The sequence below is a fragment of the Acanthochromis polyacanthus genome, chromosome 4, assembly GCF_021347895.1.
Source record: "Acanthochromis polyacanthus isolate Apoly-LR-REF ecotype Palm Island chromosome 4, KAUST_Apoly_ChrSc, whole genome shotgun sequence".
NCBI classification, from domain to species: domain Eukaryota; kingdom Metazoa; phylum Chordata; class Actinopteri; family Pomacentridae; genus Acanthochromis; species Acanthochromis polyacanthus.
In genome coordinates this window covers 14,654,948-14,727,036 of record NC_067116.1, presented here as the reverse complement: position 1 = coordinate 14,727,036, position 72,089 = coordinate 14,654,948, and the positions used below count along the sequence as shown (strand labels likewise).

General features: G+C 39.6%; 1 protein-coding gene across 1 annotated transcript; it reads left to right on the top strand.

Annotated features, from left to right (window-relative positions):
• The first annotated feature begins 36,946 nt into the window (after positions 1-36,946).
• Positions 36,947-49,288, top strand: LOC110969748 (beta-1,3-galactosyltransferase 2-like). Its single transcript, XM_051947325.1, has 3 exons — positions 36,947-37,137; positions 37,286-37,817; positions 46,894-49,288. The coding sequence occupies exon 3, from the start codon at positions 47,242-47,244 to the stop codon at positions 48,571-48,573; it is 1,332 nt and encodes a 443-aa protein (XP_051803285.1). The 5' UTR covers positions 36,947-37,137; positions 37,286-37,817; positions 46,894-47,241; the 3' UTR covers positions 48,574-49,288.
• Positions 49,289-72,089: the final 22,801 nt, after the last annotated feature.

The following is a 72,089-nucleotide window of genomic DNA, read 5'->3' as shown; positions in this document are numbered from 1 at the left end:
TTCTCTGACTACTGAGCAAATTTAACCATCACATGCTCATTTGGGGGCTGCACAGTGGGTAGTGGTTAGCACTGTCACCTTGCAGCTAGAAGATCCCTGGTTTGTGTCCTGACCTGGGATCTTTCTGTATGGAGTTTGCATGTTCTCCCCGTGCATGCGATGGTGATTCTAAATTGTCTATAGATGTGAATGTGAGTGTGATTGTTTGTCTCTATATGTAGATCTGTAATAGACTGGTGACCTGTCCAGGTTGTCCCCTGCCTTCAACCTAAGTCAGCTGGGATGGACTCCAGCCTCCCGTGACCCTAGAGAGGAAGTGGTGTATTGATAATGGATGGATGCTCATTTGGATTCTTTTGAGCAGATAGAACGTTGTTTTGCAATGCACTGATAATCTCTGCTACTGTTCAGAAGTTTGCGGTCACTTAGAAAGGTCGTTATTTTCGAAAGAAAAGCATTTTTTTCAATCAATTCAATTGAAATTAATCAAAAATACAGTCTAGACATTGTTAATGTGGTAAATGACTCTAATGATTCCAGCTGGAAACAACTGATGTTTAATGGAATATCTACATAGGTGTACAGAGGAACATTTCCAGCAACCATCACTCCTGTGTTCTAATGCTACACTGTGTTAGCTAATGGTGTTGAAAAGCTCATTGATGATTAGAAAACCCGTGTGCAGTTATGTTAGCACATGCATAAAAGTGTGAGTTTTCATGGAAAACATGACATTGCCTGGGTGACCCCAAACTTTTTCAACAGTAGCGTATTTTATCATTTAGTTAGGAATTGAAACTAAAATCAAAGTCACCAAAAGTGGAGTCATAAGGTTTTTATATAATAGGCTACAAAATGTAAAAATTAGTTTAAATAATAACGCCGTTTGCATAGTGTGTTTTGTGTGATATATCGCCGTGATTACAGCAGTACAAGTGGTTGACTTTAGTCGAACACTTGCTGTGTGCAGCGTGCTCAGCAGCCACATGTCTGTCAGCAGTGAATCATGTACAATACGTGATCCAGGCAACTTCCATTCACATTCACTGTGTGAGAGCCTTGTCTAAAAAACTGTACATCAAACACCTATGACCTACTGTCTGGCACTAAATGCGGCTCCCTGAGGCAGCTATTGTCCATGGTTCACTGTCAGCACAGCTCACATGGAGATAAAGTACTAAATTGTCCTATTGTCCTAGCGTCGCGGGATGTCATTTTAATGGATGTTCTTCAATAAATCTCTCTTGATATCCTTTGAAGGAAATAGAGTGCCACACTTCGCCTGCATGGGTGACATTGTCCTTTTGACGCCTCGGCAGGTGGAATCTGTAAAGAAATAAAGTAAATATGTAGATTCTGAGTCGGCACAGAGCCTCGGCTCCTGCTTGATCTTGCCTGTCACCGGCCTCTGTCGCCTATTTCATTCAGTTGAAGTGGACGCATGTGGTCTTTATTCTTGAGAGGAAAACTGACAACTTCAGCGTAGACCTGAGTGCGACTACTCAACAAGATTGTCAATCTTCAGCTCTCCGTGAGACAAAATCCTCTAAAAAAGTACCACCTGTCAAACCAGTCAATCTGCCTCTTAGGAGTGTGAGGGCGGACAGTGAGAGGAAATCCCTGAGAATATCACTTTAGGTCATGTCAGTGACAGGGAGTTACACTGTCTGATTGCACGGCTCTCCTCTATGCTCTTCACATACTAAAGAGACTCCTGAACTGTGCACCAGCCCAATGAAGGACACATCTCTGTACTCTCATTTCGTGAAAACGATGTCAAGCTTAACGACTAAAACTAAAACACATGCATGAATACAGAAAATGAACGTACAGTGCTCGTATGTATAAAGCAGAAAATCTGTGTGATTCTGCTTTTTAATCTAAATGTGGGAACACATTCACAAGCCTGCTTTCCGCTCTTACAGCTGGCCATAATTGGACAAAGACATACTGGTGATTACCTTCTGTTGTGCGTCACTTTCATATCCTTCTGCTCCACCAGGCTGTAGAGCTGTGAACAACCAGAATGGAGACAAAGAAGAGCAATTTGAGCAACTGTGCGTCTGACATTACATATCAGCAGAGGAGTAAATAGCATTTTAATTATTAGTAATTTTCAGAAAACAGCAACCGTAGTGGTATCTCAAGCAAAATCACAAGTCAGAAAGGTAAAATGTTCAGTTTACAGTGATCACATTGGAAGAAATAGTAAATTTGCTACATCAAATCACTTGGTAGAGGACAAAAATGAAAGAAAACAGAAAAAAAAAGCTGCTGATGAAACACATATGCAAGGTGTAGGCAACATTCTTGGCAGATATATTGTTTATACATCTTGCCCCAGGTGTTCTGATATGTGGTTCACATCACTCTGCATATATTTACACTATCAACTTTGTTTTTATACACAACTACCGCTACTTAAAGACAGGTGTTAGGGCTTATGTTTTACCTGGAGTCATCTCCTGAGTGTCAGAGTGAAAAGTCGTGTTATTCAATCCAGGGAGGACCTGATTACAAAAGTGTTGAAATTCAACAAGCAGGGGGTTTGCAAGGCAATACAATGCAAAGAGATTATTCAAATATGTATGTATGTACATATACAGAGTGTCCTTAAAGTCAAGAAGAAAGAGTTGAACTGATACTTCTCAGTGGATGTGAAGGATGGACATCTGGAAAGATAGCAGATGATTTTAATGCACATCATCCAAGGAGGATTCCACCTGGGTTTTCCACGGTGGCGAAGGTGGTTAAAAAGTTTAAAGAAACGGGCAGTATCATAGACATGACCAAATGTATCAGCCGAAACAAAAGAATTGGTCATGGCTAAAGCTAATGCTAGCCCCCAAAAATCAGTTCCCTAACCCTGACTTTCGACATGTCCATCTTTCATGTCCACTGAGAAGTACCAGTTTAAGTCTTTCTTCTTTCAACAAAGCCATATACAGGCAATGTATGTATATATATATATATATATATATATATATATATATATATGTATAGAGAGAGAGAGAGAGAGAGAGAGAGAGAGAGAGAGAGAGAGAGAGAGTGAATGAGACTGTAAGGACAACTTGTATATATGCATACATACACATTTGAATAATGACATTGCATTGTATTGCATTGCAAATACCCTGTTTATTGAATTTCAACACTTTTGTATCCAGATTCTCCCTGAATATATATATGTTACAGATGAAATTAGAATCCAGGCAAATTTTAAATCCGCCTTGGCAGAATTAGAATTTTGATTTTGCCTAGGCGAGATTGAAATTTGAAGGGTTTTGAATATGATATGCTCTGTTAATGTAATTATTTGTTTTCCCTAACATTATGTACCTTGAAATTTGGTTTTAGATACAAGGTAAATAATAACTTTAGAATTAATGTCAACTTTTGTCCTCAACACTTGGCAAAATAAGCAGGGAAAAAATTATGTTGTCAAAGTAGTTTCTGGGTTGTTTTTTTCATATACTGTATACCAAAATCCTGTTAGAGGGTTAGGGTTTGGTGTAGGGTTATATACAGGCTATTGATATATCAAGATTGAAATCTGTACAACAACCATGGTAGGATTTTTGATTTTGCCTAGGTGAAATCAAAATTCTAATTCTGATTAGCGGATTCTAATCTGGCCTGTGACTTATATATATATATATATATATATATATTTAATTTATTGAATTTGTCGTGATCCTAAAGCCGCTCTAAAACATTTGCACCCATATTCTAATAATATGAGGTCAAATAAGCAAATAGTTGTGACAGTTTTCAAACCGTCCACTTGACAAGTCATACAGTGAGTTTGTGTTCGTAGTTGTAAGTAGCCAGCTGGGCAGGGAGACAGAGAGCCGAGGCTTTACCAGCTTATAAGGCAGTGGAGAGGGTCTGAGCGTGAACATCACAGCTCATTATCCAGCTGAGCACATCCATCCATTCTCTATACACCGCTTTATCCTCACTAGGGTCGCGGGGGGTGCTGGAGTCTATCCCAGCTGACTCGGGCGAAGGCAGGGGACACCCTGGACAGGTCGCCAGTCTGTCACAGGGCTACATATACAGACACACAATCACTCTCACATTCACACCTATGGGCAATTTAGAGTGATCAATTAACCTCAGCATATTTTTGGACTACGGGAGGAACCCGGAGAAAACCCACGCATGCACAGGGAGAACATGTAAACTCCATGCAGAAAGATCCCAGGTCCACCCTGGGATTTGAACCGGGGATCTTCTTGCTTCAAGGCAAAAGTGCTAACCACTACTACACTGTGAAGCCCTAGCTGAGCACATGATGATAGCAAACAAGGTGAGATGAGGCATTCAAGCAAGAAGGCAGAAAGAGAAAATGAACAGCTCAGAGCCTTCGTAGACCACAAGAACAAGCAATGCCAAGGCTCACGGCTTAATCATCTATTTCTGAAACTGCTCCGCCAGTCCTCGCGGTGATAGCACTTATCAGTTTCAGCTAATCGCTTTAGCGTCATCACACCGCAAAAACTGCTGCCTCTGAATCACAGCTGTGAATTTTGTGGCAATCTATTGCAATAACCCCGCACATGTGATCACATATTAATTTTAACACTCTCACTTAATTTTACACACACACAAAAGGCAATAATCACTGAAAAGGAGTTACACTCTATAAAAAATCTGCTACGTATAAATCACCTCAACTTTCATGACTTCTAATCCCCTTTAAAATCCCATTCAAGGGCCTACACTTTTTTCACTCCGGGGAGCTACAATAGCCAAGCCTGTCAAATGAGTGTCAAAACTGAAAGTAACTACGCAGCCTCCTGGCAGGAGCCTTAGTCTCATGCTGACTAATAGAGTTGTAAAGAATTAATTTATACTTAGCACAGCATGGAGCTATAGCATAATTGTTCCGTAAAAAAAAAAAATCACACCTTCATTATAACAGTCAGGTTTTATGTCATTATCTTGCAGGAGGACAGGAACACATGGAGCTTTACACTCATTTATGATAAAACATTAGTTACTGGCAGCTTTTCTAAATAAAAGACAGGGTGTTAATAGTGACAGGTAGGCTGTTCTTTTTTTGAGTAGGCTGTTTCAAAGATTTTTTTTTTCACCTCATAACATAATTCTGTTTACAAAATAATTCACATTTTTACACACTGCTGTTAATTCTGTTGTTATAATCAGAACAGAAAACAGAGGGCATGTAATAAAATCTACTCGACCTGGTGTTCATTCTTTTTTTTTTACAAGCTTAATACATCGTTTCAACATCTGTTGCTCGTGGTTGCTCTTTTTAAATTTGCAGTTCTTTGGATTTTAGAGTTTTCAAGACAGCATATATCTATATGAGTGAACAGAGCTGTGTCAGTGTTACAGGAATATATGAACCATGATGATGTGATATTCAGAGCCCTATTTCAAGACATGTACACAGCCAGAATACCACAAAAGTACACTACGGTTGAAATGTTTGGAGTCACCCAGACAATTTCATGTTTTCCATGAAAACTCAGACTTTATTTCAATGATATTTCAAACTGGAAAATGATAATGTAATTCCACAAGACCATAATTTTTTAAACATCCACTTAGGCTAACTTAGCACAGTATAAAGTCTGGACACAATGTAAAACAGCTAGCCAAGCTTTGATTAACAGTACTAAATTTGGCCGATCAACACCTTGACATATGGAAGTCTCCAGCAGACTTTATTGAAATTATAATTTGTTTGAAGAATTAAAAAAATGAAAATTGTAATTTAATTGCATAATTACATAATTTTCTAAATACACTGGCGTTCAAAAATAAGGAGTCATCCAGACAATTTCATGTTTTCCATGAAAAGTCACACTTTTATTCATGTGTTAACATAACTGCACAAGGGTTTTCTAATCATCAGTTAGTCTTTCAATACCATTAGCTAACACAATGTAGCATTAGAACACAGGAGTGATGGTTGCTAGAAATGTTCCTCTGTACCCCTATGGAGATATTCCATTAAAAATTCAGCTGTTTCCAGCTAGAATAATCATTTACCACATTAACAATGTCTAGACTGGATTTCTGATAAATTTCACATTATCTTCACTGAAAAAAAGTGCTTTCTTTCAAAAATAAGGACATTTCTAAGTGAACCCAAACTTTTGAATGGTAGTGTGTGTTTTACAGTCACAGCTATAAATTTGTTGATGAAGTCGATACTGACCAACAACATATAGGGATTTACAGTGCCTTGTGAAAGTATTCGGCCCCCTTGAACTTTTCAACCTTTCGCCACATTTCAAGCTTCAAACATAAAGATATAAAATTTTAATTTTTTGTCAAGAATCAGCAACAAGTGGGACACAATCGTGAAGTGGAACGAAATTTATTGGATATTTTAAACTTTTTTAACAAATAAAAACCTGAAAAGTGGGGCGTGCAATATTATTCTGCCCCCTTGCATTAATACTTTGTAGCGCCACCTTTTGCTGCAATTACAGCTGCAAGTTGCTTGGGGTATGTCTCTATCAGTTTTGCACATCGAGAGACTGAAATTCTTGCCCATTCTTCCTTGCAAAACAGCTCGAGCTCAGTGAGGTTGGATGGAGAGCGTTTGTGAACAGCAGTCTTCAGCTCTGCCCACAGATTCTCGATTGGATTCAGGTCTGGACTTTGACTTGGCCATTCTAACACCTGGATACGTTTATTTGTGAACCATTCCATTGTAGATTTGGCTTTATGTTTTGGGTCATTGTCCTGTTGGAAGATAAATCTCCGTCCCAGTCTCAGGTCTTTTGCAGACTCCAACAGGTTTTCTTCCAGAATGCTCCTGTATTTGGCTCCATTCATCTTCACATCAATTTTAACCATCTTCCCTGTCCCTGCTGAAGAAAAGCAGGCCCAAACCATGAGGCTGCCACCACCATGTTTGACAGTGGGGATGGTGTGTTCAGGGTGATGAGCTGTGTTGCTTTTCAGCCAAACATATCGTTTTGCATTGTGGCCAAAAAGTTCGATTTTGGTTTCATCTGACCAGAGCACCTTCTTCCACATGTTTGGTGTGTCTCCCAGGTGGCTTGTGGCAAACTTTAAACAAGACTTTTTATGGATATCTTTGAGAAATGGCTTTCTTCTTGCCACTCTTCCATAAAGGCCAGATTTGTGCAGTGTACGACTGATTGTTGTCCTATGGACAGACTCTCCCACCTCAGCTGTAGATCTCTGCAGTTCATCCAGAGTGATCATGGGCCTCTTGGCTGCATCTCTGATCAGTCTTCTCCTTGTTGGAGGTGAAAGTTTAGAGGGACGGCCGGGTCTTGGTAGATTTGCAGTGGTCTGATACTCCTTCCATTTCAATATGATTGCTTGCACAGTGCTCCTTGAGATGTTTAAAGCTTGGGAAATCTTTTTGTATCCAAATCCGGCTTTAAACTTCTCCACAACAGTATCTGGGACCTGCCTGGTGTGTTCCTTGGTCTTCATGATGCTCTCTGCACTTTAAACAGAACCCTGAGACTATCACAGAGCAGGTGCATTTATACGGAGACTTGATTACACACAGGTGGATTCTATTTATCATCATCAGTCATTTACACACGTGGACAAAATTGTTGGTACCCCTCAGTTAAAGAAGGAAAAACCCACAATTCTCACTGAAATCACTTGAAACTCACAAAAGTAACAATAAATAAAAATTTATTGAAAATTAAATAATCAAAAACAGCCATTACTTTTGAATTGTTGATTAACATAATTATTTAAAAAAACAAACTAATGAAACAGGCCTGGACAAAAATGATGGTACCTCTATAAAAGATTGAAAACTATTTGACCAGAGTGACATGATTAACTCAGGTGTGTCATTTAATTGACATCACAGGTGTTTCCAAACTCATAATCAGTCAGTCTGCCTATTTAAAGGGAGACAAGTAGTCACCCTGCTGTTTGGTGAAAAGGTGTGTACCACACTGAACATGGACAACAGAAAGCGAAGGAGAGAATTGTCCCAGGACATCCGAAAAAAAATGATAGACAAACATCTTAAAGGTAAAGGCTATAAGACCATCTCTAAACAGCTTGAAGTTCCTGTGACAACAGTGGCTCATATTATTCAGAAGTTCAAGACCCACGGGACAGTAGCCAACCTCCCTGGACGTGGCCGCAAGAGGAAAATTGATGACAAATTGAAGAGACGGATCGTTGGAATTGTATCCAAAGAGCCCAGAGCAACCTCCAAAGAAATTAAAGGTGAACTCCAAGGCCAAGGTACATCAGTGTCAGATCGCACCATTCGTCGTTGTTTGAGCCAAAGTGGACTTCATGGGAGACGACCAAGGAGGACACCACTGCTGAAAAAAACTCATAAAAAAGCCAGACTGGAATTTGCAAAAATGCATGTTGACAAGCCACAAAGCTTCTGGGAGAATGTCCTTTGGACAGATGAGACCAAACTGGAGCTTTTTGGTAAGGCACATCAACTCTATGTTCATAGACTCAAAAACCAAGCATACGAAGAAAAGAACACTGTCCCTACGGTGAAACATGGAGGAGGCTCAGTAATGTTTTGGGGCTGCTTTGCTGCATCTGGCACAGGGTGTCTTGAAAGTGTGCAAGGTACGATGAAATCTGAAGACTATCAAGGCATTCTGGAGAGAAATGTGCTGCCTAGTGTCAGAAAGCTTGGTCTCAGTCGCAGGTCATGGGTCTTCCAACAGGACAACCATCCAAAACACACAGCCAAAAACACCCAAGAATGGCTGAGAGAAAAGCGTTGGACTATTCTAAAGTGGCCTTCTATGAGCCCAGATCTGAATCCCATTGAACATATGTGGAAGGAGCTGAAACATGCCATTTGGAGAAGACACCCATCAAACCTGAGACAACTGGAGCTGTTTGCTCATGAGGAGTGGGCCAAAATACCTGTTGACAGCTGCAGAACGCTCATTGACAAATACAGAAATCGTTTAATTGCAGTGATTGCCTCAAAAGGTTGTGCAACAAAATATTAAGTTATGGGTACCATCATTTTTGTCCAGCCCTATTTCATTAGTTTGTTTTTTAAAATAATTATGTTAATCAACAATTCAAAAATGATGGCTGATTTTGATTATTTAATTTTCAATCAATTTTTATTTATTGTTACTTTTGTGAGTTTCAAGTGATTTCAGTGAGAATTGTGGGTTTTTCCTTCTTTAACTGAGGGGTACCAACAATTTTGTCCACGTGTGTAGGACAACATTGGATCATTCAGAGATCCTCACTGAACTTCTGGAGTGAGTTTGCTGCACTGAAAGTAAAGGGGCCGAATAATATTGCACACCCCACTTTTCAGTTTTTTATTTGTTAAAAAAGTATAAAATATCCAATAAATTTCATTCCACTTCACGATTGTGTCCCAATTGTTGTTGATTCTTGACAAAAAATAAAAATTTTATATCTTTATGTTTGAAGCCTGAAATGTGGCGAAAGGTTGAAAAGTTCAAGGGGGCCGAATACTTTCGCAAGGCACTGTAACTTTCGTGCTACAAAGGCCTATAATGGTGGTTTCGGGTTCTGCAGTGTAGCAATCGTTCAGCAACATGTCCTGGCAGGTGCTTTCAACGTGTTGTTAAAATAATTGAATTAATTAAAAATAATTGCATGTGAAAACTTTACAGCCCTGCAGTGGATCTGTGGTTAGCACTGTTGCCTCACAGCAAAAAAAAAAACTTCTGGGTTTGAACTTGTTTGTTGGCTGCAGTCTTCTGTGTGGAATCTACCACAACAACAGTTATTACTTGACACAGTTTAAATGGGTGAGTTACATAATGCAGAGATGCACAAATGCAGAGGTATAGCAACCAAACATTGTAAACATGTTTATTTCCACTGTGAAGTTGGACATTTAAACATGGGAGTCTATGCTGATATGCTGGCCTTTCATACAGATGATCACTGTTCTCTTCATGTTTTCAGTAAACATTTATTCAACTATGATCATAATTATGTCGTCACCTCAACCAATAGTGAGGCATTAACAATATAATTAATTTTCTGGTTTAAGCTATGACACTGACAAGACAGTGTGCTATTTTAGATGCAAAATGCTACACACACTAAATCCTTTTGTCTTTGGAAAACTGTGGACCTAAAAATAATGCCATGATGTACAGCGCTGAACTCAGACAATCACAAAAAACATTTTGGATTAAAGAAGATTAAAGATTGACGAGCAGTTTAGGATTTTAATATAAAAAAAAATCAAATGGAATTTGCCTCAGCACTAGCCTGCATCCAGCAGCATGGGCATAATATGGCACAATGTCCATCTCAAGCTATGTCAAGTATACACAAATAATCATATAGCAGATAGCCTATGGGTGATGGGGGTTCGATGTGGACTCATCCCTCATGATATCTATCTATGGATGTTAGGGCAGAGTCACTGTAAGCTGTTCAGCGAAGCTAGTCGTAGTCAGAGATGAGTCACACAGCTTCAGTTCACTGATCAACACCTCCGCCTCAGCCCCCCTGGCACAGCTTGACACTTATATACACCCTTGTGTCAATCTGTCAGAAACAAATGGGGTGAGGATGGGGAGGATGAGCAGCGTGTATCCACTGACTAGAAGTGTCATCATTTTGACTGCACAGTAGAAGTGAAGGTCCTAACACGTTTATTTATCTATGTGCCTATCAGCCTACATGTGACTGTAAACATGTTGAATGTCTTCACTGGACACTGAAGACGTTATTGAAATAATAATGTCCTGTGTCATATTGACTTACTGTTGTAAACAGTAAGTGAGACAAGTTCCATAATTTTTCTTTTCTTTTCTTCTTTTTTGTAGACTTATTTTAAAGAAATGATTCCACATGTTGATTCTATTCAGCTTTTTCAGCCTAGTGCAGAAGAGGAAGCATAAACACTGTGAAACAACTAGCCTGTCTCATTCTTAAATTCAGAAATACACCTACACTACCGTTCAGAAGTTTGGTATCACTTAAAAAGTCTTTATTTTTGAAAAGCATTTTTTTCAATGAAAATAACATTAAATGAATCAGAAATACAGTCTAGACATTGTTAATGTGGTAAATGACTATTCTAACTGGAAATGACTGATTTTTAATGGAATATCTCCACAGGGGTTCAGAGGAACATTTTCAGCAACCATCACTCCTGTGTTCTAATGATACATTGTGTTAGCTAATGGTGATGAAAGGATAAATGATGATTAGAAAACCCTTGTGCACATGAATAAAAGTGTGAGTTTTCATGGAAAATATGAAATTGCCTGGGTGACCCCAAACTTTTGAGTGGTAGTGTGTATCTCCTCTCTTTTGTTTTTCAAAAAATACAGCAAATCTATTTTTTTTCTGTATGTGTATATGTATACATAATATATGTGAAAATTACATGATTGTTTTGTGCTTTGTGAACCTTTTGACCACTACTGCTGAAACAGAGCATAAATGTATAAACAGAAGGTGCCTACACTATGTAGGGTCATGTAAGTGCAGAAATGTATAAGCACAGATGTGACATGATGCATATTTCTCCAGAGAAGAAATTCCTAAAAATCTTCTAATGCATGTGAAGACAGCTGACAAGATAAAAAAAAAAATGCAACTCATAAGACAGAGCCATTTTTGGGGCACAATAAGCACCGCAGGGATTTTTGTAAAAATCTAACAAATAATACCTTCTTATAAATAAAAAATAGTAATAATGTGAATGTGTTCAGTGCTATAGGGCAGATTTTTGTTACTGTATACCTTATCAAGGAACAGTTTCACCTCAGAACCCCTCATAAAGCCACAACTTGTTACTTTTTTGCAACAAATTGAAATAAACAAGATACATCATTCTTTTGGGTATATCTAATAAAGGCCTTCTGTGAATTACAGTGTTTTGGACAGAGATACAGTGCCTTACAAAAGTTTGATGTCAGCCAGACAAGTTCATGTTTTCCATGAAACCTTTCAACACCATCACCTAACACAGTGTAGCATTAGAACACAGGAGTGATGGTTGCTGGAAATGTTCCTCTGTACCCCTATGGAGATATTCCATTAAAAATCTGCCGTTCCCAGCTAAAATAGTCATTTACCACATTAACAATGCCTAGACTGGATTTCTGATTCATTTAATGTTATCTTCATTGAAAAAAAAAAACTGCTATTCTTTCAAATATAACGACATTTCTCAGTGACCCCAAACTTTTGGATGGTAACGATTATCTTGAAAAAAAGAGTATATTTGCTGTTGCATCCTGAATAGCAAATATACTGTACTGTCATGTTATGCAATCTTTATTGTTGGCTACAGAAATATCAGAGAGCATGCTTATTTAAACAAACCCACAGCTGCAGCTACAGCTATTATTGGTATGAATTTCCCCGCCAACAAAACAAGTGATCAAGCATCGTATCCAATCCTGTCTGTGTAACTATGACTGTTTCATTCTCTTACGCAACAGCAGAAAGTTCCTCCACATTTTCGAGCTGGGTAAGACAGAAACAGTTCTTTTTTTTGATATGAGAAAGTCCTTCAGTGAAATGAGATTTTTCACCAACAGAGGAATTCAAAAGGAAAACAAAGTTGTGGGTTTTTTTGTTTTTTTACTGGCCTCTAAAATGCTGAAAACTGCTCAATTTTGCTGCACAGTTAAAACCTCTCCCACTCGAACAAGCTGCGGTAATTGCAAACTAATGCCTCTTGGTAGAATTAGAGCACATTTTACAGCAACACAGATTAATGTTTAAAGACGATTTTAGCATGACCAATTCCATTTATTTTGAACTGTGACATTACAGGAATCACACTTCACAAGCAAGCGCTGAATGTTTTCCTCAAGCTCTTTTAGAAAAAGCCTGCACTTACTCTGATGAAAATGAATCATTTTCTGCTATTACTGCTGCTCCACTGTGCACCTTTATCAGCTGTGGTATTTCAATGAATGGAGAAATGGCAGTAGCTGCATTGAAAGGCTGCTTAAGAAGACAGTAATTGAAGCCAAACGACATGTATTCACCCAGCAGTTTTTGACAGATATTGAATCGAAGCTTAACAGTTTTTTTTTTCAAAGCACGTTTCACTACATTTCATTCATTACAACTGGCTGCAAAGGATGAAAAATGTAAGAACTTCAACTGTTTGTACATGACTGAAAATAATCAATTTTTATTTGGAGTATCTTATGGATTTATCATCAGATCACTGTCACAACACACCTCGTGGAATATCGCACCCTAATGAGTGACGATGAATAAAAGGAGATGAAAGCTTCTCCTGCAAGCTCCAATTAAAATATGTATGTGTTTGAAAATATGCGCTTCCCTTTCATCACATCTGATTCATTAAAAAACGTATGTCCTCGCTTCTGGACCGGTTTCCTTTCAACCTCGGACCACTTATGCAGGATTTCTCTCACTCACTCAATTTCACTTTACTTTCCTTTCCCCCTCATTCTTTAAACCAATATTCACACAAAAGCGACAATGCTCTCCCCGCTGAATTACACTACACGTTAAAATGTTAGTTCTATTTTGCCAGGAAGATCATTTCAGGCAATGAACAGTGACTGTATGAAATGTATTTTAAAGTCGTGCTCTCGGTGAAGCTCTGTGATCCGCTTTGATGCTTTGATTTCGGTTCAAGGCCGTTTTCTCTCATTGCCGCGGAAATGCTTCGGTGACCTGATAAAACCGGATTCATTTCAGGCCGGATATTTGAAACATTTGAAGCATGCCCCTCCCCCACACCCCCACCCTAATTTTCAGAGCAGCTTTCATCAGCTGTATCAAATTTCAAAACCCCGCAGTCCAGGTCTTTGGCAAGATTCAATAATGTTTAATATCGGCTGCTAAGTCAGCCAGACACACGGGAATTTGAGCTGAAGAGCTCCACTGCTGCTCAGAGTGAAACAGTTTAGGATTTGTTCATTGACTGCCCATTGTCGCCTGTTGATAAGAAATAAGGGAAATACTCCTCCCTGTACTTTTACCCCTCAGTCGGCTTCATTTCCCTGCTGATGTGTTTTTCTGTAAGGATAAGAGGCCATGAATACACCAAGTATCCTTGAGGAAATGTGAGCAGAAAGCATCGAGTCCATCCAGTTAAGCATGAGGGCTTGCTTTCACTACACCGCTGTGTGTGAGGAGTGTTGTGAAAATGAGGCACTAAACAATGATACTGTAGGTTTCATCACCCAACTGAGAACGGAAAAGAAAATAAACCTCACTAAAGGTCAGTTATCACCAGCACTTAAGACAAGGGAGCGCGTAGTGTCAGACATTTCTCAGGATGTAATAAATGACAAAAACAAAATTGCACTGCGGCCTTGAGACGGTGCCATTAACGCTCGCAAAAGGCAGGCGTTCTAGACCGTGAGGGCATAAAAGACATGAATACATTAGGAGGTAATGCTATCAGAGCCGATGTGAGCAGCTTCCAAATCTGAGCAGTAATATCTGTGCAGATTTAAAGCTTCACTGCTGTTGCGCAGGTGTTATTTTTACCTCATGATCTTCGAGCCTGTCACTTTGCATGAATGGACAGTAGATGAGCTAAAGTCAAGAAGCATGCAAAAAAAGCTACAAGAGACAGAAACTTTTCCAAGTAAAATCGTGCAATTTAATGCAGTGCCCTTCTAAATTGTTTTAAACTATTACAAACTCTGGCTTATATTAATATCGCCACTACTCTTTTCCACAGTTTTTTTCCCCCCAGCTCTAGCAAATAAAAGTTTGTACAATGCATAGTCTAAATAAAACTCATGGCTTGTTGTTTTAGTAAAGTGAGTGTATGCAAAAATATAGAAACACCAAGAATGGCCTAGTTTCTGAAAGCTTATAACTGAAAAACTGAAAAACATCCTCTTGCTTTCGGGCTCCCTTCACAGCCACTCCTGGTGAACAAATGGACAGTCTACAGCTGCAGGACTAATCCAAGAGGAAGGGCATTGGTAGGAAGCTGAGTGCATTCCAACTACATCATGTTTTATCCTCTGTAATCCATAGCTCCACCCCACAAGCCAAGAAGGAGGAGGAACTATGTCATCAGTTTAACTCTTGGTGGATCCACAATTCTTTTAAGGACGTAGCCTTTTCTGCTGTTGTCCTTCTTTCCTTGCTTGCGATACAACTAAAATGGAATTCATTTAACAGATACAAAAAATAAATTAAAAATGGTCCTCAAATATTTTGCCTACTTTGGCTTTAAATTATAGCAATAAATAAATATTATTTTGTATATTTTGTGAAGAAAAATATTCAAGGTACAGCACCAAGGCAGCTCAGTCAGATGATTTCCTAAAGACGAAATCTTTAAAAAAAATTGTGGTCGTTTTAAGCGGCTGATTTGTCGTAGAATCACAATCATGTGATCGTCAGCTGGCAGCTGATGTAGTGTTCACTTGTTATTATAGTTACAGTGACACCGTGCTGCTATCTTGCAGTGATACAGAAATATTTAACAAATCCATGGATCCAGATTATAAACTGTGGTACTGCCAAAATCTAATCACTTGGTCGTTGTGTCATTCTGACATTCCCTGGAAATTTCATCGAAATCCGTTATTCCGTTTTTGAGTAATGTTGCTAACAGACAAACAGACAGACAAACCGACACTGATCGTCATAACTCTGCTGCATTCTTTGGCGGAGTAAAAAATCTGAATACAAATGAAGTTTTGGTTAATACAGACAGAAAGAGAGACTTGACACTACATTGATACTAAAACAGATATTTGATAGAATTCAGTGCTCTTAGTGTCACGGGGGTGGAGAGGCCATATTTTTTAAGTTTTTTTTTACTTCTGATGAAGATAATGGATGATGAAGGATGACGCCACAGAAGGCTTAAGTCCATTCACATCTATCTCCTGCATTTATCAGCTAAGCTCTGGCAACACACAAAACAATTGTGTTTTCAAATCTGTGTTTTTCTAAGCTGCGTAGGTGGCTCCGCCTGACCTCACCGAGCATTTTCTGGCCTTGATGTAAAATACTCCCTATTGGCAGGGAACATGTTATCAAACATGGTTCTGGGGGGAATTTCCATGCATCTTTTCCTGCCATTAAAACTGTTCCAAATCATGAAGGCCTTGTAGGAGGATGTAGAAAATGGAAACTCGCAAATAAAAAATAGATCACAGACACATGGCTAAAATTGCGTTCCTTTAACACAAGCGTTTAGCATGTTGAACTTGACTTTAATCCTTCATGGGGAATACAGGAAAAAGCTCTCCATTTGCCAGCAGAACACTTAGTAAGATTAAAAAGCCTCCCCTAACAGCCTTGTTGTGAGCCAGCTCTGCCTGCATTAATGTCTTTGTAGATTAGGCACAGCAAGAGGGCACGCTAGGGGTCAGTGCTAGAAGCAGGTAGTACAAGCAGATTTTACCCCCACCCGCAACTGGCCAACAGCTGGCTTTACAACACGCCGCTGGCCCTGCTGATTAGATGAAGTACCTCAGTTTATCCCATTTACTCCCTCAACCCTGACCGGGAAGCTCAGGGAGCATGCTTATGCTCCTGCCAAAACACATACTGCAGTGAATGAAGCTTCCATAAAGACATGACTGCAGACACCCCTCACCCCTGCTCTGGGCGACAACTCAGTTCATCTCAGGATACACAAGACGAAGAGAAAAGCGAGAAGAAGTAAGAATGAAAGGAAGGAGCGAGACAGAGGCCAGGATAGAGAATAAACAACAACGAGGTACAATGTATGGGGTCGCTGCTGCCATTCTCCCAGTGTTGCCCCCAGGCTTGATGTTTCAGAAATGTTGCATTGAAACCAAACAGGGATAACTAATTGTACATTTCAAATGCAAAGCCTGCCTACAGGGTAGTTTGGCAGGATCGCGTGTAAAGGGATTTCTACGTGTCTGCTCCACAGAGAGAAGCCAACGCATGTTCATGCCAAACCGCATGCCTCTTCTGAGTGAAAACAAAACAAACGAGAAGCATTATATTCTATTCTCAAAGGGAGTGCTGGGTTTGATAAGGGCTAAGTGGTGCTGCTGTGAGCATCAGCGTCACGTTAAGGAATCTCCACATCTCTTTTTTGGAGACGTCACAGCCAAGGAGCAAATCTGAGCATCATGCTGTGAGCAGGCTTCAGCTGTCCATCCATCCAAAACGCAGCTCCTCAGATGTGCTACCAGAACACAAAGGGACAAGATGCACAGATGTGTGGTGGTGTGTACGACCGTTCACTGCGCTCACTATACTTCATTTTATTCATAAAACAGCAACGTTGGATTGTAATTACCCTCTGTTCTCAGCAAACACAAAATCGGTAATCAGGCAATCAGAGCAGAGATCCAAACCAAATAAAATACTGGACATAATGACCGCCAATTTATTTGATTTTGGGGTTGTTAAGGGACATTCAAGTCTTTGTGATTAACACAGTTTTTGTACATCTGTTGTCCATTGCTGAGCATTTGAAAATACAGCCTTTGGCAACAGTAAATTGTATTTAAAAATGTAACTTCATTTCCCAAAGAATTTGTATTGGCTTCTAAAACATCTTGGGTCAGTTGCCTTCAAAGCAGACTTATGGATTGAAGATGCTGAATACATCTTTCTTGGATTTGTATCTTGTCTCCACAAAATTAGTTTCCCTTATAACTCAATTACATATTAAATTTTGAAAGAGGTGCATCACCAAAAGGGAAGAGTGCAATGTAGTAGGAATATCTTTCAGTCTGAAAGAGCCACGTGAGAGGAGGTAGGAGGGGAGGATGGAAGTAAAGTCAGCAACTGCAATTTCACCCAGGAGACGAGTGTTCATGTTCCATGCGGCAACAAAATTCTTATGTTACTTTCACTTGCTGTTTGCTTTTGGTTCTTACTTACTGTTTGAGTGGGGTTAGACACTTTCACAACTCGGCGCTAGAAGCTGAGTTTTGCTCAGCTCTTTCAAACCATGTTCATATATATATACACAATAATTAGCCATAATTATTGGCACCCCTAGTTAAGATGTGTTCTTTAGCTTCTAATAAATTCAGTTTATTTTCTAAATAATATAGGACCACAATGAAAAAAAGAAGAAAATCCAGCCTTTAATTGAAATGCATTTATTCAGTGGAGAAAAAAAAATCACACATTAAGAAATAATTCTTTTACCTCAAATCATGTGTGCCACAATTATTAGCATCCCTGATGTTATTACTTTGTACAACCCCCTTTTTGCCAACAAAACGGCACCTAATCTTCTCCTATAATACATTTTTTGTACAATTTTCAGTGTGAGAGTATGCTTCTACAATAAAAACTGAATTTATTTTAAGGCTTTCAACACATCTTAACCAGGGGTGCCAATAGCTATGGAGGATGCTGTATTTGCAGTCTTTGTGCTAAGCTAAGCCAAGCTAAAATTGTAGCAAGTGTTAATTTATGCAATTGTTTTTAGTCTTTTCACTTAAGACCTGTCTTTTGTAAAGTCTCAAATTACCTCATGAAGGAAAATGTCATTCAGCAACTTGATTAAAAGTGAGCGAAATTTGATCGTAGTCAGAAGAAAAAATGTTTAATGTTTAGCAACTAAACCCCCAATTTTTAACAAGCCTGTGTTGCTATTTTTAAAGTTATGATAAAAAACTGTAAATAGAACATGGACCTACTATCATCATAACGTTAATATGTCAAAAATGTCAGCATAATACCTATGTATTATACACAACAGATACAGAGTAAAACTATCCTACATTTAGAAAAGTTTTGTATTCACTGATGAATCCATAAACTCTATATTCTATCTTTATTTAACCCTGCATTGATCTACCATCCCCTACAGCTGCTTAATATTCCACTATGTTCACCAACTAGCCAGTAAAGTGAAGCAATGTAAAGGCAAAGTTTTGTATTAATCAGATTGCATGAAATGAATTTCTACTGTGGCTGAGAATCTATCTGCCATCTCCAGCTGGGATCACATATATAGGATAAACCCCATAAAATAAGCTACACTACATTTGAAGAGGATAGATTTTGTTCACGTATTATGAGCTTACTTCATGCTCTGCATCGTGCAAGGAGGAGAAACGCTGACTGTTATTCAACCGCAGTAAAATAAAAGAAAGTGAAAGAAAAAAGTGAGGATTATATTATATGCGCTCTTTGAGGACAACCATTTTCTTTTGATATTCAAAAAAAAAAAAGAAAGAATTTCAGTTTATGAGCACCCGCAGATTTCAAACACAGAACCTGCATTTCAAAGCCAATGGAAATTGATTAATGTATTCCCTTTGAAGAGCTGGTAACATGGCCAATTTGTGCTGAGGTTTACTCTCAGATGCAGGCCTGTATCATGAAAGCATCTTCATGTAGACTGAATGAGCAAGGACTTGCTCAGCATGCGATGACCCCACATATGACCAGAGGGCAAGAATAAAACATATGTCCACGTGCCGTATACGAGCTACAAAAATCCCACTGAGAAGCACCGGAGTGCAAGTAAAGCAATGGAACGAAATGCACGATACGTAAAAAGCAGATGGTGTAGTTCTCTTATTTTATCTGATTAGTTACAGTGAATCCCCTCAGGCTAGTGTCCAAGATAAGTGTGCTCAGATGTTAAATCCATATGGGGAGGCAATCCTGAAAGAATAAATAACATATATTACAGGAGACTTACGCTAACATCGGACCTGCTTTGTGTCTTCTAGACAAAGTCTAGTTGATTTCACTGTACAGTCTCCATGAAATGCACGTAAACAGGTGGGTGTTAGCGCAGTCATCATTAATGACCTGTTACCATGGCAACAGGTCATGATCACATATTATGGTAATGGCAGCAACCATTCATTACACAGACAATTTAACACGTGACAGATACGTAGAGGAGGCTTAGGGTTCAAGGTTCATTCGGGGTCCTGATGAGTGTTGAGCTTCAGTGGGTTTTAGCTAATAGATTCTCTCCATGATACTCCATTAATCAAAATGAAATATATTTAATTATTTGTTTGGTTTTGGCAACAACTGCCTGATTCAGCTACTCAATTTTCTTCAATTTATTTCAAACATCGTGGCTGGGAGGCAGGGCTGTATGGAGGTTAGAGGTGACTTGTCTGTGTGAAGCAATTTTTAGTTTTCTGTCTGGTTGTGTGGACAATCTTATAGGGGTTTTAATGAAAATAAAAATGTTAAGAGTGTTGTTTGTAAACTGAACCATTTGCTAAGCCCATCCACCCACTGAAGTTGTGTGCCTGTAACACTTGGTGAATATCTTTGTAGCTAATTAGGAGGACATACTAGTGATTCCAGCTTACATTAGAGCAAATAAACACATCATTACTACATTCCTTACACTTGTGCTCCTGTTTACTTGATTTATTGTTTTTCTTTGGTTCAGAAAAGGCTTCAAAATTTAACACTAATCAAATTTTCTGGTGCTGAGGATTTCTCTTAATACAACCAGATGTACATTTGGCTTCGACATTTGGATAAATTAAAAGCACATACTTATGCCCTGGTTTGTAGAAGGACAACTGTTTTGATTAGTAAAATGTGTCAAACAAATCTGAGGAAAAGAACTCATGCTGCTGTAGGCATGTTGCAAATTTGGTGGAATGAATCTTATTTAAATACAGTCTGAGGTTAGTATGGAGACTGTCCTCCCATAAATAATAACCTATAGGCTGTCTGTGCAAGGACACATTGTTACATCCCATTATGTCAGCTCCCTCCGCAGTCCTAGCAAGTATGAAGAGCGAAAATGAGGAAAGTTAGTCACATATAGTCCTTACAATGCCAGGTCATTGCCAGGTCAATGCCAAGTCTGGAGAGGAGGTTGGGGTGAATGAAGAGGCTGACAAAACTCAAATAGGGAGTCAGCATTGATTGTAATAATGACTGTTCAATAACCTTAAACTGAACCCTAAACCTTCATTTATTTCTGTAACCATGTCATACAATGGTGTTCAATTTTAACACAAACCCTGGATGGCAATAAATCCGACCACGTCACCTCTAAACGTGATCAAACATGCATGCACATGTGCGCCACATTCAGAGAGGTCTTTCAGGTTTGATGGCTTGCTGTTGTATCTTGGACCAATAACTGTACACATGCCAGTAATTCAATCTGAGAATGTTTGGTCTGTGAGTGTGTGTCTGTTATTTGTTTTTTGTTTTTTTACAGTCACCATGCTTTTTGCATCATCAGATTAAGCAGATGTAGAAAATGCAATATGTTACAACTCAGAATTTGGCTATTTTGATGTCTACAGTGTGTCAACACTACAACTTTTCTATTAAACCAAGGTGAAAAAGGTGTCTTCATCTTCAGTGCTGGTGTAAAACTCATGTCTGATGTAATATGCACTATCGTTCAAATGTTTGGGATCACTTAGAAATGTCCTTATTTTTTTATAGAAAAGAAGATTTTTGTCAATGAAAATAACAGTAAATGAATCAGAAATGTGGTAAATGACTATTTTATTCTATTCTATCTGGAAACAGCTGATTTTAATGAAATATCTACATGGGGTACAGAAGAACATTTCCAGCAACCATCACTCCTGTGTTCTAATGCTACACTGTTATCTATTGGTGTTGAAAGGCTAACTGACGATTAGAAAACACTTGCGCAATTATGTTAGCACATGACTAAAAGTGTTCGTTTTCATGGAAATCATGGAATTGCCTGAGTGACCCTAAACTTTTGAACGGTAGTGTAGGTAGAACAAAGCTGCTTTTAAAAATGACCAACATTAGACGAGGCAATCATTCAGTACACTTCTTTACATGCTTTGTGAATATTCAAAACAGGGCTTGCTGCAACTCTCAGTAATGGAGGAAAATTGACTGAAATGGTTTTGCCTAAATTGAGTCAACAGCCATCATAAATGGGCTAATGAATGATACTGTAAGACGAATATTCACTAGAACTGCCACTGAAAGAAAAATGTCATTTTCTTTGCACTGCATGCTCACTAGCAACTATCGGAGGCTTTGAACACCTAATAAGTCTCACACAAGGCATTTTCTCTCTGCCAATTGAATGCATTGACCAAACTTCATCTACCCTTTGCAGACACCTAGCAGCTCATTTTTTCAGCCTTTTTCCCTCTCTATTAGTCTCCTCATGCTCTGAATGATCTCTTTATCCCTGATAGTTCACGTTGTGAATATAGTCAGTAATTTGGCACTGGTCATGAAATGAGATCATACTTTGGGTGATCTCAGATATGCCGTCTTTCTTTTTGTGCCCTATTCCCTTCCCTTCAGAAAGGCCCTCCATCCCGATTATGCATGCGTGTAGTTATTTCATAGCAGCTGAGTGTATGATGAGGTGGCCGGGCTGCTCATGTGTGAATACACCTTTGACAGTGGTCACAATTCAGGCACTTTTGAAAACCGCCCATAAACAACAGAGGAGGGCAAAAGATGCTTACAGAGGCAGTAAGTGTAGTTGAAGTAAAGCGCAAGTGTTGCTGGAGGAAGCAACGGTCCATTCAGGAGAGTCCCAGGCTTTATGTTGATTCATTACTCTATTAGGCCTTGTGACAGAGATAAGGACCAGCATGTTTCAAAGTGATAGCTGACCTCTGCGTTTTACCCATCCCACTGCCAACACAACCACAGCGGCGGCCGTTTTTCAAACACACATGCACTCTTCCACACGGGAGGGCAAGCACGGGTAAGCTAGCTATCACACCCACACATGTATGTGCACAAAAAAAACCTTGAAAAGAGCACATTGGCAGAGAGACCCACACAAAGAGAGAGACAATATCAGCGTGTGAGCACACAGCACATGCAAAACAGACATGGACACATATCCAAGCCTGTGTGCACAAAGAGAAAGACAACCCACACACACATCAAATAAAAATAAAATAAAATAAATCAATCATTATCACCTCATGAGTAAGCTCAGATCTCATTTGGCTGTTGCACTGCATCCCTCAAAGTAAATATCATGTGTCCAGCTTGGTAAACACTGGGAAGTTTGAGTAAGAAATGATGAAAGGCATCTAAATCCAATCAGATGTAGATGACCAGGAGCTTCAACAACAGAAGGATATCTGTGCACCTTGCAGAGGGCTGTGATGTTTACTGATGATAAAATGTGTGAGTTACTAAGTTAATTTAACTTTCAAATAATTCTAATTTAACCTTCTATCTCTTGCTTCCAACTGGGCTCACCAGAGTGCACAGTTTCCTCATTCTGCTCTGACAGTAATAACGAAGAACTAACTCAATCAAGGCTGTATCATCTTTCCACTAAAGAAGAGGAAGAGAGATGAAAAGCCGAGCAAGATATCCAAACAAAGGCATGAATTTATCATTGTTTATTCTCACAAATGCTTTGGTGGCTCAGAATAGCAGTAATCATGTGTCCTTCATAAGAAAAGAGCAGTCAGTACATCCTTCAAACTAACTGCAGGAATATTTAATTTGCAGAGGGAGCTACTTTGAAACCATCTGGACCAGGGAAAACTAACACAAACATTCATCCACTAAGACACTTTAGAGCAAAAATGATTCCTGCTGCATATAATTGAACACACATCGCTCATAGAGTTATGCTAATATATATGAATCCGTTGGTGCAGTAAGAAGCTCTGTCTGTTCCTTGATTCAGCTGGCACACACCAACACTGTGTTATTTACCCAATTTTGTATTTTTACGTAAAAGTGTGGACCACGGTGACTGAGTAGGAGACACACATCATCACATCCCCTATCATTATCTCCTTGAAAAAAAAAACAAACTCTCCAGACAGGCAAATGCTGCAGAAAACAATTACATGTTTGTCACTTTAAGTTTTCAGCATGAAGTGGTACTGTACACTTACTGCAGAATAGTTTATAGCTGTCTGTGGCCAAACATAATACATGGAGAGTAACTAAGTACATTTAAGTGTATTTACAAAGCGCTTAAATCCACTTTGGAGGAGTTTTAGTTGATTGATGGGCGCATAATTATTCTGCCAAGGAACACGGTGGAGTTATGTAATGTTTGTCTGTCTGTCTGGTTGTCTGTTCACACCATTACTCAAAACCGGACTAATGGATTTGGATGAAATTTTCAGGAAAGGTCAGAAATTACACAAAGACTAGTTGATTAGATTTTGGCAGTGATGCAACTCATAGTCTGGATCCACGGATTTGTTAAAGATTTCTGTATCGTTGCGAGATAGTGGCATGGCGTGACTGTAACTATGACAATAAGTGAACACCACATCAGCTGCCTTCTTATGATCACATGATTGCAATCCTACTACAAATCCACCACTGTGGATTCATCGGGACTTATCCATCAGAAAAGATACAAGGAACAAGTGATTAAATTGTGGGGGTGTTTCCGAGTCTCATCAATTCCCGATGGCCACTACATATTTAGGTCACATGATTCGGGATCCATACATAAAGCACACATGCATAACACACACCTGTGCTCACCGCAAGGTCATTTTGTATTAAAGATTTCATCTGTCACAAACGATACGACTGAGCAGCCTTGGTGGAGTACTGCGCTCTCTAAGTGTTCATCTTCTTTTATGTTTTTGCTCCTCTACTTTTCAAAAGACAATATTGTACTTTTTTTTTTATAGTGTACACTAAAGTTCAAAAGTTTGGAGTCATGTAGAAATGTCCTTATTTTTGAAGGAAATGATAACATTAGTTGAATCAGAAATACAGTCTAGATGTTAGTGACTGTTCTAACTGGAAGCTGCTGATTTTTTAAATGGAATATCTGCATAGGTGTACAGAGGAACATTTCCAGCAACCATCACTCCTGTGTTCTAATGCTACATTGTGTTAGCTAATGGTGCTGAAAGGCTAACAGATGATTAGAAAACCCTTGTGTAATTATGTTAGTACATTAATGAAGTGTGAGTTTGAAAAATACGTATTATTAGATTAAGATTTTAGAAAATCTTTTAATCCTTTCATCTAAAACAGGGGTCCTTTTTGTATCTATTCCCTCACTGGGTCCTCAGGTTGGAAAACCACTGAACTAAAACTCCCACTTTTATAAAAGGAAATTGAAATTTGCTCCACTTGAAGAAGCTTTAACAGAAAACTGGTGAAACTGATGTCTGTAACAATTTAATATTTCTAAGAGGCAGGGGATTTATATTTTAGTCTACTTTTAGTCAAGATTTTAAATGTTGGACTTTAACTTGTAAGGACACTGATGCTTCAGTGTAAAGAATCTGAGTGCTTCTTCCACTACTAGTGACCTTACTGCAGATGACGACAAGTCACTATCAGCCTGATCAAATCCTGTCATTCACACTTTCTTAGATACATGTAATCTATTTGTGAATCAGAGAAAAAAAAGCCTGTCACAATAAATCTTTGTTCAAGCACCTACACCATCCAGCAAACTTTAGAAGGTCAGATTTACCATATTCTTCTATATGCGTCTCTGTCCAACCAATGCATATAATTAATTTTTTATCCGCAACAGGTTTTGCAGCAGCATTTTGCGACGCCGCTTCCAAGATATCTGCTCCTATCCCACTACAGTGGAGATGTTTAATTTGTGATGATACAGTAATTGAAAATAATACAATTGTGTCAGCAGTTTATTTTTCCAATATCCCAGTTCCTCTGGATAACCCACAGACATTTGTGTAAACCATTCTCACTGGAAGAGCCCATGTATTGAACAGTCTGTAACTCTGTTGACAGTAAGGCCATAGCAATAGATAGATTGTCTCTAGGTAGACTTACTGTTCAGTATATAACACCAAAATTATTTAAATGACTCTAAAACTACAAGGAGCTATTATTCAGGGGTAAACAGACCACTCGTATGTTACATGTACTTTATAAACTACCTTTAGATACTCATTTAGAACCATGTCCAAAAATGATGAGATATTAGTCATAAACAATATTTAAAAAAATATTGAAGAAAACTTGACAGCGACAGTGAAGTTTGGAACTGAAAATGAGTGAGCACCATTTGAGACATGTTGTTTACATTATCAGGAATAAACAGGTGCTCGGTGCATCTTGGTGCACTTTTACATCTCCACTAACCCCGGACACCTAAACATAGGTTATCTCTCCACACCAGGCCAGCTCTGTCAGCTGAATGCCACTTGGTGACACAAACCTTTAAACAAAGTTGAACTCATAGAGAATGACCCCAATAGAGTACCCATTGACTGATCTGTTATCTGTCTAGTGTCTGTCACTGTAGGTCAGAAACTCAGCTGAATTCTGGCACAATTTCTGGTTTACTGTCCAGAACCTGAAGGGACCCCAAAGGCTTCAATTTAAAATGTCCTTTATCTCACTGTTTTCATTTAGAGTGCACTGTATTTCCAACTGAGACTGTCAAATTGTCTGTCACAGCAGTGCAGCTAACAGCCAAGTCCCCTTAAATATCCTCCCTGTCAGCAATTTAAGCACCACCTTAAATCAGTCCACAATGTATATTAAATGGCAGCAGCAGCAGAAGGTTCTGTGCAGAACAGGTGCTAACACAGATGAGCTAACTCTCACTCATGAGACACATGTTGCCTACTTTAAAAGCTATGAACAACAGCTGTGAGAGTGACTTATTGTGAGATTGCCAAGCAACCAATACATTGCACAGCATTGAGGTGCTGCTCAACAAGAAATAGTGGAGGGAAAAAAAAGAAAAAAAAAAAGGAAAAGGCAGCATTTTTAATCGAACAAGCGAAATTTTCCAGGTGTTGGGGGGGGGGGGGGGGGGGGGGGGGGGACTGGTTTGCTGTTTACAGTTTCAGGTCTCTTATTGCTAAGCTAACCTCACCCTTAATAAAAAGACACAGTGATGTCACTGACAGGCTTTGAACATGAGGAGGAATCTTGTTGGGATATATCTGAGTTATTAAAGTCCATAGGTTTACAAATGAATTGGAATGGACTTATTGAAAAGGTGCCATGTGCTCAGTGAAAGAGGTTACTTCCCCAGACAAAACAGGAAACATGAGTTTCTCAGTCCTATGTATGTGTTGACTCAGCAGGGATGATACTTAAATACATATGTCTGAAAGCTCCATTACACCTTCAATTGACCAATGGGCTCCTAAATTTCATTTTTTCCTATACACTACCATTCACAAGTTTGGGGTCACTTAGAAATGTCCTTATTTTGGAAGAAAAGTTTTTTTTCCAATTAAGATAACATTCAATTAATCAGAAGTCCAGTCTAGGCATTGTCAATGTGGTAAATGACTATTCTAGCTGGAAATGGCTGATTTTTAATGGAATATCCACATAGGGGTACAGAGGAACATTTCCAGCAACCATCACTCCTGTGTTCTAATGCTACATTGTGTTAGCTAATAGTGTTGAAAGTCTAATTAATGATTAGAAAACTGTTGTGCAGTTATGTTAGCACATGAAATAAAAGTGCAAGTTTTATGGAAAACATGAAATTGTTGAGTGACCCCAAACTTTTGAACATTTGTGTATATATAAACATTTCCATTCAAAATTGATGTAGAACCTGACCATATTGGTGCAGAAAAATTCACTAGAATGAAGGAATCCCATTTCCTGGAAGAGGACATCTAGTCCTCCTGTCTTCCAAAAATGCCATTCCTATACATCCATCCATCCACTATATATGTACTATAATATCCTCATAATCCTCACTATGGTCACAAGGGGGCTGGAGTCTATCCCAGCTGACTTGGAGCTGAGGCAGGGACACCCTGGACAGGTCGCCAGTCTGTCACAGAGCTACATATACAGACAAACAATCACACTCACATTCACACCTATGGACAATTTAGAATAATCAATTAACCTCAGGATATTTTTGGACTGTGGGAGGAAACCTGAGTACCCGGAGAAAACCCATGCATGCACAGGGAGAACATGCAAACTCCTTGCAGAAAGACTCCGGGAAGGCCGGGATACGAACCGGGGATCTTCTAGCTGCAAGGTGAAAGTGCTAACCACCAACCCACTGTGCAGCCCCATTCCTATACAACTGAGCTGAAGTCTCATTTGTGCTTTTGAAAAAGGAAAAAAAAAAAAACACACATTATTCACAGGTAAGTTATTTTCTTACCTGTTATCTACTATTGGTCCAGCATGAGAAAATCCTTGTAAAAATTTCAGTATAAAGCTGGTGTTGTGACACAAGTTTAGTCATTTCAGCAAATCTGCAAGTTCTCGTGTCAGTGGGCATCCATTTGCAGCCCAAAATTTGTGTCCACAAACTACACTGCAAGGGCAGAAGTCCACACACTTAGCAGTGACGTGCATAAGCAGAATACGGAAACATGACCTGCTGTGTAATTATGCAACAATCTTCCCAGTAGACTAAAGTCGGTCCATGCAAACAATGGCATTGCCCCCAATTCCATACTCAGAAGGACATAAGGGACATTTTTTCTAGGATCTATCAGCTACCTAAAGATCTGGGTGCAGTGTCAGTGAATAATCCTGATGTGTGTTGAGTACAGTGGCCAGACAGAAGATTTCTGAAGAATTAGGAACTTACTCTGTGTTTGCGCTCTGTCGATGGAAAACATGCAGAAATTTAAGCATCTTCAATGTCTGGCAGTGAGTATGTCAATTACTCTTTTAACAAGCAAATCAGTCGAAAACCACATATCAAACATATGCAAAGTAAACTTTCAAGAGTTATTTCAGTTCTGAACGAAGTAAAACATGCTCTTGATCATAAATCACTGCGCATCCTATGCTGTTTCATTGTCTCATCATATTTCAATTACTGTGTATAGATCTAGGGTAATAATTACAAGAGTTCAATCTACTCATTAACTATTCTTCAAAAAGGTTAATAATGTCGGCTATAGGGATCATGCTCACTCATTTTTCATAATGTCAAAATTATCAAAATTTATAGAAATGGTGAAATTCCAAACTGCAGACATTATGTGCAAAGCTAAAAATTCTATTTCCCAGCAATATACCGGTATACAGACATTGTTTTGGGATCGAGAAGGGAAATATCAATTAAAAGGAAAATTGTTACGATGAAGGGGTTGGAGAACCCAAGCGCAGACCAACAAAACTGGCAAACACGTGGATAATGGAAAGGGAATTATTAAACCAGAATCAAATCTACAAGATAACTAAGAATAGGACTGAGAGCAAAACCAAACAATACTAACACTATGAAACAAAACTGCTTGATACCACAGAACTACTGAGAGGTGCTCACACTATGGGGAACCGTTACTCAAGGGGGCAGACAGGCTGGGGAAAGCCCAAAACTGACAGAAGCACAATAGGGTCCAAGAGGAGGGAATCCACAAGGAGGAAAGCAGAATGGTCCATAAACTGACACAGTCCAGAAGGAGTAGGGTTTGTGGGGGACGGAGTCTGTGACAACATGTGAGTTGCAATGATCCGACCGAGACTGAGAGAAGGCACAGAGCTTTTATAGCTGAGGTGGAGGACAGGTGAGTAGTGTTTTGCTGATTACCGCAGCTGACACCCACAGCAGCAATCAGCTGGTAGAGTGCAGGCAGAGCCAGAGGGCGAGCGACTGGGAGAGAGAGACAGGAGGGAGAGACGACAGATAGAGGAAAAGACAGAGAAAAACAAGCCAAAACACACACAGATGGGCAACAATAGAGAAAGGAAGGAAAAGAGGAGGAAGAAGGGCAGGAGCTGGAGCAAGACCATGACAAAAATACAACTTCAAAATACCCACATGGGCATTCCACAAGGGTCCATTCTTGGTCCCTTACTGTTCAGCCTTTTCATTAATGACCTGTCGTTAAACTGCTCCACTGCAACATGTCAACTTTATACAGATGATGCAGTTCTATATATGGCTGCTAAGACACCAGCACAGGCTGCAGATGTCCTGTCATCATGTATGGTTAATGTACAAGAGTGGCTAGTTCAAAATCACCTCATATTAAACTGGGAAATAACAGTGTCTATGTGGAATATTTTAAAGTTAATATACAAAACCAAGAAATCAGCTCAATGACAGAACTGAAGTACGTTGTTGTTGTATTAGACCCTCAACTTAAACTTAAGCTCCACGTAAGAATATTTCAAAAACAGTTAAAAAAAATCTGAACTGCTTTAAGTAAATCAGAAATTACATTCCTAACCAGGCAGCCCTACTGTACATGCATGCTATGATCTTCTCTCATATCTCATACTGTCTGACATTTTGGGCTCAAGCAGTCCCATCTACAATCAAACACGCAAGTTCATTGTACAATCAAACTCTGAAAATTATGGACAAAAAATTATTCGGTGGCATCACTGTCTTACAAAAATACAATTTATTGAATTTTGAAAGCGTCATCGATCTTTGTTTCATCAAATTAATCTTTAAATGCCTCAATAAACCAACGCCACAGCCACTCTGTGGACAGAACTCACCAGAAGCACATCACCAGAAGCTCCACCAACAACAAATGCAAAATATTGTACCACAGAACTACATTTGGACAAACAGCCTTTTCAATCAAAGGCTGTCACATCTGGAATGCATTACCAAACAAAATAAATATATTTGCAGCAGCAGCAACTTACTAGCAAACAATTGGATAATTACACTACAGTGTCACTGAATACAGTATCTTAATGGCTATCTATACATTCTCCATGTGTTTACACAGACTCATCATCACTGATAATTATTTCACCCTGAAAGTATTTCAAAAGTCTAGACATTTCCCTGTCTCTCTCTTCCTCTTTAACAATGATCCACACTGACAATACCATATATTTATCTCAGAAACCAATAGATGATAATGATGACATTTTTTACACTTTCATCTGGTCTTTCACAGGGAGGTCAGAGGTTCTTGTACACCATCTGCTCTTGATCCAGTCTCTTGGCTAAGGACATTTTACCCAGGTGTCTGGTGGCCCACACAGAGCCTTGAATGTGCTTGATGGACAGCCTCTCTAACCACTCCACCTCCCTGCCTCACTCCTACGCTCTACAACACTTAAAAGCATATTAATATGAAACTAATTAGATAATACTATAGCACATATTAAAATCTAAAGCATGTATTATGTGATGGATTAGATAATTAGCCACTTATGCACGCCAGTCAAGGATCTCTTTATATATAGGAAATAATTAATGTTACCCAGTGTTATATCAGCCTTGCACAGTGAATAACAGCTAAAATTATATTTGGAATTGTTTTCTTGTGTGTTCCAATGTAGATACATATCTTTATGAAGCAAATTTGGGAGCAATACATTGCTCATTTATATGAAAATAATATGATTAGTTTGTAGAGAAGACTGTTTTGTTACCTTGTTTAGGTTTCCGGCTCCCCAAATCCATGAAACTTGGATCAATATAAGCTTGTCACTCTGTTAATAGCATGTAAATGACATTTTACATGGAAATGAACATCAAGTTGACAACACTTCCAACTCATTTTAGAAACAAAAAACCTGAATTTGAAAAGTGGAATATCAATTCAAAGTAGGACATATCTTTTACAGAATCAACGGATGTAGCCTTTGGGTCTAAGAATGCCATTTCTGATGCATGACAATTCCAGCGTTACTGTTTGGAAGGGGCATCATTGCTGCATCCTGGGCTTAGGGAGAGAATTTTGATTGGTTTAGAGACATAAAAACAATTCAGAACATCCCCTGGATCTACAGCAGAATGATAATGAGATGCAGCCAGACCATTCTCCAGCTCTAAATATGTCTTTCTATATGAAATTACAGATTTAGCAGCATGGAGACTCTGAGATTGCATCTGCATAAAGTTTAAATTTATTCAACAGAGTCCCTGGTTCCAACTTGTCACTGCTTCAAACTTCATTCTTTCTTCTTCTTCTTCTTCTTTTTTTTTTTTTTTTTTTTTTTTACATTTTTAATCGTTTCTCAACATTGGACTTTTGATCTTTTCTTATTTCAGATTACAATTAACTCTGCTTATTACGCTTTCATTTTTCAGTTTTATCCTTCCAACCTCTCTCTATTCCCATCTGTCGTGTCTGTCTGGTTTTCGAAATTTGATTGTAAAGGCTGTTAAATATGAGATCACTGCGCAATATTCTCGTGCCACAAAAGGAATGTCATGCATCCCTTGTAACTGTCTATCCATGACTTCCCGCTTTCGCCTGCAGCTCTCCTTGTTTACATGGCTCATTTGTACATTGTGGCTAGATCTCAGACTGTCTGACCACATCTATATCTGGCAGTGATGATTAGACCGCCGTGGCTTTCTTTAGCTCAGGCAATGACAGGCATCTTATGTCCACACGTGTCTGGATGTTACCGAGACGGATTTACACGTGGAATTAAAACGTGTCACCTGTACACAAACTGACATCTGATTCGTCTTTCCTGAGAACAAATGCGCTAACTCTCATTATTCTGCCTCTATATATTGACAGTCTACACAGCTCTTTTTGTTGCCCGTCTGCAAACAATTCACACAATCCGTTTTGACAGGCATGCTACGATCCAAACTGCCTGCCAAATGTTTGAAATGCATGCATTTTCTGATCAGATCGGCTCAGGAAATGCTTTTCCATATGAATCTGACACACATTGCATTTCCATTTCTGCTATCAACATGGCCAAATATACCTGTCACAACTCGTAATTTCTGACTCACCCTCTATGTGACATATGTGTTAGTTATGCAAATGATTAATTAACTTGTTTTAGACAGCCAGGGATGAGTGTGTTGATTGCAGGTGCAAAGGTGAAATTTGCAAAATCTATTTTTACACCGTGATTAAAGTCACATTTAAATTGGGTAATTTTAAGCTGAAATGTTTCCAGAATGATATGAAATTGAGCAAATTAATACTCAGTGCTTTGTAATGTGTCCTCTGTTATAACAGAGCTGACCCCTAATATTTGTTCACTGAGCAGAGGGCTGCGTCTGAGTGAAGGCAAAGATATTCACAGAGACATCCCTGCCTGCACTTGAGGCTCTGCCACAGGATATTGCGACTGCACTCTTTAAGAGAAGCAATAACAGCTCACATTTCATCTGAGACTGCATTTCTTAAAAGGCGTAACGTTGAGATAACCAACCTGTCCTTCCCCCAGCAGTGTCTGGGAGAAAAGGAGAAAGTAAAGTACAGAACGACTCAAGGAGAACGCATTTTAGAAAGAATTAGACCAAAGAAAACCACAACAATCATTTGATGGAGTGATTAAACTCGCAGTGTAAATAGGTAGATTTAACTGCATTATTTGCCGTCTTATTTAGAATTTCTTTTCAGAACGTGCCAATATAGTGAATTGACCATGACTCAAAGCATAGAAATGAGAAATTATTCAAATGTGAAAGGGTTTCTCTGTTGCTATGTAAATGTTGGACTGTTGGTGTTTGAACTTATTGGTTTGTATAGAAAAGGAACTTGGCTGTATTTTTTTGTATTTTTGTGTTAGAGACAAAACAAAAAGAAATATGGTCTCTAGCTTTATTTTTGCCTTTCACAGGAGTCCTATTTTGTGAATAGCGCCTAACGTTGTGCCAAAGCGCACACATGCTTCCATTGACTTTGCTCTTCAAACGCTTGGGCGTTTCGATTTTGTGAGCTAAAAGAAAAAAAGACATTACAAGAGCTGCAGTGTGGTTTATTAAAACATCTGCGAGGCATTTTTAAGAAATTCTAAAAAAGAAATGGAGCACGGCTGTGTGTGCAGCTGCATTTCTCTCCACAGTACAGGGGGACATCTGTGTGTTTGTCTGTTTGCAGCAGACTGGCTTTCTCTGAGATGCAGCAGGAGAGGCAGACGTGTTGTTCCGAGATACTCCCCGAGCACCAGCAATTAATGATGACAATTTAAATTTTGATATGCGGGTCTTTGCTGGGGCAGTCAGGTTAGACAAGTTGAGGAAGTCACCTATCTAGCAGATGCCACATGATATTAATGTACAAAGGCATGCTGCCTCTAACCTGGCAGCCACGGGAAATCAATTACCACAGCGGCATTACTTTCTTCTGACAAATATGCTCTCACCGACCAGGTAGCAGAGCTAATGGCCTCCAAAGTATTTCTGTCAAAGACACAGCTCCCATTAATTATTCAGTCACCTGCGCTCCGATGCTGTGGTGCTACCTTACAATATTTACAGTGCTGCGAGAGGCCACTCTCCCCCTGGCTTACTGTCCCCAAAGCGCTCAGCTTCTTTTGCATGAGCCATAATTCCATCTGCTCCACTTCTACTGAGAGAGGGAAAGAGACAAGCTGCTTTCATCCCTTATCAAGAAACACTCTCTTGAGGTGCACGAGCGTAAACATGACTGACGGCTGATGAAGGGTTTGCATTGTCTTTTAAGTCAATAATGAGACAGGTAGGGTTTCATTGTCGTGCTTTAGTGGAGGCAGGAAGTCAGTGCTGTCAACGGTCATGTGTTGTTGTTTTTTGTCAGACTAGATGTGAAAGCATGCTAAATATAGTTGGTAATCATGTCTGCATAATGATGCATTACTAATGTAGCAAACGGAGCAAAATAGAAGCACATTTTTCATTTAGAATTGTTATAAAAAGGTGCCGTCCAGGGAGAACCACTGCGGGCAGTGTTAAACAAAGAGCACAATGGTGGCAAATCCAGCTGTTTCCAGACAACCACTGGCCACCATGCTCTTACGGAGTTAAATCCCCTTTTTTTCCGCCCACAGAGGGGGAGCAGGGTGGTTGGCTCTGGAGGTGGAGGGGGAGAGGAGGGAATGATGCTGCATTCATGTGGATGTGGGAAAATTTGTAGATATGAGCTTCCTTTTTAAAAATAGCTCCACCTCAGCGTCAATGTGGAACATACTGTTTGCGAACTCAGGGTCTCATGGAATAGACCCCAGTTTCGCCATCATTCGACGGCATTTACATTAGATTTATTTAAGCAAGCAAAAAGAATGATTTTTATCTCTTTGATAGTTACATGTGTAATATGTCATTGCGGGATGGGAGTGTGGAGGGCCAAAACAAAGTGAAAACCTGCGCAAAACACAGGTTTCTCATTATTCTTTGTCAGCTTTCTTTCTATACATTTCCTCTTTGTCACTGGACCACAACTTTAACGGAATACATAACTGCATAAAATGGACAAAATGGACATCACGGCATTACACCCCTATGTGATTGTTCTCTCATTCTGTGTCAAATAACGGCCAATAGTGAGGTCAGTGAGGTCACAGTACTTGTCTCAGAGGTGTTGAATGGGGCTTAGGTGATGATACCAAAGTGGGGAAATGACTTCTTTATGGACCTGGCTTTGTGCATGCCAGTGATTTCTGGAGAAGGTCACCCCATAGGCTGTACATAAAACCTGGACATAGCCTTTGGCTCTGAAAAGCAAGCCAATGCAGAAGTGCTTACACTTGCATTTTTTTTAACAGGGAGGAGCAGTTCTTTAGGCTGCAAAAAGAAGACTGTATAGAAGTCTATGAGAAAATGTGTATAACTTAAATATTTTCAAAAATGAGTTTATGTTCCTAATCACTAGTTTCAAGTCTCCTTTCAGAGTGCATGTGTATAATGTTTATTTAGTAAATTATGGTCCCATTTAAATGACAACAGCGTAAAGCATAGCAGTGGTGAGACTAACAAGTTGCTACCACAGCTACCTGTCAGTAAAGATCGAGGCATAGAAATGCATGTCTGTGGCAAACAAAACCAAAAACTTGCTTTTGGCTGTTGTCTTTGATTTTATTTATTGATCATGAAAGTTATTTGTAGCAGTCTGATCATCTAAAAATGTCTTGCTCTGTGTTCATTTGGAGTGAAAGACAGTCTAATGCTTTGTTTCCACACAGCTCCATGTAGGTATGCGTGCTGTGATCTCCGATGTTTGCAAAACTCCACCTTCACCTTTTAAAAACTTTTGTGGTGGATTTCGTAGAGCTGCACCGCGTGCCAGGAATAATAAAACAAATCAACAAACAAGAAAAGCAGTCAGAGAACGCAGTATTCCGTCAAGGCTGCTCAGTTGTTGTATCATTTCTGAAGGATGAATCATAAAAAATGACTTGCACTGAGCACAGGCCTGTGTTATGCATCTGTACGTTCTGTACGGATACTGAATTGCCTGACATAAATATGTAGCGGGCGGCAGGAATCAGTGGGACTCAGAAACACCCCCACAATTTAACCATTTGTTTCTTGTATCATTTCCGATGGATAAATCCCAATAAGTCAGCAGCGGTCGATTTGTAGTAGGATTGCAATCATGTGATCATCAGCAGGCAGCTGGAGTAGTGTTCACTTTTGTCATGGTTACAGTGACGCTGTGCTGCTATCTCGCAATGGTACAGAAATCTTTAACAAATCCGCCGATCCAGAGTATAAGCTGCATCACTGCCAAAATCTAATCACTTGGTCTTTGTGACATTTCTGACCTTCCCTGAAAATTCCATCCAAATCTGTTAGTCTGAGTAATTAGTTTGAGTAATGTTGCTAACAGACAGACAAACAGACAAACCAACGGCGATCGTCACATAATGAAGTAAATATCTAATTGACAACACATTAGTTTAGCTAATGATAAGTGATCAAACTTGCATTGCACCCATAGCTGTATTATTTATCCATCTGTAAAACATGCATGTCTGTGTAAAGGCCTTCTGAATGGTGCATCTGTGACAGTTTTCTAGTTTTTGCTATTTTGAATGATTTACAGCACAATTTTATCAAGATACGTTTTATGTTGGGTTGATTTTTTCCCTAAAAAATCTGCCTTAGTACACAAGAATAAAAAGTATGCAAAAGTTACCACACATAACAATAAACTTCCACAATATTTCAAATGCATGACCTGATACAAATCAATGCTTGTGCCTTTTATTGCAGTAACTGTTTATTAAAATATTCTTTTAAATAGGTTGGATAATAGCTCATTTGAATTAATATTACCAAGAATTGTTTGAACTCTTTATCGAGCTGTAATTTTAACAATATGTGCTAGAACACATTCTGGGCTGGATTGTGTTAGTGTGAACATTATGTGAGTGTTCGTGAGTCGAGGACAGAATATTTTTTTAACCCACGCTCCGTGAATGCAGCGTGAGCGACCAACTGGGTCACGTGAGATGCTCCGCTAAGAATGCAGTGACGTGGTGGAGCTCCGTTAGTGTAGCGGTGTCTGACAGACAGCTTCCCCGGGCCAGCAGCTGCCCTGCCCGGCTCAGACATCCGACAAGGGCTCGGTCCAAGACGGAGCGGAGGAAAGATTGAGAAGGAAAAACAAGAAGGGGTGGACTAGAAAACCGAAGCAGAGTAGGGGTTCGGAGGTAGATGAGTATTTGTTTTTGTTTCCTCTTTGAATCTTGAGGAGCATGTTTTGGCAGAGAGAGGTGGGAGATGATAGGTTGTTATTATTATTATTTTTAATTCAGTTTCTCTGTTTTTTTCCTCCACTGCGCTCCTACTCTACACCAGTCTGCGCTGCATCGTGAAGTACCAGCCGCACTCCTGCTGCTCCGTCGCCGCTGCTCTGCCATCCTTCCAGCGGATCGCTTCTCTGGATAAACGTGCGCGGATGCTGTGGTCTTTTTCCTCGTTTGCATTAAATAGCACCTCTGGAGAAGAGCGGGATGAACTTGGATAAGATCAGGGAACAACAGTGAAAGAGGGGAGAGAGAAAAAATACCCCTGAAGTAGTGAGGTAGAGGGAGCGGTGTAGCGGACACAAGGAGCGGGAGAGGGAGGAGAGGAGGAGTCGCAGCAGGAGGAGAACCAAAAAGCTGCAGGTTTGTTGAGCCTGTGGGGATGAGGACGAGCAGGGACGGAACGCTTCCAAGGTGTCAGCGCGATTAGGGGAACAGGATCGGGAGGGGAAGCAGGCGTTAAACCCCGGGTTGCTTCCAGTCCGGGGAGGCGGTGATGGCGAGTGAAGGTACCGGGGCTCACACACTCCCTCGGCCGACCGCAGCCCTGTCAGCAGCCGCAGCAGCAGCATGAGGAGGAGGAGGTACGCACTGCACATCTCATCAGTCCTCCACATCCTCATTATTCATTTAGCCTTCCCCGCCCTCCTCTCCCCTCTATTACATCCACCTTTCCCAGCCGCCTTGACTGGGATCCATCTACCCATCAATCAATTTCTCCATGTACCTTTGTCCCAGGATCTCCTCTATATCAGGCACTTTCTGGGCCCCCAGTGGCTCCGTGAAATGTTGCAGTGACAGGCAGGGCCCCCCACCCCAGGCAGATGTTCAAGGCAGGTGCATCAGTGCAAAATTAACAAAAGCCTACTTTGATTTTACTATTTCTCCACTCTCTAAGGAGGCATGGAGGTGACTGCCTCTATTCCTCCTCCCACAGAGCACAGTCATTTTTTTATTCCTATATGGGATTCCTGAATCAGTGTCATCAAATGAGGGTCAGTAGTCCATACTGTATCAGTGTACATAAATTCAAGTTTAGGAAACCCCTCCGTGGACCTGCCAAAAGGCGAGGCCAAGGAGTTTCCATTGATCCAGTTCAATTAACTGGGCTTTTTATCCACTTCATCACGTCAAGCTGCCTGAGCTATTTGGCACAGAGAACTGTGCATACTTGGGCATATCTGCTAAATGCTGAGATGGACGTAAAAAAAACTGCAGCTAACCTCACCATCTGGGTTTTGACTCTGCCCACTAGACTATGAAACTTTAATAAGGTCTAATTTTCAAAGCACCTCATAATTTATTGCTGTGGTGTCTGAACCGACATCCTCCAGAATATGGCCGGGCTTTATTAACAAAGTAAAACAGAGCATACTGCAAGAATTAAATACAGCAGTGAAAGTTGGCAGCAGCACCAGAGACAATCGAGATATCACTCACTCTTGAGTGCAAAAAAAGTCACTGTCATATAATATTTACTCCAGCTAATGTGCCTCGGAGCTGCCAAAGCTGCCTTCTAAAGGTCTCTTTTATTACTGAGGCCGGTTTTACGAGGCTGCTCGATCCTTTCTTACAACCCTTTTAAAACACAAATACATCTAGATGTTTTGTCATGTTATATAGCTTTGTGCATTAGAGAGTCAGGTTCCACAATTTACAAAAAAATACATTTATTCCTAGATTTCTGCTTGTACCGCACTGCAATGTAGCTGAATTGGATTGCATGTGTAGAACTCATAACATTGAAATATTAGATGTGTTTGTACATTTCTGCCTCCACCTGTTTGTGCAATTATGATTTATGCTTCCTTTTTTGATAAACAAATTTGTCATTCACTGTATAAAATGTCAGAACACTGTGAAAATCGGCCATTAAAGTTTCTTTAAATCCAAGATAATATATCCTATTTTGTCCAATCAAATGTTCAAAAACCAAAGATAATCAGCTTAGTGTCGCATCAGGAAAAGAATAGAATGTCCTCGGTCTGCAAGCTAAAACTACACTATTTTGCTTAAAAATGCCTAAATCTGATCTAAACAGATTCTAAAAATAGTTTCTGATTAATTACTTGTTGATCCGTTAATTCTTTAATTAACAGTTTCAGGTCAACAGCAAAACCTGTATGTAGAAACAATTGGTGTCATTCTTGGTGAACATGCCATCATCAGTGGGAACACTTTTTATCAGGACAGCCAGAAATTTAAAAAAAAAAAAAAAGTCCTTTAGTTTGAAAAGATGGCTACCTGAAAACCAGGGCAAGTAAAACTCAACTGTCATGTCGCCTTGATACTGCCAAAGTTTTTTGTGATTTGGGTGAACTGACTCTTTAAGGATCAGATTTGGTCATGTTGTGTGATGAAGGGGCTCAAGTGACCTGGCCCACATCTGACCAGCCTCAAGTGATGAAGGGTAAAAAATAAATAAATAAAAATACAGCTGGCCATCCAGTGTCACTCATCTGCTGTGTGACACTTAGCGAGAACCCTCCCTCTCCCTGCGGCCCTATCCTAGTTGAGTCACATATACACCAAACAACATTTCCAAAGGTTTACTTCATGTCTGCACCACCTAAAACATTATCTCATTGTTTGACAGCAAGTTTGTTCCAGAGAAAACAGACTTTATGAAGTCTGTGGATCATCCAAAGAAACTAGGGCACTTTTTTTTTTTTTGCTTTTGTAAAGATGCATTGTTTTTTGAGCAGTTTTAAGGCTTTAATCCTATTTTACTCTGCTCTATTTGGATTGTTGTGACCTCACTCAAACATCCGCACATAAAACAATCATACCACAAGAATTGTTTTTTTTTCTTTTTTTAGAAAAGTTTGAGTGACATAGAGGCTTGGATTTTCTTCCACAATGTTCCTTTAAATATGTTCATAGACGCAGGTGTGGACTGCTTAGGCCACAAAGGAAAGCTAAATTAAATCAAAATGCAATGTGATCCATTGATCGGTTGTTATACTTAGAAACAGGATCACTTTAGCGCAATAAAACATTATAATTGCATTGCATTTAATATTGATTTGATTAGATTTTTTTCTAATTTAACAGTACTTCATCTAATCCTTTACTGTAGTTTCTTTAGGGCTGCAGTAACAGTAATGCATTCCATCGTGAGTTAATTTGTTGATTATTTTCGTGATTAGTCAGTTTTTTGTTTGTTCCATCAAATGCAAGAAAAATAGTGAAAATGGCCATTTGTGTTTCCCAAAGACCAGGATGATGTTTTCCTTGTTTGCCTACCTGAATATGAAGATATTCATTTGACTGTCACAGGGGGGGGGGGTAAAAAAGCTGATTGTTTTTCTAAAAAGAAATCACTCAAACAGATTTATCGCTTATCAAAATAACTCACGCTAAATTTAATAGTTGCCAACGAATCGCTCAGTCCATTGAAGACATGGCCTGTATCATCCATCTGCCATTCTATGAATTATGACAAACACACCTTCATTCTCACAGCTATGTTCTATAGGATATTAAAGTACTTCTGAAAAATAAAATGATTCTGAAGCAACTTTTAATTACTAAAGGTTAACATACTGACTTTAAATGAGATTATCTTTAAGGTGGTATTGTTAAAATTGAGGGTTTAGGGGTTTTTTAGGTTTCAGGGTACTATGTATAAGAATGTAAAGCTATTTATGTGTATTAATTCCATTTTATTGCAAATGAATGAGCAAATTGTAACATAACTTGAAAATGAGATCTTCCCTACTTTTTTCATTGAATTAACAGAATGTGGACTGAGTTCTATTTGAAAGATTTGGGATAGGTTTTGCAGGTAAATCTCAAGGATGTGGCGTTTTTGCTCGTTCTCTGATGCCTTGCCTCAAAGCTTCTTTTTCAGTCCCATGGAGTGCTAATGGTCCATAACACTGGCTACTGTTAGCTCCGCAATGAATTCCGTGAATGTCAACAAAAGACAACCTAGCTGAACAGGAATGTGACACACATACGGGGGGAAATTAGAATTAACATCAGGCAGGCATTCAATTTTGCTAGTTCAGTTTAAAAAAAACTCAACAACTTACAGGTTGATTTATAAATGTATTTCTGCATCCTGAGTCAGCTGTTGAGAGTGTTCAATAGCTAGTTACCAAGTGAGCACAGACATTTAATAGACACTAAAAATAATAAATACAGTATTCTTTAGGTAGATAAACATGCGGCTGAAAGTGGTTAAACCACAGCAATAGCAGAAATTAAGCAGTTGCAACATTGAGCCAAAATAATGAAGAAATGGTTAAACTGTTCATGCAGTTAGCTAGGCTAACCATAAAATGGCTGCAATAGTTTCAAAATGTCAGATAAGCAGCTGAAACAGGTGGCTAAAGTGTTGGGGGAATGCTTGTAGTAGTTGAGTAACGCTTAAACACTTGAAAGGTATGCTGAATGTAACCCATAATGTTTGACATTGCTAAAAATAACAGCTAAATAGCTGAATTTTGGAGCATCAATTGTAGGTATAAGTAGATGTCTAAGTGAAATGGAAAATTATTGAAATAAAGTTGTGGCTAACAGTTCAAATTATTTGATGACACTAGTGAAGGTTAAAGAAAAAAACATGTTCACTGTAATTATTGGATAAACATTTTTTGGATGGTTTAGCTAAAGGAAACGGTTAAATGTTAGAAATGAACAGTGCGAATTCACACTTAATCAAGCCAGGCTAAACACTTGTAGTTTAACTGTGTAAAGTAAATATGACAATATTAAATGTTCATATTTAATACAAGCCACTTTGAGGTTTTGGCTACACTAATACAGATGTTTTTTGAGCCAGTGGTTAAAGAAAAACATCTGTTCCCCTGACTACTGTTTTGTAAACACACACAAGAATGCAAAAACAACTAAAAGCTGCAATAAGCTGTGCACCATTTAATATTAGGCACAGCATACAATGGCTTTTGCATGATGTTGGTGCAGCAATGCTAAGTTGGTATGGGTACGTGCAAATCAAGTTGTGACATCATTGTTTCCCAGACTCTCTGTTTTACATGTCCATAGCAATACACATGAACCTGACCTTTAAAAAATTTGCATTTCAGAGGGCACATGAAAACATCTCCATTTGAGTGACCTAAAACGCTGTTTGCATATGAATGAGAGGCCCAGATGTAGAAACTTTTGTTTTGCAAATTACCCATACTGGTTGGTCTACAATTGAATCTACATGATGGAGTTCTTTATTCAACAGGGCTGTGGAGGTACATCTGAAAAGAAAACTGCTGTCTTATATGATACAGTTATTTAAAAAACATCACCATTTGTTTGAGGCTGTACGGTCACTTTGGTAAAAAACAAAGTGGGGTTAACCAGTTGGTCAAACAACTCACTGAGTCACACAGAGACAGTGAAAGCTAGGAAGTGAATAAGCAGCAACACCACTCGTCAGCTCGGCTCAACTTCTTTTCTTGGCAGTCTCGGTGAGCTCTTTATTGCAATCAGATGGTGAACAACAGTCAGAGAATCCCAGGTTGTTGCAAAAGAATAGCTACAGAGGAGTGAGTGGAGGAGGTGATCAGGATGAGGAGGGATTAAGATGAGAGGCATGGACTCACCAACAGCCTGCTCTCTTTCAAGGGTCTGCTCTGAACCAAGTCCAGGACTGAATTCCCTGGAAGATTGTGTTTAAGATGAGCTCAGCAGGACCCCAAGGAGAACAAAAGCACATATAAAATTCTTATAAGTCACTGCTGTGCAAGCTGACTAGTGAAACTAATTCAGTGTGAGTTTTGCTAACATGAGAAAGAGAGAGAAATGTGTGAGAAAGAAACATGAAGAACCTGTTCTGAAAAACAGATCTGGGTTGGGTATTTGGCTCTCACCTGGCATAATAATTATGCCGCTGTAAAATAATATTGACAAGGAGGGTGTTTTTGTTTCCCAGCAGCCATTTGTGTTGAACACACCTTAGGAACATACAGTTGACTTCAAAAGAAGACAATGAGTCTTGTTTGACTTTACCAGAGCTGAGATTATAGCTGCAGCTTCACAAGTCACATTGAGATCCATCCATTCTCTATACACCGCTTTATCCTCACTAGGGTTGTGGGGGGTGCTGGAGTCTATCCCAGCTGACTCGGGCGAAGGCAGGGGACACCCTGGACAGGTCGCCAGTCTGTCACAGGGCTACATATACAGACAAACAATCACACTCGCATTCACACCTACAGACAATTTAGAGTAACCAATTAACCTCAGCATATTTTTGGACTGTCGGAGGAAGCCGAAGTGCCCGGAGAAAACCCACGCATGCACAGGGAGAACATGCAAACTCCATGCAGAAAGATCCCAGGCCCATCCCGGGATTTGAACCAGAGATCTTCTTGCTGCAAGGCGAAAGTGCTAACCACTACGCCCCTGTGCAGCCCTCACATTAAGATGTTAAGTTAAATTAAATAGTGCTTCCTTGTAGCAATTACAGCTGAAACACTGACTATAAGTCCACTAACACAAACACGACTTACAGTGGTGATAAATGATTAATCATTAAGTCACTTTTCGAACAGCAATGCCCAACTTTTGCCAAATCATCTTCTAAACTGTAAGTTTTCTGTTTTTCTTTGCCTTACACGTTAGTAAAATTAATATATTTTGGGGTTTAGAGTGTAAACTGGGTAGAGGAAGTGATTTTATTTACAGTTTTTCATTGTTTTCTGTCGTTTTATTGACAAAATAATTCACTGGTTACTTTATAAGGAAAGTTGAGAATAATGGAACTGTTTTTGCCCAGTTTTCTTTGTTGAAGTCTAATCTGGTCATCTGCTGATAAAGGACATGTGCCAAAACAAACCTTTACCACTAAATGAAATCCTAAATGAAGTTATCGTTTCAGGAAATGTCGTTAGATGAAATGAGAACCTCAGTCAGCCACGTCATCTGTCTGTTTCAATCAAACAGGAATTAACCCTTAAGTGCAGTCGACAGCGGCTCTAAACAGCTCACAAATGAAAGATGTTTCTTCTCTGAGGAAAATGTGTCACGATAATAAAATGCACTGTTATACTGAATGAAGGTCATATTCTCATCGACATCAGTGAAGCTTGTTTTGCATGCATCACACATATTGTTGAGGCACAATCAGCTGCTTATGTAGCTATGGGAACGAAGAGAGCAAACGGGAGAATGGTGTGTGAACCTGGGAAGTTTATTTCATTCTGTTGATGCTGTTTTTTCCTCCAGATGTGAAGCTGATGTGGTGACAGAGACGACACCATAGTGTATGCCTTGTATGTCACCACCGTGCCACTCCCCCAGCCTATGTTCTGATTATTGACCGCTGCAGAATCGCTGGGGCTTTAATTAGTGCTAGTGTAACTAATTGACTTGCACAGAAGAGACATTGATGGGAAGCAAGAAAATGAATTAATGAGGAGAGGCATTGGCAGATTAAATGGTACTGCTGAAAAGTAAAAATGGATGTCTGATCTCCCAATGAAATGGACATTTACATCGAAGAAAACAAAACAAAGCCATTCATGTGGTCTGCATGTGAGTGAGTGTGTGGGTGGGTGTCGGTGTGTGTGGGCATCTCTGTGGAGTGTGTATCTCCATGTACATGCACAGTTATGTGTTTGTGTGTCTCTGTGTGCAGCCTTCATCAGAACTCATGGAACTAGATGTTCATTTAGTTGACAGCAGAAATCTCTCAAACGCTGGATATGCTTCGATGTAAAGTATGTTAACCTTTAAAACAAAACCGGCCCTGGCCCCTCTCATTCTCCTGTAATTGCTTGCACTGGGTAAGCACACTCGCCTGAAAAGGTTATCGTGTTCCTTGTCAGTTGTCATGATGAATGAGCAAACATAGCAGGAAATGAAAACGGGAAGCTTAGAAAATCTACTGAAGCCGGCATGTAGAATTTGCACAAAATAATGCTCAGTTGTTCAGTATCGGCAAATGATTAAACAGCAAACAAACAAAAAAGGGAGGCAATGCAAGCAGTAGATGAAGGAACACACTCAAGAAGGAAGGATGGATTCAACACTGCTACACTGCTGCTGCATTAATATTCACTAGAGTCTAGTACAACCTCCAAGTTTCTGCTGGCATATTCTGTTTTCTCCAGTGGTGTGTGTGTGTGTGTGTGTGTGTGTGTGTGTGTGTGTGTGTGTGTGTGTGTGTGTGTGTGTGTGTGTGTGTGTGTGTGTGTGTGTGCGTGCGTGCGTGTGTGTGACAGACAGTTAACATGCACAGCAATGGGGATGCATGTATCTAGTGTGGATATAATCATGTGTGACGTGTACGTGCATCTTTTCTGTGCATCTATACACACATGAATAATTACATATGCAGTCCATGTATGTTGTGTATATCAGTAATGCTGGTCTGCATTATAGTTTGTGCTACTTTGTGCATCTGTTCACACACAAAAACGATTATGTGTGCAGTGTTTGGTTTGTCTATCATTACAAAGTAAACGTGCTCGTGCTCACGGATTATTTGCATTGACGACTTAGTGAACCAGGATGTGTATACATGACCGTCTTTGTGAGTCTCTCTGTGAACAACTTCCAGGTGGGCAGCAGATGTAATCATGTACATTTTGTCCACATTGCTGCATGTTTGTGTGCCTGCATGTTTACTTGTATGTCCTGTATTTATGCACGTTTGTGTAAGAAGGCCAAGCAGCCTGGGTGATCTCAGGGAGACAGTCGGCAGCATTGATAAGCTGAAGGTGGAAGGTGAATGGCAGGTGAAGGCTGTTATCACCAGAGGTTTGCTCAGGATTCGGCACCACTGCCTGCTGGACCTTGGAAACTCATTCTGACAGATGCATCTCGTCCCTGGCTGTTAACACTTGGTGGGGGGCTGATGACACTTGCTCGACCAAGCGGTTCAGAGTAGCGTTAGCCAGCGCCACGTAGAGCAAACCTGCAATTTATACTTCTGCCCCAGGCATTAAGCTGAACAATGACATGCAAATGTGAGCCCTCATCCCCCAAATCCAGAACCTGACAACCACAGTTTCCTCATAGATGTTTATCTACTATGTTTTGTTCTTCTCTAATTTAAAAAAATCTCACTGTGAGATGATTTTGTGATGATGAATCAAATGTTCTGACCATCATTGTCATTGTGGAAAGTAGTTTTCGGATGTCTTTACTGGGATGTAGAAATATGTATTTAGAAGAAAACGTTTTGCTGCATCTCGGTATCACACCTTGGACCATCTGTTTTTAAACTGTACAGATGTATCCACAGTCATTTTTAGAGCAGCAGTTTTCCTTTCCGTCTCCGATGTGCTCACAACAATAGCTTTCTTCTTGAAGCCACATCTCCAGAATCTACTGTTTCTCATCCCTGTTCAATCAAAGATGCTACACTGCTGTCATATTGATTCAGCTGGTCCTTTTCAAACTGTTAAGTAAGCTTACAAAATGAGTCATTTACCATATTGGGCACTGCATCCACAGGAAGCTCTAATTGGAGCTTTTGCATCTGGACAAAATTAATTCAGAATTGCTCTGATTGTGTAAAAACAAACCATAAATATAATGAATAAGAATTACTCTCATTTTTTCCCATGAGTAAAATAAAAACACATCTTCAACTCGGACAATCGACATGTGGCTCAGTGCCAGGGAAAAGGAGGTGCTTTTGGAGTGCTGCCAATTCTGTTTTCTCAATTTCTTCTTTTCTCTTTTCAGATTAGAGAGAGCAAACGCAGAGGAGGTGACCCTTATCATATCCTGAAGGAGATGAGACATAGAGCATGACCCTGTGTTTGTCTACAGTGCCAAAGAAGAGCCAGGGAGAAGCCTCCCTGGCCAGAGAATCGCCGCCTTCCTAGCTCCATCGGGAGCTTTTTTAGCCTGCTTTAAGCTGCACTTTGGGGCTCAAATGTTCTCCTGACTCCACCAGGAGGCTCTCTCCAACCCATCTGCCAGCTCAGATAACCCTCTGATTGTTGGCAACCACATGTTTGAGGTGACTGTATGTGACCGCCGCCGCCCATTCTCGAGCAGCAGCAGCCTCCTGCGACCCCGATCTGCACCATGCAGTGGAGACGGCGGCACTGCTGTCCCATCAAGATGACCTGGACCGTCAAGCGCTCACTGTTTCGGACCCATGTGACTGGCCTCCTCTCACTGGCTCTGCTCTTCACTCTCTTTTTATTTTTCAGCCACCAGGACTGGCTGCCAGGACGCAGTGGGCCTCGTGAAAACCCCCTGGCCTATGCTGTCAGGGGCTTCCGCACTCCCAAGGGAGAATCCAACCAGAGCAGCTCCCTGAGGAGCCTGTGGAGGGAGGCAGGGTATGTGCCACCAAAGCCTCTGCTCAACCTCAGCTCTCAGCAAGCGGAGGGTGCAGCAGGAGAGGCAACAGGAGGAATAGGAGGAGGTGGAGGAGGATCCAGGACTGGTGTAATGGGGCTGGGGGACTCCATGAGCACTAACAATAGTTTACAGAAGGAGATGGGTGTAGGAGGGAAGCTCAGCGCTCAGCCCTACCGCTACATCCTGAACGAGCCCTTCAAGTGCAGGGACAGCACACCCTTCCTCATCCTCCTCATTGCTGCAGAACCAGGACAGGCTGATGCCCGCAATGCAATCCGCCAGACATGGGGAAATGAGAGTGTAGCAATGGGCTTGGGGTTTGTCCGTCTGTTTCTGCTCGGCACAGGAACGACTTCAGACACCGTCCTCCAGAGCAGCATAGAGGAAGAGAGCCGTGTTTATCATGATATCATCCAACAGGACTATCGGGACACTTACTACAACCTGACCGTCAAGACCCTGATGGGCATGAACTGGGTGGCCACCTATTGCCCACATGCCTCCTATGTGATGAAGACAGACAGTGACATGTTTGTCAATACAGAGTATCTCATCCAGAAGTTACTGAAACCTGAGATGCCTCCAAAGCAGAGGTACTTCACCGGCTACCTGATGAGGGGCTATGCACCAAACCGAAACAAGGACAGCAAGTGGTACATGCCACCAGAGCTGTATCCAAGCGAGCGCTACCCAATATTCTGCTCAGGCACAGGATACGTGTTCTCAGGGGACATGGCCGAGCTGATCTATCAGGCCTCACTCAGCATACGCAGGCTTCACCTGGAAGATGTTTATGTGGGGATCTGCCTGGCGAAGCTGCGCATTGACCCAGCTCCACCTCCCAATGAGTTCCTCTTTAACCATTGGCGGGTATCTTACTCCAGTTGTAAGTACAGCCACTTGATCACATCCCATCAATTCCATCCTAATGAACTCATCAAGTACTGGAACCACTTACAGAGCAACAAGCACAACGCCTGTATCAACATAGCCAAGGAAAAGAATGGCAGGTATAGACACCGAAAGTTCCATGGAGAGAGGCCTCCATGATGGACCCTGTGACTACAACCTGCCTCAAAAAAGGGAAACTGGTCCACTGTAACTACTGCTGGTGGAGGGCATGTTGAACTCAGCACTATACACTATATGGGGAAAAGCACATTGTTTTTGGTATTGTGTACAGTCAATGATCCAAACTATTTTTTTAGTTCTAAAAAATGTGAAGTATTGTAAACCTATTGAGCTATTTCTAAAAGGGAGAATGGGGGACATGTCTGTGTGATGTGGAGCATGCACAACAAGAGCTGCAGCTCAACAGTGGTGTTCATGATAATTCAGGTGCCAACAGAAAAGTGAGAATTTGTGTTCTCCACTAAAGGGTAGTACAGCGTGTCACACTCTAGGAATAATATTTTAAAAAATGAAAAATTAAGACACAGTTGTGTTTACACAGACAGAGACAAATGTCCATGTAATATGTTGAAAAGTTACACTACCTAAATATGAATGAATGATGAATCTTTGACATTGACCAGTTATGCTGCCCTGTTTCTCAGTGTTTACTTTACAGATCTATCAAAGAACACTGCTCTGAAGAGGTTTATCTGTCATATACTGTATTTTATTTAAAAAAAAAATCTACATAAAAGCACCCAGAATCACATCTGAGATGACTGAGATTGTATTTTTTAAAGCTTTACATTGAGTATGACTCTGCACTTGAGCAAATGTGCAATGAATCAAATAATTAAATGTCCTGAAATCATTTTGTTTGTGGCTTTGTGTGTGTGTGTGTGTGTGTGTGTGTGTGTGTGTGTGTGTGTGTGTGTGTGTGTGTGTGTGTGTGTGTGTGTGTGTGTGTGTGTGTTGTGTGGAATCCTTCATGAGAAATCCATTAGAACAGCTCACCATTCTTAAAATGTATACTTTCAACTGGCAGCGAGTAAAGGCCTGAGAGATATGATGTCAGTTTAGGAATACATTTTCACATTGTTCAAGTAAACAAGTTGTTGAATTACAGCGAGATCAAGTAAAGCTATTGGATTCTAGTTCAGCAAATTTCATACACAAAACATCAAATAGTTTTATCCAAGTTGTGATAGTTATTTCAACCATATCATGCAGCCTTAGTGCGAAAGGACAAAAAGAGGCTGTAAAACACAAAGTAGCTGCTCTTTTAGATTAGCTATTGATTAAGATTTCTACCCAACAACTGCCAGGTACAACTGGTGTATAGTTAACTATATTAGCTTCTTGTCACCTGATAAAGATATTGTGTGTTATTTTGGTAATTCTTTCCCCTTTTGATGAGTAAAAAGCAAAGAAAAGGATACAGTGACACAGTACCTATACACCCCACTGGAGGTTTCTTATTTTGATGTATTTCAACATTCAACATGTTGATATTAAGGTCAATATACTTTGGCTTTTTTCAAGAAGAATTTTCAAAAAAAATAATTCCTCCATCTCAACATGAGAACAGAGTTTCACAAATAGCGTTAATTTAAAACATGTATAAAAATGTATGGCTGCATAAACATTTACCCGCTTTAGAGTGACACGGGTGCAATTAGGCGGTGTTAGACGTCACACAACTCGTGAAATGGATATCAGCTAAGTGCCCCGAATGTGTCTAAAGTAATTTTAGGGTAAAAATATATGTATTTGGAAAATCCAGTCACTGCTGTATCAGTACTCCTGGTTATTAACACACTACAGTTCATCAGAAAGCATGTGAGAGACTCTGAAGTCAAATGGGATAAGATTCTTAGATCTAATGAGACTGAAATTGAGCTTTTTAGCCCTCAGACTACACGCTATGTTTGGCAGACACCAACCACTGCACATCTTCACAAACACACTATTGCCACTGTGAAGCATGGTGGTGGTGGCATCATGATATGGGGACGCCTCTCAGCAGAAGGCTCTGGATGGGTTGTAAAGGTAGAGGGTAAAATGAATGGAGCAAGGTATTGGGGAAATCCTGGAGGACAGCCTGACGCAAATGTAGTTCTCCCTGATGCAAGAGAACTACATCTTCAGAAAAAATTATCTAGCAAGACATACAGCCAGAGCTACATAGAAATTGCTTAAAGACAACAAGATGAACGTTTTGAAGTGATCAAGTCAAAGACCAGACAAAGCCAATAGAGAATTTGTGGCCGGACTAAGGGGCTGTTTTCTTGTGATCCCTGTGTAGTCTGATAGTTGGAGTGAAACCGCTGTAATGGAGAAAATTTGCAATCGTGCAAGGTGCAAAAGTGCATTGTGACCTATCCACATAGGATCAGTGCGGTAATTAGATATATTTATTGAATAATTTTTACTACTTTGTAGAAATCTGTTTTCACGTCGACATGAAATTGTCTTTTTTGTGACTTTGTCAGAATAGAACAAATTATATTGATCAGGATTCAATGAAGAAAAGCAAAAACAAGGAAAAACTTCAGACAGGTTCTATCAGTCACTTCAAATCACCTGGATACTGCTGACTCTGAGACACGTGCAAATACAATTATAACAGTCATAGACAAATTATAACTACAAAGCAGTAGCAGGTAATTTCATTTATCTTTTGGCCCCCGAAGACGGTTATATTTTAAAGATATATTTGTCATTGTTTGTGTTGCCACATCTCTTTTTTACGCAGTAAATCTTTCTGACAGCAAATGTTTCCTAGCAGCGACTTAAAATCCACATGTGGTCCTTACAAAACCAATGATCCTTATTAAAATGTATTATTGTATTCAGTCGACCTTGGAGAAATGCATGAACGTCTGAGTAGAAAAGTAAAACATTTAGAGAAGTTCAGGTCAAGAAGAAACAAGCAGGGCTGAATGCTGAATGATGAGAAATGAATTAAACATTCCTTCCCTTCAGGGAATATAAAATATTCTTCAGCAAAACACCTGAGTAGAGATTATGATAAAAATGAATGCATACGTATGGAGGCCCACAGCAAACTTTATATAATAATAATAATAATGCATCAAATTTATATAGCACTTTTTTGGTCACTCAAAGACGCTTTACAAGATGGATAGGGGAAAAAAAATCAGGCTAATCAAAGACGAGATCTAGTCTTTCGATCGTGACACCTGGAATAGATGTAACTTATTTGGTTGTAGTTATTAAAAGATATAGATAATAATTTTCACTTGAAAAAAATTGAATCGACAATAGTTCTATAATTTTCCAAATGCATGTATTATATTTGTAAAAATATTTCGGGCTGCAGCTAACGAAGCCTCGAGTAATGGTCTGAGCACGACACGTCATCAAAAGCGGGAGCGAGCACGCAATGCAACAGAAATCACCATCTGACCGGAGCACGGAACACGGACGGACATCGGCGCTGCATTGTGCATACATAATATATGCACGATGCAGCGCCGATGTCCGTCCGTGTTCCGCGCTCCGGTCAGATGGTGATTTCTGTTGCATTGCGTGCTCGCTCCCGCTTTTGATGACGTGTCGTGCTCAGACGATTATTTGAGGCTTCGTTAGCTGCGGCCCTAAAAATATTTAAGGAAAATGCAGTAATACAATTTACATTTTCACGTTTCACAATATATGTGGTGTAGGACCATTTTGAAATGAGAAAGAAGCGGGCAATTTTACATTTCATTTTTAAAGACTTACCCTGCTATACAGTGGGCAATATTCAAGCCTAATAAACCCCTTCTGTATTTATATTTCTATCACCACAGTGTTTTGGAGCCACATCATAAATAAAAATGTGCTTATTGACTGATTTGCAACTGAAAATGTAAATAGCATTTCATATTTTATTTTTAAAGACCTAGCTGGCACTGTAGGGGGCAGTATTCAGTCTTTATATTTACATTTACATATCATCATTTGTGTCACAGTGATAATGAAAATGCAATGTGCCAGTCCCCTCATCAAGACCATGATTTTAGGTAGAAGGTCACTTCTTTCTTCAGATTTGTTCTCAGGACAGTCATGACAATGAGGACAGGACATGGCTGAAAATAAAATGTTATTTCGTAGTATCATTACAATTTTCAACAACTGTGTGTGTGTTAAAAATAGAAATTTCCACACCAGTATGAGCAGACTATGACCACTTTGAAATGAAAATAATAAAAGAGCATTTGACATTCAATTTTTTGAGACTGAACCACCTGCACAGCAGACAATATGCCAATGCAATAAGTTACCAGTCTTGTTCATTTATGTTATGAATGTAAAGACTGGGGACTTATTGCATGTAAATTAAATTTCAAATGCCATTTTCATTCTCACCTTAATACGGTCATAAAACACCTTTACATAAAAAGGAAAGTACTAATTGGATTCATACTTCTTAATTTAGATTTTTACTGAAATGACACATGTATATAGAAGATCAGTGGCGGCTGGTGGTGAAATTTTTTGGGTGGGCTAACAAATGCATAATACCAATTAAATGGTTAACACAGCTGCAAAAGCAACATCACCTATGATACACACAGTTACATCAATTACAGGTACACTATACTTTTTTAGTGCTCTACATCAACAATCTCTCTCACTCTCTCTCTCTCTCTCTCACACACACACACACACACACACACACACACACACACACACACACACACACACACACACACACACCACTACACGTGTTCCAACTGCAACGACTGCCCACAGATAGAAATATAGACAGGATAGAAAATATAGAAATGGACGATGGCTTGAAAATAGCCTATATCAGATTAAGGTAACCTAATTAAGCTAATGCAGAGCCGGTGTTGCTGCACTTTTCCTACAGACTTCACTACACACCCGTCAGTCTCATCTTAATCACCTATACGGTTGAGTGATTCTGTTAAACACGTCGTAGAATGGGTAAAGTTCACACAATGGTATATTTTAAGCTGCTAATCACTAAGCAGAAGAGTCTTTAGGGAGGAGGAAGCTGAAATGGTGAAGACAGCAGAGGGAGAGAATATCAAGATGTTCATCTCAGATAAACAGTACAGGAGCAAGGAATTATTTGATGCTGAGGCCACAGGCAGAGAGACAACAGCTTTGTTTGTTTTTGTGTTCACATTCACATCTAAGAGTGTGTGTCATAGTATCAACCTTAGTTTAACAGTTGTCACAACAGAACAAGTACATTAACACACATTGTATTGTATTTATCACTACTGTTTGCATCACTAAATGCATAAAAGTGTCCATTCCATTCCATTTATTCAGGTTTATGTCTGGAAGTAAGTAAGGGATCTACTTTCCTTCATGACTCAGTGTTCTAGTTTTTGGTTTTGTGGTGAAAATTCTTGAAATAGTTCCCCAAGTAGTTAATATAATATTTCTTTGAAGCAGGTGTGACAGTCTGGTACATGTATAAAAACAGAGATGCACATATCCCAGCAAACACAAGAGAGGTCGGTGGAAAAAGGGCTCTAGAAACATGCAGCTATCTAAGTAGATTCTGATATTTTATGGTTCATTTTAGCAGGAACTAAAAGTGCAGTTAAAGGTGAACTTCAGGGATAAAACAGGGAAGATAGAGAGTCACAAGGACAAAAGGTGCCACTGGTTGTTTATAATCTGCTCAAACATTAAGCTCCCATCTTCCATGTAGGTTCTTTTCAACAAGGTAGCATCAGTTAGCTGATCTACTATAACTATTCTGATCATCTGAAGTCAGGTGGCTTGATGGTGACACATTCTAGAATATACTGAACTGTTCACTTTTCAACATGTTTTCATCGGAGTGATTAGAAGCACATTACCATTCAAAAGTTTGAAGGCACCCAGACAATTTCATGTTTCCCATGAAAACTCACACTTTTATTCATGTGCTAACATAATTGCACAAGGTTTTTGTAATCATTAATTAGCCTTTCAACACCATTAGCTAACACAATGTAGCATTAGAACACAGGAGTGATGGTTTCTGGAAATGTTCCTCTGTACCTCTATGGAGATATTCCATTAAAAATCAGCTGTTTCCAGCTAGAATAGTCATTTACCACATTAGCAATGTCTAGATTAGATATCTGATTAATTGAATGTTATTTTCACTGAAAAAAAAAATGCTTTTCTTTCAAAAATAAGGACATTTCTAAGTAACCCCAAACTTTTGAATGGCCGTGTATGTTAAGAGAGACAAGGACAGAAGTCTGGTCTAGACTGTACTCAGAGTACTCAGGTAGTCAGAACTGGTTTTATGTCAAATTATGTGTTTCAGATCACAGTGCATCATTCATCATTCCCTCAACACAGTGTCCTAAGGTATAAACAGTAATACTGGTTTGTAACAAACTATTACACGGTTATAAGCAGATAGATGGTTTATTGATCCATAAGTAACTATACCTCCTCCTGTGGTCAGTCCTGAGTGGAGAATTAAACCAGTGTTTATAGTAGACAATATTATTACTGTACATTTATAAAGGCTTAAAATGTGCTATCCATTGCACCACATGGCTGCCCCTAAGTACAGCCACAATGTTGCACTCATTGAATCTTTGTGAAGTCTTTTTGTTGTTGTTGTTGTTTTGTTTTAGCACATTACAGAGAAAATCCTGTCTTTTCAGTGATTTAACAGAAATTTAATATCATTGTAAAACACCAGGGATCGTGACAGACTTCATCTTCATCCAACTTTTTCCTTATCAGATAAAAATGTTGCTGTCCAGGCTATAGCTCCAGGTCCTTCCCACTTCCTTGTGTATTCCTGTTTTCAATTCCTTGTGTTTCCTGTGTTTGTCTCTCCAGCCCAGTCTTCATCTTCAAACTCACAGATTCTCCAGCATCTGGCTGCTCGCTGTTGCACAGCTGTAAAGTTGTATTTTCAGTCAAACATCTGCATGGTGTTTACAGATGTTTGTGGCTCTACTGGTAGTTTGCTGAAATACCTATAAAAATACTGAAATGTGACAAACAGGAAGTGATGCAGCTGATCAAAGTGAGAACAAAACACCAGTCCAAGTTCACTTTTTATTTACCGGTACTTCTTCATTTCAATGTGTTGTTTCCATGTAACGTGTGCTTTCAGGACTTTTTGTTCCATTCTGCTTTTAGAATTAACTCCTAATGAACTCACACACTGAAGCTCTGCAGCTGTACCAGCAGCAACACTGTGACACTTCAGTGCTGAGACCTTTGGAGGGAGATTGGGTTCAGACCTCCCTCTTTGTTTGTCTTTGTGTGTCTTTAGGAGTGGTATCTACATCTTTATGTAATTACATCAGTTGGCTCAGTTCTTCTTCATTCCTTCAGCATGTGTGATTTAAACAGGTTTTCCAGCTACTCATCACCTGTCCAGTCAGTCTACCAGGGTGTTATCAACAAAACAGCTTCTTCGTGTTCAGTTCTGTGTTTCTGCAAGTTTTAGCCTTGAATGAATCATGTTTTTCAGTCTCTTCAGGTTAATAACTCATCATGTCTGCCTGCATTCTTACTGCCATGTTACAGCCATCTCCACTCTTCTCCCTCTGCAGTCCAACGTCACCATCCCCTTTCACCTTCTCAGCAATCTTACAAATGTTTCTGCCAAGATTCAAGTGGTGAACCCAAGAAAAGTTAGGACTGATGAGAGAGCCTTGTGTAATTTCTTAACGGCCTCAACCTTGCTGTAAATTTTCAATTTGGAAAACCAAAACATCTCCAAGAAGTGTGGTCTGAAGCTGTTACAAGCAGGAGATGATCAAAGAGGTTCAACGACTTCCCACAGTCAGTGGGGGACCAAAATACCTTTGGTTTGACCAGTAATAGAGCCATGCCAGCTAAGGAGCTCCTTTAAATAAACAAGAGATGCTTCAAATGTCTATAAAGGACAAAATCCCCCTCAGCATTCTGGAATGAATCCCATTAAAGTACTTCAAGTGGATGGAAACTCATGTATGTTTTTATATAGCAATACATATATTTGAAAAGCTAAATACTGCAATTTCACCTTATTCCGATATCATGCAGCCGTGGTAGGAAGCAGAAAGCGATGAATGATAGAAAAAGGAGCAGAGAGTGATCAGTATTGAAAACCTGCGCTGCTGTAAATGTGCTAAAAAAAAAAAAAGGCTTACAGTGGAAAAGGATTGAGATGTCTGCAATGATGGAGTGGAGGCTGCAGACCGGCTTTAACATCACTGCTCACTGTTCCTCAGAAACCATGGAAGAGGAAATGCACTTGAGGAAGAGACAAATCTCCTGACCTTTCTATAACAATCAGGCCTGCAAACTCACTAATGCCTCTCTGATGAATCCTAATGGAAGTTTTAGGTGTAGAAATACTGCATTTGACAGAGAAAAAGAAAAACATCACAGTACAGAAGATGATCAGAAGCTGATTTTGTGTTTTTTTAATCCCATAATACACTTTTTTAAATCAGAAAATGCCTGTTTTCTAATTTTTTAAAGATCAGTCTTAAGTTAGACCCAGTTGCAGAAAGTAACACTGTCGTGTCTCCTTAGCTAAACTTGCAGAAATCCACCATAGTGAATGCATTTAGCTGTATTACCACTACATTGTGGCATTTGCTACCCCTCAAGGTTGAAACAGCTCTCGTTTAAATTTGGGGCACCACACATCTAATTGAAATTAACACTATTTCAGAATAAATAATCATGAAATTCTCATATCTAATTTTACTGATCAGCTATGCCATTAGAGTTCATAAATTGGGATTGCATTGATTTCCAGTTACTCTGCAAAAAAAGTACACAAAACCATGACTTGAACTGCACAGAACATTTATCCACTGCTGATACTGACAAAAAATAACACAACACAACACTATAATCTGATGTTCAGGTGACCAGCTGATTACAATAACACCAAACATGAAGTACAGTATTAAAAAGTTATTTTAATATTCATGTGAGTTGTGGTATTTACACTACTGTTCAAAAGTTTGGGGTCAACCAGACAATTTCATGTTTTACATGAAAACTCACACTTTTATTCATGTGCTATTATAACTGTACAAGGGTTTTCTAATCATCTGTTAGCCTTTCAACACCATTAGCTAACACAATGTAGCATTAGAACACAGGAGTGATGGTTGCTGGAAATGTTCCTCTGTACCCCTATGGAGATATTCCATTAAAAACTAGAAAAGCACTCGGAGAGCGCATACCTCCGCCATGCCGTTTGTCTGTCCGTCTGTGTGTGTGTCTGTGTGTCTGTGTGTGTGTGTCTGTGTGTGTGTCTGTGTGTGTGTGTGTGTGTGTGTGTGTGTGTGTGTGTGTGTGTGTGTGTGTGTGTGTGTGTGTGTGTGTGTGCATGGGCGTAACCACCATCTCAGAAGTGAGGGGGACAAATTTTTCAGAGTGATTTATCATTCTCTTACATTTAATTGCACCGTCCTTAGTGGCTAAAGAACCACATAATCCCTAACAGCCACAGTGCAATACCAGGGGACCAACGAGGCTAGTTCTTTAAATTATAAAGTATAAAACTTTAAAATATAAAATCTAAAGTTTTAGTGGCCAAACTCTAGTTGAGTTGACAATAATGTCCCTTGAACATCTACTGGACGAGTAGCCAAAGGTGCCAAACACTGAACATGAAATGATCAGTACTGCCTGGTTTCTCCCTGCAATAGATATCTTATTTTCAGGAAGTTATAATCTCTCCTTACCTGTAAAGACCCTACATCCTTGTCCCTGCAGCTGGCCTCTGATCCATCTCCTCCCTGACTCTGCTCTTTCTGTTATGGCAATAAACATAAAAATGTGGTAAGAAAAATTCTGAAATAGCATTAGGAAGAGTAAAAATTGCAGTAGAATTTAACCTCAAAATCACTTTAACCCATAGATACATATTTTTTTCTCCTGCATGGTCAACATTACTGCTGGCCGCCGCCTCTGGTCCATCTCCTGCCTGACTCTGCTCTTTGTTATGGAAATAATTATTAAAAAATCTGAAAATCAAAATTCCGAGATGGAATTAGAAAGAGAAGGAGTAAAAAATAGTTGTAAATTTATACCATAGATAGCCTATTCTTTTTTTTCTCCTCCCTGACTCTCCTCTTTTGGGACCAAAAGACTTAAATACATGGAGAGCAATTGTGAGCACATCTTCTGCCCAGAAATGAAAGAGGACTGGGTTTATTCCAAGAATAAACTAATTAGCAAGTAATGTAACAGAGGCAACCACATTTGAATTATTGGTAACTAGCTTAACATATTGATATATTGCCACGTTTTACCTTGTCATCATTTAGCTAACAAGTCTAACATTGTTTGCATCTAACAAGGTCACACAACTTACACGGTTTGTTTGGAAAGAACTGTGTAAAGTTTTTTGCTTCTTGCTAGCTCTGGCTGGTTTGCTAAACATTACTCCAGACGCACGTTCAGCACTGCTCAGCACAGCAGCACGTCTCCTGTGGAACACCTGCGTTAGCATGCGCTCATGGTGCATTCAAAGACGGCTCGGGAAAACACGTTACTGGATGCTAATAACGGGTTTAGCTGTTGTAACGGCTGAAAAAGTGCGGGGGACAGAGGGGACAGATGTGGAAAGTGCGGGGGACATGTCCCACGCGTACCCCGCGTCCGTTACGCCCATGTGTGTGTGTGTCTGTTTGTCTGTTAACAGCATAACTCAAAAAGTCAGGGATGGATTTTCACCAAATTTTTACAGGATGTCCGGAAGAGCAAGAGTAAGAATCGATTAGATTTTGGAGGTGATCCGAATCATCCTGTAAAAATTTGGTGAAAATCCGTCCATGACTTTTTGAGTTATGCTGTTAACAGACAAACAGACAGACAGACAGACACACACACACACGGACACACAGATACACACACAGACGGACAGACAAACAAACTCCGGTGATTACATATCCTCCTGGCGGAGGTAATCAGCCGTTTCCAGCTTGAATAGTTATTTACCACATGAAAAAGTCTAGACTGCATTTCCGATTCATTTAATGTTATCGTCATTGAAAAAACTTGCTTTTCTTTCAAAAATAAGGACATTTCTAAGTGACCCCAAACTTTTAAAAGGTAGTGATTATATTATATTAAGAATACAATTGTGCACATTTAAATAATAAGAAATTAAAAGATTTTTGAAGCACATATGTTTAAGAGCAAAGTATTTCTGTGTCTGAGACAGAAAAAAAGTGCGTGTGTCGGTGTGAGTGTGTGTGTCCTTGTTTGACATCATGTCAGTGGTTACATTATGTCCTTTCACACGCATTCCATTTCTAGGTTAGGCAAACTTGTACCTGATGAAAAGCGTCTTGTTGGTAGGTGTGCATCTTGTAAAAGTTGGGCATATCATATCATGTCCACTGAGAACTGGTTCCACCTCCGCCAGGAGGTTATGTAATCACCGGAGTTTGTTTGTCTGTCTGTGTGTGTGTCTGTTTGTCTGTTAACAGCATAACTCAAAAAGTCATGGACGGATTTTCACCGTTTTTACGGATTTTTACAGGATGTCCGGAAGAGCAAAAGTAACAATCGATTAGATTTTGGAGGTGATCCAGATCACCGTCTGGATCCAGGATTTTTTTGAAGGTTGAAGGACAATTGAGAGATGGCCGCCAGACCTTCAGACCTTCTTCAGGACCCCTGGAGGTCTGAAAAGGTGCATGAGCATTCACATTAGCCTCTGTATATAGAACCTGTGCAGTTTGGTCCAAATTGGTTAAGGAATGTGTGAGATTTTGACCTTTTTAGCCCATTTTGCTATTAAAGGGTTAATAGTGGAGTGAGAAACAGTGCCATGCTCGGGCCCCTTTTGAGCTAACTCTCTGAAAAAAAAAATATGCAAGGTCAGGATGTGGTCTAGTAGGAGTGTGTCCGATTTGGTGTCACTAGACCCAAAAATGACCGAGCAGGAATTTTTTTACATGTTTGAAGGCCTCAGGCTTCATAACTACTAATAGGCCTCACTGCTGAAAAAAGCGGGTTCCCACGGGGCTAGACCCTTGAAAACAGATACAGTGCTTCATGTGACTGCTCTGAATAGTCCCACACAATATCAGAATTGAATTCCACTAGGAATGACTTTTATGATACTTGATATGTTGCACAAAATGTCTCTTTCATTTGAAGTCTTCAGATTTAGTGACCCTTGACCCCTTCAAAGGTGTTTTCACTGCAGACTTGCTCCCAGAGCATTCAGCACACCCTGTTCTATGACTTTATGCACTTTGGTGCACTTTGATTGATGTTCTCACACTGTTTCTCATTCATTTTACATTTCCATCTTAAAAAAGGCCCCTGTTCCATTGTCTTTTTTGCTCCTATTTTGCCGTTGTAGTTCCTGGTGGTCTGAAAACGTACACCAGTATTGCTTTAGGACCCAATATCAAGCATGTGCAGGTTGGTCCAAATTGGTCAAAGAATCTGTGAGATTTTGACCTTAATTGGCCTTTTGGACATTAAAGGGGCACACAGTGTGTCCTCTGCTTGTCTTGAATCATAAATCAATGTCAGTAAATTTCTTGCTCCTTAATTAGAGATGTAAACGAGATCCCATATTCATTCAATATTCATTACGGTACTGGATGGTTTAAAAAACAAAACTTTATTGCACTATGTCAGTGAACAAAACAAACATTGGACCTCATTCATGAACGCGTTCGTAGAAAAGCGTTCGTAAGAACGGCTTTAAGAACTCCCAAGAGAAAAGTACGTCGGATTCACGAAGCGTTCTTGACAAGCCAAATCTGTTCTTAGGAGGGAGATGCGCCGGATTCAAGAACAGTCTCTACGAACACCCTCCCCTCTCATTAACATGACATTTGCATTGTATTGACTTGTAAATGTAAAAGGTACACCCTCTAAACTTCCTTATAAGGCAGCAGCAAGAGAGTGTTTGAGACACGTGAGCACTGGAGTGCAGGTGAAACTCCGCCCACCAGAGTGATGGTCATTTCTGCAGATGGCAGAGCTTCAAACAGCCAATAAAGTCTGACCTGAGACATCCATCCATCCTCTATACACCGCTTTATCCTCATTAGGGTCGCGGGGGGTGCTGGAGCCTATCCCAGCTGACTCGGGCGAAGGCAGGGGACACCCAGGACAGGTCGCCAGTCTGTCACAGGGCTACATATACAGACGAACAATCACACTCACATTCACACCTACGGACAATTTAGAGTACTCAATTAACCTCAGCATGTTTTTGGACTGTGGGAGGAAGCCGGAGTGCCCGGAGAAAACCCACGCATGCACAGGGAGAACATGCAAACGCCATGCAGAAAGATCCCAGGCCCACCCCAGGATTCGAACCAGGGATCTTCTTGCTGCAAGGCGAAAGTGCTAACCACTACGCCACTGAGCAGCCCTGACCTGAGACAGCTAAACTTTTATACTCAGAAAGGGTGTGTGTCGTAATAAAACACCCTCTGCCTCTGCTGCAGTGACAGGTAAAACTGCCCAGGCCATGTCCGCCTTGTCTCCCCGGTCAGCGCGCGCGTGCACACCAGGGCGCGTGCACGTCGTAGTGGTCATTGCGCTTGTACCTCCCACAGACCTCCAAACATGTTAATGTGACCAAGTGCAGCTTCAGATCTAAAATCTGATTTTGAGTTTAACTGGCACTAAACTATAAAATCATTGATCACTAAAATTCACTTGAATAAATCTAGTTTTAAATTAAATAATTTGTGGTAATATTTGAATCATTTTAAGAAAGAAATTCAAATTTTTGGATCAATTTTGACTGTAACAAAATTCTAAAAGAGCAGATTTTTTGTGCGTAAGAGTCCTCCTGAGTGTTCTTAGAATTTGTTCTTACTTTTAAGAACAGGTCAGTTAAGAACGCATTCGTGAATGCCAAAAATCTTCTTAAAAAGGCTCTAAGAACAGATTTGTTCTTAAGAACGCTTCATGAATGAGGCCCAATGAACACTGGACCATGATGTATGGATTGTACTTTATTTCATGGGGAAAAAAGTATTTAATAGGCTGCATAAACACACCCACCAGGAAATTACGTCAATTTGTTCATTATCTAATTAATCGAAATCCAAAATATTAAAAAAACTGATGCTTTTGTTGGGAGCGAGCGATAGTATCCGGATTGTCTCAAAAACGGGGAATATTGAAACCTTTAAAATAAAACTAAAAGAGCATTACGTAGCACAAAATTTTAGTTATTAGTTTAGTGGGTTGCTTGGGAATAGAAATTTGTAAAATACAATAATTCATTAAATTAAATCTTAAACTTCAATGTAGTGACTGTAGTGTCACTACAGCAAGATAGTTTTAATTATACCATATATATTGTGAATATTACCAATAGCAAGGATGTAAGTTTTGGTGTTTTACTGTTTATGTGATTTATGTAATGGTTGGTTTCTGAGGTAGATTATTCTGTAATTATTACTGTTAGGTCATGGTATCTTTGAAGAAGAAATAAAGGAATAAAGTTTTTAGATCGCTGTGCGCTGACTGGTGTATGGATGAGCTCAACAAATGATTGCGGTAAAAGCACGTTCATGGAAATAAATACGGTTGTTTGCACTGACAACGAGCGACTTGTGGATCATTGAAATACAACTTGTTAACAAGGGAGCAAAGCGCGTCAACTAATGAAAGGCCGGGGAAGACATCTCAGTAACTAGCAGTAATCATCAAGAGTTACATAAATGATTTAACAACTCAAAAAATTACACAATGCAACAATACAAAAATAAACACACCACTTGGTTTCGTCTGTGGCAGCGTCCTAATCAACCAACATAACATACAAAATGTGACACTGTCACAATTTAATGCCGTGAAGTGAAATTCAGCGTAAAAATAAACCAAACCAAAGATCATTTCCAATAACTGAATGGTTAATGTGAAAGTGTTATATATATTTCTCGCTAAAAATGTCATCAAAATGTTTTTTTCTGTCCAAACTATCTTAAAATAATGCATTTTCCACAGAAAATAAAAGGAATAGCTGCCATGTTTTCATTTTGAGAAGCCTGCAGCAAGCAGTCACGTGACCCTTCGTCAGACCCATAGAAAAGAATTGGGGGAAAAAACATGAGCATCTCACAATTTTCAGGGCCAAATTGTGAGATTGTAACGTTTTGCATTGTGGACCAACGTGACTATGTCACAATTTGATGTGAGACTGGGTTGCAGTAGCAGAGATGGTTCTGTGAATGGTCTATGCTTTAGGGGAACAAACAGTTACTAACAGCCTTAACCCTTGAAAGGTCGAGGAAAGGTTTGTTCATTACCAGAGTAAGGTCTGTCTCCTGGTGTGAGTCTGCTTAATGTTCATTCCTACTGGGAGGAAAATGCACCTTCTGCTAAATTGGAATCTCAGAAACTACAATTGCAAATCTCACCATCATCTTGCTTTCTGTTTTTCTTTTTCCTTAGAAACTGCCTGCAGCTTAGAAAAGTCTCAAAAGTGAAGTTTTGAAGTTACCTGAGACCTGTTACCTGCAATGTACCAATACTATGTCACATGCTGGGAGAGACTTGCTTTCCTCCTGAACTGAAAGTGTTTCTTACAGTTAAAGTGTCTAAGAGGTATTAGGTCAAATGTACAGTGGTATTTAAATTAGAGGTGCTCAATGCGGAGAAATGTCTCCTGTGACTACAGTGAAGTATTATATCATTAGATTGTCAATAGCCATGTATTCCTGAAAAAGCAATATTTTACTACTGTAGTAGCCCTAATTGCAGCAACAGGATAGTAATCTTTCAAAAAGCCTTGTCCTGTCTGACCCCAGAGCTGATTACAAGAGTTCAAGTAATAAGAGATCGATAAAATCTTGGAGTATGCTCCAAGGTTCCTCTCTGCATCATAAAAGTATATACACCCCCTGTCAAAAGTTTTGAGACACTTTCTCATTCAAATAAATTAGAACTTGTCTCAAAACCTTTGACAGGGGGTGTACAAGCATATACAATGCTTCATAGTGATATGTGATTGCATCTTAAGATTGTTACATCGAACTGTTTCCATCTAAAATGGCTGGGGAGGTTTATTCAGGTTTACACTTTGTGGAGCTTTGATTTCTTTAATTTCTTGGCCAATAGTGTACAAACACTAATACCAACATTTTTATTTATGAAGCACTTTCAGTCAAAATGCTGTACATAGAGATAAAAACAATAAAAACAGATAAACAGATAAAAACAATAAAAACAAAACAATAAAAAGACATCAGAAAAAACAGTTTAAGATGAATATGTAACAGCTAACAAATGGGTCTTCAGCTTTGTTTGAAATACACCAATGGAAGATGCCTGCCTGATTTCAGCAGGTAGACTTCGTCAGACTCTCTGGGCTGTGGATGACAAAGCAAGATACTGTTTTTCTTTGAATCATCTGATTTAATAAACAGAAACACAACAGGACACTTTGCACTTTACCATAACCTTAGCTGCACATCTTATTTCTTCACGATTGCACACACATCTGTCCCTCTACAAACAATGACCGGTAGAAACCAGAAATCCTCTCAGCCACCTGGGTTGTTATAAGCGACTCAAATATTACAAAAGCAAACTGATAATGTAATGATTTATTATATATGAAAGTAAATTGTCTAATACTAATATTGCAAAACGTAATGCACAGTATAAATCAATATGACAAAGCCTTGAAATGACCCAAATGTGTGTACACAATAACTAACTCTTTTCAGGATGTACAAACTGCAGCAGGCAGAACTTTGAATCAGTCTACAAACGTTTAAAATCACAGTAAAATCTGGTCAGCTTCATTATGGCACATTTACATCTTCGAGAGGGGGAGTTCAGTTGAGAAGGCCTACGAGCACAAGAAGCTGAAGTATATGGAGCTTGCCGCCGACGCACAACAGCGAGGCTGGACGGTGAGGCCATCTTGACATCTAGGCTTCTTCGGGAGATGGGACTGCACGGGAAGGCCCACTGACAGGCAATCAAGGACTTCTCCAGAGCTGCTGAAAAGGGAAGTCAGTGACTGTGGATGAACAGCAAGGACTCCACCTGGGCCTTCAAATGAGTAGATGGCACCTAGGGGGTGAACTCGGAATGCTGGGATTCACTGCCGAACCCTCTGGAGGTATCGTGGGACTATCAGAGAAAACACCTCAGGAAGAGGATGCCCACTTTCATACCTTCACTCAATTGACCATCCCACAGTCTTAATAGGTGTCTCATGTATGCAAGAAGGGATATCAACATCTAGTCCTACACAACAGATCTGATCACTGCCGCATGAACGCCTAAACTCACTGGATGTCACCTAAGTTCAGTGTTTACACAGACACCATCACATTCCAGTAACTCACATCAGAGACCATGAATCCTTCTAAACCCTTTAATCTGTCTTTACCAGTGGTGCAGGATTTGACAGAGGGATGAACGTGGGTAATAAATTGTAGATAAGAGTTCAATGTCACAGTATGATGCTTATTCTTCATGAATTTTCCATTCTTTAGTGAAACAAGCAAAAAGTTAATCATTGAATACCAAGGATTATCAGTGAAATCACCATATGGTTCTAATGTGCAAAATAAAAGCATAGAACCAGTGTCCTTTATATAATATTAGTTGAAAGCACTACAGGCTACTTTAAAAATGGCAAATCAGATATACAACAGATTATAATTGGATGCCTCTCCCAAAAAATTAGACCAATTAAAGGACATGTACATACATACGAGTGATAAATACAGACAAAACAAACATCAAGTGCCTTAGTAAGGCGCTGGGAGATGGGATGCCAGCTTCAATGTATTTTGACATTGATTCTCTAAGTCTCTTGAACACTGCTGTAGGGATAAACATCATTCTTCTAAAGGATATTCTCTCATTTAGTGTGATTTGATGGTGGTGGAGAACACTGTGTTCTCCTTCAGATGTTCAAATGGTTAAAAGGTCTGTGACTATAAAGGACATAGCCCATGAGTCCCAGCATTTTCATAATCATCAGACCACTAAGTGAGTTTGCATGCTCTGGAGGCATTTTCATCCAGGAAGAGATCACTTTTCAAGAATAGGATTTAAATATGATTTACGTTCTATTCTGAGAAAGACTAAAGATTGTAAAGATGTGAAATAAAAAGAGTCATTGGGGAAAAATGAGGCCTACCTTCCATAACCACTATGTTGTACCTTAACATTGTTAGTTTGGTTTTGTTACTGTAAGTCAAACCATTCTTAATAAGAAAATTGAAGACAAACACTATATAAAAGAACACTTGATCAATACATGATTGGTGTTGTGGACTTGGAACAGAGAATCTCTCTAGCAATACGTAGCAACTGGTCCATTCTGGCACGTCGATGTGCTGCAGGGATGACTTCACTGTCCTCAATGTAACACAGCATCCCAAAGCTAGAAGACACTCTTTCACAGGCTTATTCACTGCATCAGGCATTCTGGCTTTGATGTATCTCATATTCTAATCAGAGACACAGTCAGATATGTCAGAGGGGAAGTTTCTGACTGAGAGATCCGCCTGCACAGGTTGGGCCTTGAAATGCCATGGATGTCAGCCAGATTACACACTGATTGCTTTAATCTTGGAAGATCTTGGAGGAATTTCCAAGAAATGCTGAATTTAGGCTGTCACACACTTCCATCCAACTCAACAGCAGCTACACTGTCAAGTATTGGAGCAACGTCTAAAAGGTGAGACTTGATCACCTTACTGAGATGTTGGAAGCCATCTCCTACTGGTGTTGGTGCTCAAAATCAATGGGCTCACTACTGATTACTTCAGCGAGCTGATCCCTGATCTGTGTAAAAGGTGCCACCTCATGGCTTTCTGCAAGAGGCAAATCAGCAAGAGACAATTAACAAGGGCAAGGTGACCAAAGATGGTCAGATATGCATATACAGATGCTTGACCTTTTGGGGTAAAGAGGTGCACAGGCCTGCACAAAAGATCGAGGACAAGGTTCCATTTTGTAGAAAAGGAAAATGAAAAAGGGGACACTGAAATATTATATAGCATACACTGCATAACAGAAAAAGCAAGTGACATTATTCACATGAGTATACATATTTATGATAGAAAACAAATCCCACTGAAGGCCCCTCAATTGAGCCTATTTCAGCTTTTGATTTTTAAAGTTTTTGAGGGGTTAGTTTTCACAATCCTTGTTGCCTCTCTTTGAGGATTTGTGCTTGGTAGTATAATGTCCCTTAAAATGCAAAGAATACTGCACTGGCTGGTTGTTTCTAAACTTGTGAGTCGTTTTAATCTGACAAGTCATCAGTTGCAATTCACTAATCAGATGCATAAAGTAGTTGCTTATTAACCAAATTATGTCACTCCTGGCTTTTGTTTTTCATTTATAAGAAATGACACTACCTTAAATGTGAGATACTATTGTGGAGACGTTGCTTGAAAGAACTGATGATAGTAAGTGTCAAGTCCCGGTTCCGACTCTTAAGTGAATCTTTTCACTCAGTACTGCGTGAACAGAAATATCCGGATGTCTTTTTTCACACAGTATAGACATCTGTTAATTAACCCTATGATTGCCACATGTGTCATCACGTTATGTGGAATATCGCAGCTGCCAATATTGTATCTCTCTCCCACTCAAACAGGGAAAACATACACTAACAGCAGCACAGTCACTTAATATTAAAAATGGAGCTGAGTCAACTTCTGTTATTAATGCACTCCTAATAAACACACTAATAAACTCCATGACATACAGAAGGTGACTGTGATACTACATTTAATATCACGTTGATTTAAAAGATAGGCAATAATGTCAACTTACTGTAGCTGAGCAACCTTTCATCTCTGGACAGTTCATGATTTCCTTCTTTTTTTTAGTTTTGTTCGGCAAATGCAAAGTCAGTTGAAGGTGAATCACTGCCACCTATCAGAATGCAGCATGAAACATCATAGTCTAGTGTTTACAGCAAAGGAATTGTAGGTGTAGCCAAACTGTGTATCCAAGACAAACCTACCAAAAACGACTCTTGTCTCATTTATCAGTGTAGATCTGACTTGTTACATACAATTAATGTAAAGGCAACATAATTTGTGACAGAATAAAAGAGGTCTTGGTTGTATCAAGTCTGTAACCAAAACCATCAACACTCTAATCAATTATTTGCTTGTAAATCAGATACTTTTATTGTCAATTCATACGTTTTAATGATTTTGATCACAGTGGGAGTATTACATTCTCAAAATTTCAATAACAGACACAACAGTAACTTCATATTTCTCAGTTTGCCTGGCCAAACTTTGATCCCCTCAACCCCACTTCTTCCATAGCTGCTGCTCTTCAGCAGTTCAACACACCCAGTTGAAGGAACCAACACTGCATAAAAAGTAACTTGCTGTGCTACAGTTTCAAAATCCACCTATTTACATGAACCTCCACACAAATCCCTGACAGTCATTTCTAAACAAAGCAGGCAGCATCTTCTGCATCCTAACGCTTTCAGACAGATGGCAGAATCCAGCCAGGACTCAAGGACTCAATGGTGGGGTGGTGCCAGCGATGAGCCAAAATCTATTTATAAATGTAATTTGACAGTGACACTCTACAATGCAGGAGAACTGCTGGACATCCAGCCTGCCAGGGCACAGATAAACAAATCCAACCTTGTTAGTGCTTTGAAGAGCCCTCTGTAGACGTGTGGTGCTGTTTGGCTGGCCATTAGCCACACTGAGCAGTTACAATGGAAGATAACCACTGTTATATAATGGACTCACGGGCTGCAAGGGTCACTGGGAGTAGAATAGGTAATGCCATGCAATATGGTGAGGTACCATTTCTCCACTGTTGAGTGGACATGCATATAATCATTTTAATTTTTAAGTAGTTGTTAGGCCAATAAATTGAAACATTACATCCAAAAAAAATACTGAGTTAAAAAAGATCACCAACTTCCACTTCGTTGTATCCATATGTATTGCAGCAGTGACACTGTGTCCACTGGGTCTGATTCTGTACTCCAGCATGGGGCTCTGTGGTTTAAGTGCTGACACTCAGCTTTATGGACTCATGGGCCGTTTTTAGGACAATGCAGCAGATGATCCTGAACATGCTGAAGAGGCAACAAAGAGTTTTTGTTATATGATTAAACAATGGAAGATTGATGTTTTTCCAACTTATGCATCTGATTTCATTCCAACTGAGCATGCATTTGCTTTTTACTTCGAAGCCAAAAAAATAAAATGTCCTAGAAACAAGCAGCAAGTCCAGAGAGAAAGACACCTACTATTTAATGGTGTTTATTTAGAAGCATTATTTGTAGTATTTTAATGGGGTTATGCTGCAGAAACTTTTAATGTTACCAGAATGTACATGTTTTGATCTCGAAACAAAAATTTGCAGTCATTATTGTTGGTTAGCATTTTTCGCACAGAAACAGTATTACCTGGGGATGTCTCTTAATTTCAAATAATTGTGTAGGTCAACTGCGATCTTACAGGGGAACTTCGTTTTTTTCAACCTGGGGTCTGTTTTCATATGTCATTTCATACATGTGAGTGATGGAGAAATAAATTTTCGACATAGCTCCAGTATTTAGCCAGGCAGGCAGCTTAGCAGCTCAGCTAGCAGCTCAGCTAGTGAAAAGTATGGGGCAACTTGCCCCCCCGCGTCAAAGTCCGCTCTAACGTGCTTTTTTCCCCACACTGACCAGCTCAGATAGTCTCAATGAGTGTCCCACAACATACTAGAGATGAGAAGTGAACGAAAACCTCCACATTACCTGGCGATCGCTCTTTGTTGTGGTCTGTATCCAAATCTCAGGACGCGAGAAAGCAAATCTCGTTCTGAAATCGCGCGATAGCTCGCGCCAAAACACCGGTTTTGCTCTGATGTTCTAATTTCTTTTGAAATCTGTCATCATACCAAGTTCTAAAGAGATTTTATGGGCTGTTTCTGGAAAGGGATTTCAAAATTATTTGAAATGAGTCTTTCTACTGTGATCTACACGTCCTGCAGGTTTCACATGACCATTTGTCCAGGACTGGCTAAATGAACAAATTCAGCCCAAGAGCAGAGCTGTTGATGTAAAAAAAATATGTTTCAAAGAACCTCAAAATTTCGTCACAGGATCCACAGGATACTGAGAACTACTGGTCTCGACATTCATGTGTATATAAGAAAGGGATTCTGCACATTTGCTAAACATGGAAGATGTGCTGGGAAAAAGAACATTTGAGCAAAACTTCACTTTGATACTGAGCATATTGGCAAAGACCAGTATGTTATTAATTTTGTTTGGTGCTGACCAAAGACAGTTTGTCAGGACAAGAATCTCAACCAGCTGTAACCGGAAGTGGACCTTTCAGCAGGATCAAGATTTGAAGCAGACGAGTAAATCAACCGAGAAATAAACAAATGAAGTGTCATGAAATGGCTATAAGCTCATATTTTAATCCCTCAAAAATATACTAGGGGGAACTGAAATGGATGTATATATATATATATATATAGCCGCCAAGACACCAGCACAGGCTGCAGACGTCCTGTCTTCATCTATGGTTAATGTCCAGGAGTGGCTAGTTCAAAATCACCTTGTATTAAGCCTGTAAAAAACAGTGACTATGTATTTCTCTGTTAGGAAATCAAACCAACAATATTTTAAAGTTAATATACAAAACCAAGAAATCAGCTCAGTTACAGAACTGAAGTATCTTGTTGTTGTTGTATTAGACCCTCAACTTAAATTTAATCTCCACATAAAGAAAATTTCAAAAACAGTTCCAAAAAAATCTGAACTGCTTGGGAGGGGGTTGGTCCGGTTGTAGGTTTATAATGCTGTCTCTGCTGTTTTTATTGATGTTGTTGGTCCTCTCACTACTTTTACTGAAATGCCCAGCGAGGGACAATACATCGGATGTTTTCCTTGTTAATTACATGGTCCCTGATCAAACAAAAAAATAAATAGGTTGTTTTTGCTAAAGGAGGCAATAATAACCTGTGATGCTGAGGGTGCACCTATTTTATCCACAGAAGAATTTCAACATCTCTTCATATTGTTGTTCAATAAATGATTGAAATAGCAAATTATCCCTATCGTGGACCTTTTTCTGTCCGCACTGTTTCAAAGAGGATCAAGTATTTATTTGCTGTGTAAAGTTCTGCTTTACCTAAACACTGTTTATCTGGTTTGGATGTCCACATATTCAAATATAAGCTAAAAGTCAGATTTTTGACCATACAGTGATTGCTTCATATTAAATCACAGTGCAGAGCTCATAACAGCCTTAGTAGAAATGCGTTGCTCTTTTGACACTTAGAAACTCAGCCGTATAAACCTGGCTTGGATCCATCCTCACCAGAAACATTCTGAGTTTGTTAAGTCTTTGCATAATTCTTCAATCAGGTTTCATGTGTTCCTTTCGTTCCAATTTAACAGACATGGAACTGCAGCCAAAATAGAGTACTGGCTACATAGAGAGAGACCTCATTAACAGAAAATCCAAGCAAGGATACGTCACAGTAGCACCCACTCTGATTGACAGCTGATCTCTGACTGCCAGGACAAGCGCAGAAACACCACAGCAATGAGTGATTCACACCACAGATGGTGACAACAGAGGAAAAGCAGCTCATGTACAGTATTACCATGGTAAGAACATACACACGCAGCCATTTACGCATCTGAGCTTATAACAGCATCTGAAAATGGAGTGAGATTAGTTTTTTATTTA

Coding starts and splice junctions, on each gene's coding strand:
- LOC110969748 (XM_051947325.1), top strand. CDS start 47,242: ATGCAGTGGAGACGGCGGCACTGCTGTCCCATCAAGATGACCTGGACC.